Source organism: Juglans regia, chromosome 4 (genome assembly GCF_001411555.2).
Source record: "Juglans regia cultivar Chandler chromosome 4, Walnut 2.0, whole genome shotgun sequence".
In the NCBI taxonomy this organism is placed as follows: domain Eukaryota; kingdom Viridiplantae; phylum Streptophyta; class Magnoliopsida; order Fagales; family Juglandaceae; genus Juglans; species Juglans regia.
The window spans coordinates 2,119,515-2,182,204 of NC_049904.1; the positions used below are offsets into that span (position 1 = coordinate 2,119,515).

General features: G+C 37.5%; 4 protein-coding genes across 4 annotated transcripts; 1 reads left to right on the top strand and 3 right to left on the bottom strand.

Moving 5' to 3' along the window:
• The first annotated feature begins 11,167 nt into the window (after nucleotides 1-11,167).
• LOC108995189 (sulfoquinovosyl transferase SQD2-like) lies at nucleotides 11,168-17,470 on the top strand. Its single transcript, XM_018970699.2, has 11 exons — nucleotides 11,168-11,583; nucleotides 13,283-13,349; nucleotides 13,790-13,860; nucleotides 14,999-15,116; nucleotides 15,271-15,344; nucleotides 15,520-15,575; nucleotides 15,658-15,741; nucleotides 15,974-16,061; nucleotides 16,158-16,235; nucleotides 16,396-16,452; nucleotides 16,765-17,470. Exons 1-11 carry the CDS (start codon nucleotides 11,270-11,272, stop codon nucleotides 17,252-17,254), a joined length of 1,497 nt encoding a protein of 498 aa, XP_018826244.1. The 5' UTR covers nucleotides 11,168-11,269; the 3' UTR covers nucleotides 17,255-17,470.
• A 12,836-nt stretch (nucleotides 17,471-30,306) lies between these two features.
• LOC118348254 (BAHD acyltransferase DCR-like) lies at nucleotides 30,307-32,115 on the bottom strand. Its single transcript, XM_035689442.1, has one exon. The coding sequence runs from the start codon at nucleotides 31,952-31,954 to the stop codon at nucleotides 30,470-30,472; it is 1,485 nt and encodes a 494-aa protein (XP_035545335.1). The 5' UTR covers nucleotides 31,955-32,115; the 3' UTR covers nucleotides 30,307-30,469.
• A 3,913-nt stretch (nucleotides 32,116-36,028) lies between these two features.
• LOC108995123 (flavonoid 3'-monooxygenase CYP75B137-like) lies at nucleotides 36,029-37,850 on the bottom strand. The gene is made up of 2 exons (XM_018970625.2): nucleotides 36,909-37,850; nucleotides 36,029-36,661 (listed from the first exon to the last, which is right to left on the bottom strand). The coding sequence occupies exons 1-2, from the start codon at nucleotides 37,848-37,850 to the stop codon at nucleotides 36,029-36,031; spliced, it is 1,575 nt and encodes a 524-aa protein (XP_018826170.2).
• Nucleotides 37,851-50,509: 12,659 nt separating this feature from the next.
• Nucleotides 50,510-53,485, bottom strand: LOC109000806 (laccase-4-like). Its single transcript, XM_018977812.2, has 6 exons — nucleotides 53,301-53,485; nucleotides 52,653-52,804; nucleotides 52,297-52,541; nucleotides 52,031-52,159; nucleotides 51,002-51,928; nucleotides 50,510-50,887 (listed from the first exon to the last, which is right to left on the bottom strand). Exons 1-6 carry the CDS (start codon nucleotides 53,388-53,390, stop codon nucleotides 50,757-50,759), a joined length of 1,674 nt encoding a protein of 557 aa, XP_018833357.1. The 5' UTR covers nucleotides 53,391-53,485; the 3' UTR covers nucleotides 50,510-50,756.
• Between the last annotated feature and the right edge of the window lie 9,205 nt (nucleotides 53,486-62,690).

Sequence of the window (62,690 nt, forward strand, 5' to 3'; positions counted from 1 at the left end):
AATTTCTTCACCACAGGTGAGGAAAGACTCCAAACAAAATAAAAACAAAACTCTTAACTAGATGTTATTCTCAATCAAATTAAGTGCACGTATCACCCGATAATCTGAATTATAATACACCACAGACTATCCATTACGCAACAAAAGAAGTTGTAATACAATAAATTTAACGGCTAACACGTGAGGTTGGACCATGGCCTAATGGAGAAAATAGGTCTTAAGAGGATATTCACCGGAATATACTACAATTCTTGTATAGCCTCGACTTATATAACAATTGACTTTAAAACAGTCACCTATTATTTATTTCTTAATCTATTATTATTATTATTATTAATCATTTAGAAGGGCATGCCGAGTTCTGAGTTTTATAAAAAAGTAATAATATAAATGGGAATATAGGATTTATTTGATCACAAGTTTGCAATTATTCAAGAAGTATGTGGAACTGCATCGGCACGAGTCTCACATGCCAACTGTAAAGTGGAATGGATGGTCAAATTTTAACGATCTGAGATCCTAGAATTGGATGGAGTAGCGCGTGTTGCATTTTGAGCTTCATGGTGGGTGGCATATGGGGCCAACGTGCCACTTTGGGCAGCTCGTGAGGCGCACTCATCCACCTTTTGCGACACCAGTTCTTGCAGCTTATAGATTGGTTGCTTGAGAATCTGATAGTACGATGCATGTAGTTCAAAGGTGATCAAAAGGCAGTTGGAGGGGTATATTCATTCCCCACTAGGCTAGGCCCGGTCCACCTCGGTAAGGCCCAAAGGCCAGAAGATAACTTGCCCACCAAAAGGTAAAGGAGGAGAGGGTCCAAGGTCAGCACTAGAAGATGATCAGCATAAGAAGATACGACAATACTCATATTGGCACGCCTCTGCTCGAATAATTTGTAGGAGAGTTATGCCGCATTAAATGACCCAATGCGATAGAAGGCAGGAGATCCCAGTGGGAGGCTCTGTCCCTGATAGGACGCCCAGATAAATGCTGCATTTTACCACCTGCCATAGGAGACGCGACCCTCAAAAGCCATGACCCAATACAATGGGCAAACATCTCAGGCATAGAGGAAGCAGTGGTCCTACCTGAGAAGAGTGGATATAAAAGCCAAACTCCAAGTAAGATAGGGGAATTATTATAAAAACACTACACCAAAAAACTAACTTATATATCGGTGGTGTCACCCACCTACCGGTCGTTCACGTTTCTTGTGCTAAAGGTTCATTGAGCTCGTTGGCCATGATGCGAAAGACGTCTAGAACAGTAGTATATCGGCCATTTTCTGTTCTAAATTATAAAAGGAACTAATAAGAAATTCACATCCATACCACCTTCTAAGCATGGGAGGAAGAGGGGAAGAGGAGCCGAAACTCCTCCCCCAACTCAGTGGCCCGTTTCGTGAATTGAAAGGAGTAAGTTTAGAGAGAGTAGGAGAAATACAGTAAGAAAGGGAGGGTATGATATATATATCTTTTGAGGTAAGAATTTGACATTGTTCTAAAAGAGCAAATGCGTCACTCACATCAGACTTGACTGGAACCGTGCCATGTTTGACTCTGCGTGGGCCTGCCAAGCGCAAGACATGATTTGAAAACGTGCCTTTATTGCATTATTGGAAAGTATATAGACATAGAAGGGTAGAGTAGGACATCAAAATGACAGAAATTGCGAGTGACAAAGGCCTCTTATAGAACATTATTTATTTATTTTGTGGGGATGGGATTTGTCTAATCAAGTTATAAAAGAAAAGTACAAAACGCTTTCATGGGAATTGCACGTGATTTATCTCCCCACTGCAAGTGTCTATACACATTACACACCCCCCAAGGTATAGGTAGGTGTAAGGACCTGACAAAAACGAAAATAAGTAAATTGCTACATCTGTCATCAAATGCATAAGTGCAGTTACTTAAAAAAAAAAAAAATTATTATCAAAAAAATTTATTTTTGTTATGTTAAATTTATATTTATTTTTTTTTTAAAATAATTACTCGATAATTATATATTCACGATTATAACTATAATTTTTTAACAAAAATTATGTTTTTAAATACAATCCATAGATCCATACTTTTGTAATAATCATTAATTAAAAGAAGAGTTTTAATACTCATAAGAACTGTCAATTCACTTAAATTCAATTAATGGTAGAAAATATACATTCCCTCTAATACTACTTTAGGAACCATCAATTTCTAATCAGATTGAACTAATTGATGTTAAGAAATACACTTGAATTTTTTATGGCTCAGTTTGGATATCAAAATCATCTCAATCTATCTTATCTCATCTCATCAATATAATTTTTATAAATTTTTACATAAAATATAATAAACAATTTAATTTTTTTAAATCTCAAAATAATAATAATATTAAAAAAATATTCTAACAATATTTTATTCAACTTTCAACTCTTATTTAAAATCATCTCATCTGATCTCACTATCTAGAGTTGTCCTATTAATGTGACACCATCACTTGGTGCCACATGATTTATTAAAAAAATATATATTCAAAATAAAATAGAGTTTGAAAATACATAAAAAAAAAAGGGGGGGACTGAAATCCTAAATTCCATTTACCTCTTTTTATATTTATATTTTTAATTTTGTAATAAATCAAGTGTTTGGTAACACGTTAAACTCCAATAGTTTACTTCAGGCATCATATTAACATTTCTCTTTTTAAAAATATGATAGGGAATGACAATACCGACACTCCATGCAACACAATCCAGTTTTTTTCTCCTCTTTTTGCTTGAAAAGAGAGTTGTTAATGATTCATATTTCATTCTAAGAATGAAGTGCAAATCTAAATAATTAAAGACAGAATCTATGGAAATGGCCACAGGGGAGCAAGCACATCATGCAAACACCAATTGTCAAACAAGATGTTAGCTGTATGGATATCATCACCTTTGATATTTTCTTGACAGGAAAACCAGAAAAAGATAAAGGAAATTGTTAAAAATACTATATCAGAATACGTAGCAGAAACGATTTTATCTAATTGGCAAATTGTAGATCAACTGTAGTTGTTCTATAGATTCTCTATCATCGTTGTTGTTCATCCGAAATCCTCCCGGAAATGTGGAGTGTGCTACGTGGTAATATACCAAAGCAACACCCATATATTCCACAATCTGGATGCAAGGACTAGAGAGAACCATTTGAGAGAGAGAACTTGTTTGTGTTGCAAGTGTCTTATCCACAATTGTTCTAAGTGTAACCCCTAGCTTGCCGTTAAGGACCAGGCATCAAGGCTCATGAAATGTCTTAAGAGCTGCTTCATAACCCCCAAAAAAAAGTGAAGGGGTACCACTATGGGTGCCCCTTTCTTACATCTCCCACTTACACATAGTGGGCAAAACCTAGGTCTGCATCTCTCAATATATTCTGAATCTTGTTCATACTGGCAAATAGGTTATGCGACCATTGAGCACAACTGTAAAAGAAAAAATTGAAGCACTATACCAAATCTCTCTAAGAGAATACCAGCATAACAACATCCCTAAAAGTGTCTCATTATACCCCAACTCATTTGGTTACATCAGACTAATAATCCCTAATTTTTCTCGAGTCTGAATAACTCAAAGCAATGCTCACAATCTCTATAAAACATTATGTACTCACATCTATGTTGCAAGTCCTAAGAAGCAACATAACTTTCCAACAGTTAGTACACACCGTTATCGATGTGTTACTAAATAGTCTTCTATACTCCCTCATATCATTTAGTTTCAGTTCAGTAGTTTGCCCAACAATGTCTCTTTAGATCGTATCATTCATGGTTATAGATAATATGTCAAAGTAGCAGACACTAAAATATCAATCTCGTGACATAGTCAAAAGTCTCCAAAGGGTAGAAATAAATTAAGGTCATCAATTATGACTTACAGGACTCACACAGTGAGAAAGCAGGAATCTATTCACTCACCTCTACTATTTGTTGCAAAAGCACATGTAGAATGAAATACATGCTATGGTGGAGTTATCTTTCCAAAGAAAAAACGTATATCTAATCTCAATTCATTGTATAGATCTTAGTCTAGTCGCTATCCCAACGTCTAACTCAAGTCTCTCCATTTGCTCGCTATCCAAAGCGCCAAAGAGGATCTCGCATCTGGATAAACCACAAGCTACATGGATTGTGGGTAACCATGCACGAACCTTTTAAACATGATGTATCTCATCTTAGCTCCCACTAAGGCGTCATATCTTTTGTGTCTTACAACTTATCCATCTTTGACCAAGTACTGAGTATACATTGTCTCATCTTTGCTCGCTATCCATTTGTAGCGCCAAAGACGATCGCTCGTGTGAGTGAACTGATCTAAACCTGTCGATATACTTTTTTCACTATAACTTCTAAATTTATGGTGAATATATGTGCTTACACAAAAAATGCTTCTAACCATGCCACATGATCATAAAACATATAAGTGTCATGTGCACAACGAGCAATACCATGACGAAGAGAAATCACATGGTGAACTAAAAATAATCAAATCACAACACTCAAGTGGTGTTTAATGATCATTTCTCTCCATGTACAATTTAATGTGTAGCAACTTTTCAAAACATGCTCCTACCAAAAGACTCTGCTTTTATATATAAAAGTTCTTTGCACAACCTTGAAGTCAACGACTCATCACGAATCTCATTTAGGGTCAAACTCACAATATAAACATTAGATTTTAGTCAGCAAGTCCTACTGCGACTTTTAAAAATCTACAAGGTGACCACAAATAACATTCAACAAACTTAATTTGCAACTTCAGGGTTTCATATAATCTCTTGTACTTAACAACAACATGTGAGATAACCGAATTTTATTTTTCATTAAAGGTAAAGCGATTAGAGCCTTTGCCCCCAAAGACAATCACAATAGTCTAGTTATTACTTTTAACGACAATTACATCACAAACTCACTTTATCAAGTAAGCCATATTTACCCTCTAACAAAATCTCAACCTCTAACTCACATGAGTAAACCATAATGGAAACATCAAATAGTATATGCAAGATTAGATTCTTTAGTATTTTTCATTTCATTAATTGTCTATGGATTTTGAACAAGAGTTCATAAAAACTATTTTCTTATACATAGTTTCACAAAACGTGAAGTCTTAACTACTTTTCATAAACCCATGTTCATCACCTTGTAGTATGGAAAACTTCCCATTAAGTTACAATTAATAATCTAAGACAATCAGATCGTCATATCTTTTAAGAGGAAACTTTTCTAAGATTATTAATAGCGTTAAAAAAACTTCATTTTATTTAATAGGTCATTAATAAAAAACGACTATGTATATTGGATATCTTTGAATAGATGGTTGATTTAGGCCGCACTAAAATTGTACCATCAACATTAATTTATTTTTTGTACCAAAACGATACAAGCAACATTCATGTGCTCTAGTACTTTGTGCCTAAACATCACAAAAAGCCAACTATCTAATTTTCTTACTAGAATCAACTATATGACTCTTTTAAGAAAAAGTTTAAATAAATGTGCGATCAATAGTTATTTAAAGGTAACTCAACTAGTGCCAATAGATGGATTTATACCTCTATCAACTTCACTTTTCTTGTATCAATCAGATCAACAACTCTAGGTTGGATTATATAAGTGAAATGAATGTAAGATTCTATATTGAGTACTATATGAATTCAGTACCTTTAGTGGAGCCATATTACAAATATTATCTTCTAGCTTCTAAACGACGAGATAATATTGATATATCACTTCCATGCTATTTATGAGGATTTTTATATTCTATAACTTTTGAGAGTCACTATCACTAGTGGTACACCATCACTCAAATGTATATTCATATTAGTTGTTGAATTACTCCCACTATTTTCGACAATCTTTCATAAAAAATTTTGAAAATATTAATATTAAGGTAATTTGGAATGAAACGTAATGAAACGTTCTTTCCAAAAAAGAATTGTTACAAAAATCCATAACACCCATTCCTCGCCGAAAATACGAGTAATTTTATTGACTCAACAAAAAATTATCAAACTTAGATCCTCTAGATTTTCATCTTAATTGAATTTATGTTTGCACAAAATAATCACTCAGTCTTTTTTAATGGCGAATGAACTTGATCTAAGGATGCCAAGTTAGAATTAAGGCTGCAACCCTATATTACATTAACTCAAATGTGATGTAACAACTGCTTTGCGCCATAATTCATTTATAATTCCATTCTCAGCAAGTCATTAAAATGCGAGATAATTGTTTCCATCATATAATTTATACGATTGCGATTTTGAAAAATATTTTAACTGAAAAATATATTTTCCTTAAAAAAAAATTTAGAATCATATTTATATAATGAACAATATTTTTATTATTCCATGTACTAAGTATGCATGTATAGGAACTTTTACATAGAAAATGCTTATATTTTATTTTCTCGTTGACTCGACTAAATAAAGGAGAGATTTCATTAACGAGAAAACCTTTAATTTCTCAAACTTCACTCTCATCATCCTATGCATCCACGACACATTTTAGTATATCATCTCTCCACCCAAGAAATAATATCACTGAGTTAATGAGTGACCATCCAACTCCTAAACCTCTAAAAATTCTCACTAACACCACTATTTGCAATGAGTATTAAATCAAATTAGGTATAAACTTCGCCAATATCGCGTTAAAAATGCCAAAAAATCTCCTTATACAATAAATGCAGTATATGACGTTTTGAAGCTAACTAGTGATATCCCTATTTCTCACTTAATATTTTCATATTTTCCAATCCACCATAGGAGAGAAAAGAAAACTTTGCGAGAAATTATCTTAGTATAAAACTTATCTTACACCAATGCAATCACAAGCAATATTTTTATGTTTAATTAAGTAGTACCTAATTATTCAGACTTCTTGCCATAGTTACTATGCAAACCTCTAAGGTGTTTGGTATTACTTTATGCTCCTAGGTTCATATATTTGTTAGAACCTATTTATTCTTGCTAGAGTGAAAGAAAACTTGAGCAGGATTACTAGTACTAATACCATAGAGAGGTGCACTGATAAAACCTATAAAATGAATGTGCCAATCAAGAATATCATCAACACACTTGTACACTCAAATTTTAATATCCTTACTTGCCTGTCATACTAGCAAGTAAGAGAGTATGTGCTTATTTATGAGTTAATCTAAGTTGTTTTAAGATTATAATGCTCAACCTCAAATATAGGAGCAATTAATCTTTGCGTTACAAAAACAACGCACAATTTTTGTTATTACCCACAAGATGTCAAAGGCAAAATAATGGTTTAGCTTTACCTAATAGTTGATCCCTTCAACTTCTATAAAAATTGTAGTGCATGCGTCCCACGTGGACTTTCAATTTTTCTCTAGACCTTTTAGAGGTTTTTACAATAATAATAGTCTAAGACTATCTAATACTCATAATAATCTTCATTTGTTTCCAACTATTACTCATGGAAGAGATTAATGCGATAATTAACATGCATATACAATCTCTAGGCTTTCTTCTCGGTTATTTCAAAGTTACTAACTTATGCGTATTTAATTGCACACATATCTAAAAAATTTGCTATGTTAATACACGTCACAAGATCGAAAAATCGCTATGCTTCCTAATCATCTTTTGTGCCACAATGCCTAATTATTAATTTCTAACTTAATTCTTGCGCAAATTTATATCGTATAAGAGATTAATTCCAAATCAATCTTCAGCCATATTCCTATTTTGATAAGCAATCTACAAAGTTAGTCACATGTAAAAAAAAAAAAAACAATTTATTTCTAATCAAAGAAATCGATTTGAGCCAATTATAAGCATGAACTAATCAAACTCGGGCTACTTTATTCTTTATTTTATCACATTCTAAAAGAAAATTTAAAGACTAATTTCTAAAATTAGCCTAACAAATACAAGTGATAAAATAAGCACACAATTACATGTAATCATAGTACATGTACCAAAAAAAAAAAAAGATTATCACATTTCATCCAAATAATTATTATTTACAAAAAATAATAATCTAGGTAATTTATAACGTAAAATAAAATATCTAAAAAATGTGACAAAAATTATCTCATAATATCATAGCATACTTGTATTCAATAATCAAAATCACATGCAAAAAATAACTTCAAATAAATATTATGTGCCACAATTACATGTTGAATTAATAAATAAAATCAACAAACACATTGATAATAAGCTCTAGCCTAATGGTTGAGCTTATAGCTCTTGTGTGTGAGGTTTTAGGTTCAAAACACTACAAAGATATTTTTTCTCTAAGGATCCTAAAAAATGAGATTGGATGGGATGAGATGTGCGCCCAATGCATTGGGCTGCAAGTCGTAGGCTCCTGGTTGGGCCATAAAATAGTCTATTCCATAATTCTCTTGGGCTGCCTCTAGGCTCCCATCAAAATAGGCCTCTTTTTTTTTTTAATAGAAAATTGTGCTGGCCTTTTCTTTTATAACAAAACAAAACAAGAACAAATATGGGTTGGATAAAAAAAATATTAATCATATTGGCCCAAAACTATTTCAATCGAAAAAACAAGCCCAATAGCTTTGTAGCCCACACCCATATCCTGAAACACAAAAAACAAAAGAAAACTTGCACTATTATGCTTCCTCAACACATTAGTTATTGTTCAATGTAATGGAAGACAAAACTTTGCAATTGCAAACTTCTTGTAACTGCATGTTGCCGCCTCCATCTTGGCATGATGATACTCGTATGACCATGGTTCTCAACGGCTGTAGCACCCTGGGCAGCGAAGCACCGTGGGCTATGCTGCACACATTTGGAGCACACAGCTCCGCTAGCGACAGAGATTGCCACACCATCCATGTGTCGGCTCCACGCCTAGCAGAGCTTGCCGCACTAGCTAGGTGTGCATTTTTGCAAGCAGTAGTGGCCACACCCCATTGAGTTGCACGTTGTACCTCAAGGTAGTGACATCGCGGGCCGCGACCCTTATTGTGCACTACCTACTTGAAGCAACGATGTCAATGGCATCTCTCTGCCCATGGAAGAGTTCGTTCGCTGTACCAACATGGTGCATGCTGCTCTATGATAGAGCGCAATGCACTAGCTGGTACACGATACACTAGGCGAAGCATATCTTGCTATGCAAGGTAATGAGGTGCGCAACATTGCACTATGCTGATAAGCATCGTAGCCTCATGGCAGAGTTTCACCTGTCATGCGTACAATAAGGTAGCATTAGTGGCAACTATGGATAGATGTGCACAGTTCTACCCTCAACGTAGCAGCTTGCGCCTTGGTGTGTGGCATTGCTCACAATGGAGCTTGTCGTGACCTATTCTGTGGCTCTGCGCGCACGTGGTGCCATTGCTTTCAACAACCAATGCTGCCCTTTGTAGCAGCGTGCAGGTTGCCCTGTTAATGTAGAACTGTGTCCTTACACCTATGGTGGTCGCTGCACCGAGGCTGTAAACACAATACCCATGCGGCATCACCCAAGTGGTGCGTATTGTTGCCTCTTGTGGAGCTTGTAGCACCCTCAAGCGCACGCTACTGCCTCATATGGTGCCGCGTAGAGATATGGAGAGCCTCCACGTGCAGGGGTCCACATTGCTTTGTGTGGGTGGTTATAGCCATTGCTTGTGCAGCGGCGCTACCACTGCAACCACCAGCCTCGACAGCTTGTGGTTACAAATCATTGGAATAAAAATTCACATCACAGAAAAATATCACGTAAAAGAAATCACTACAGGCACGACAAAACATAAATTGGGAACAACCGATAACAACTCTGATACCAATGTTAGAAGTACTAGATCAGAATACGTAGTAGAAGCGATATTACCTAATTGGCAAATCGTAGATCTAGTCTAGTTGTTCCACAAATTCTCTGTCATTGTTGTTGTTCATCCGAAATCCTCCTAGCAATGGTGGAGTGTGCTATGTGGTAATATACCAGAGCAACATCCACATATTCCACAGCCTAGATGCCAGAACTAGGAAGAATCATTTGAGAGAGAGAATTTGTTTGTGATGCAAGTGTCTTATCGACAATGGGGGAGAGGCTATGTAAATAGTCTTTCTAAGTATAACCTCCGACTGGCCATTAAGGACCAACCATTAAGGCTCATGAGCCACTTTATAACCTCAAGAGAAGGGACTATGGGTGCTTTCTTTCAACAGAAACCATCATAGTGCCAATTAGAGTGGGACCCTTTATAAGATTATTCATTGAATATCAAAGTTAAGAGATCTTATCCGTGACTTTGTGCAGATTTTATCAGCCCCCAACCCCACTGCAACACCCACCCCCAACTCTAAAGAATCTATAAACTTAGAGCACGTGAGAGTGCGTGGCATTCAATCTCACAGATTCACTGTATAAATATAAATCCAAAGAATTAATTTGTGCATCAGCCGGAAGCCTCAGCACACTCAACGCATTGAGTGAAAAAAAATATATATATATGTGAAGTGTGCTGCGGCTTCCGGCTGATGCCCAGCAAACCTCAAATCCAAAATGGTGCTCTCCATGTCCTGGTGACAACAATGGAAATGATAAAAAAAAAATGTTGCTGACAGTTCATCATTTCTTTGTTAGCTGAATGGTGGTTGTTGGCTTAGAATGACAATTATATTCCTATGGTCACTGACCCCTTGGGTAGTTTATTCGATGAATTAATGATACGATGAAACTCAAGTTTTGTTCGTTGTCATACTATGAAACTCAAATTGTCTCCAACCAAACAAACTGAGTCATAATATGACAGCCAGAAGATCCCCTAATCAGACCAACCCGCAAACAATGTATTGACTAAGTGCTAGTTTGGATAGTGGAGTATTTATTATTATTTTTTATATATTTTTTTTATTATTTAATATTATATTAATATTTTTTTATTACTATTTATAAAAGATTTGATGTCACTCTACTATTCAAACACAACTTTTATCTATTGATTAAAAAGGAAAAAGAGAAAAAAAACCGTATGAGAAAAGTAGGAAAAGTACAAGAAAGAGAGAGTTACCCAATAGCATATGCTGAAAGACCCTTTGTTTGATGAGTAGATACCTCCTGCAGTGCCGTTTTTGGAGAGAATATCCGATATGAGAACTCCATGAGTCCATGTCAGCCTATGAGATCCCTTCAAAGGAATTCTCGCCCAGTCCACCATCCCGAATGTTTTATCCATCGTGTCCCGAAGCCAGCTCAAATACACACACCCACCCTCCTCTAATTATATACAGCATCTCTCCTCACCATCATGACCACCTCTTCTCTCTCTATAAATCTCTCTCTTCCCTCTTTCTCTACCTCTCCTTCTTCTTCTGCTTCGTCTCTGTGCGCTCCGATTTCTCTGAAAGCTTCGTGCTTTAGCTCCCAGACAACAAAACCCATTTCCTTGTTTTGCAAACGGCGGGCTGAGAAGCCAAGAAGAGAGCTTGTTGTGGTTAAGTCCAGCGATATGACTATCAGAGAGGTCATGGAAGATGAGGAGGAGGGACCTCCGTTGCTTGACCCGGATACCGACTCTAGGCCTCGCCGCATTGCGCTCTTCGTTGAGCCTTCCCCCTTTGCGTGAGTCTTTCTCTAATTTGTTACGAGTAAACAGAGTTCCTGGTGTTTATTGGGATTGGGTTTTCAATAATGAGATATACCTTTCCTCTAATGCTTTGCTGCTTTTGTTTTGACTTTTCTTTTGGTGATGAATTTGCGATTATTTGCATTATCCGTTGAACTTCTTCTTGTTCGGGTTCGGATATATATATTGAGTATCGGATCTGGTAGCTCCTCTGTGAATATGGTGCGCGGAAAGACGGTCATTTTTTTCTTATTTTCGGAGCTTACATGACAGTTGGCTATTAGTTATAGCTGCTTGTTGATTTTGATGGAGTTGATATCGGATTATCTTATCTTTTGCCGCACTCTGCCCTTACTTTGTGGCATGGTCAACGGTCTATGAGGCACAATTAGTGCTTGGTGCCTTTTATTAGAAAGAAATTGGTCTAGTCTGCTATGCAATCTAACTGTCTGCTGAGGTTTAGATCTAACTGACTCCTTTCTGGATGATCAGAATGTCTCAGCTATAACTTTGTGGATGTTGTTCTTATGTGCAGCATCACTTTAATGGTATTTTCTTTTTGTAGGTGCGTGATTGTGCCAATTCATCATTAGCTGCTTCTGATGTACATGTTATTTGATCAGAATGTGTTCTTGGATGAATTTAGTTTGTTCAAAATTTGCTGTAATTCTATACTCATTGAGCTTTTACGGTTATTGGTGCCGTGAGTTCTGAATATATGATGTTATCTCAAACTTCAAGTTGTATGAATGGATTTTTTAATTTAGCTGTGGGCAATGTGCATTTTTCCATGTGATGCATCTTCATTTCATGTCTTTGGTTGTGGTTCATTCCATGCATTTTTAACTTGCTGATAGCTTCTTCAGTTTATTGACAAGTGTATTGGTTTTAAAATTGTTCATTTTCGTGTTGCATACCCATATTGGGTATGAGGCTATGAGCTATTACGTTTGTATCTCTATGCACCTACTGGCCCTTACTTTTATGTTTTCCTCGCTTGTGACAGACCTTGAAACCTACAAGCACAAAATCTAGAAATTGTTATTGGTGGTTTCCTCTCATATATCCATAACCAATGTCAATCTGTTGGTTACTCCTATTAAAATATCCAACTGCATTCCAGATTGGAGAAGCCACTCTTAAATTATTGAGGATTTCTTTTTGCTGCCTCTGGACTCTGATGTACTTCCCTCTGTTTTCTTTTCCAAGCTTGAATCTAATAGAAAAGGTCCTTAGTAACTCTGGGGATGCTTCGGCGAGGTCATGAAAGTGATAGAAGCTCTTCAAGAAATCACAATGACTATCCTTGTCTATATGTGTGTGTACATGTATTGCAGTTTTACCTATTAAAAAAAAATGTATTGCAGTTTGATGTCTTTTCTTTGGGACCCCTTAAGAGGAGAATCCCTATGCCACAAAACTGGTTGTAAGCCCAAGGAAGCTGTTCAAACATTCTTAACATTTGAATACCAAAAATTTTAGGTACCATTATAAATACGTTTCATCTGCATTATGATGTTGGCAGAGATGTCAATAATGTTTGACACAATTACATACTCTGAGATGAGTACGGTTCAACAAAGTCACAAATAAGGCTTTAGCAGATAGTCTAGAAACATGTGAGTTGTGATAAAATGTAGCAGTATGAAAGGTTGATGATCATTGAAAGTGAAATGTTCTCTGTTACTCTTGCAGATATGTGTCAGGGTATAAGAACCGGTTCCAGAATTTTATCAAGTACCTACGTGAAATGGGGGATGAGGTATAATCTTTTTTTTTATCTCTGCAACTCTTTTATCTGTTCTCTGTAGATGTCCTCGACTTAACCTTTTAATGTTAAACCATCCAAGCCTTAACCTGGCTTCATTGCAAGTTCAAAGCTTAATGTGCATTAGCCTCTTTTTATTGATGTCATGTTTATTAAAAGCTCATTCCTCATGACGATATTGTGATAATATTCCTTAGAAATTCAGATATATTTGGCGTTCACAAGCAGTGCAACAATAAAATCATCCAATCAAGACTGATTTTGTGAACACAAGCTTATTCATGTTTTAGCGTTTGTCTAATTAATAATTAGTAGACTGGTGGATCTAATACACAAAAGAAGATTTTAACATCTTTTTTTTTATTTTTTTTATTTTTATATTCTGAAATGTACTTGCATGACTGGTGACATTGGCTCATTGATGCATGGTGTAGGTGATGGTCGTGACCACGCATGAAGGTGTGCCCCAGGAGTTTTATGGAGCAAAATTGATTGGATCACGGAGGTTGATCTTGATACGTAATTTGAAATGATTTCTCCTTATAAACCTCAGCATGCCTAATTAACCTATCTTACTTGAGACAAAGTAGTAGTGAAAGGACCCCTTTTGTTACAAATATTATTTGACCATGCTGTGGCCTTCCCCTGAATTGCACATTCCAAAGTTTCTGAAGATTAATTTTAATTCTTAACTTTACTAAAGTTGAACTGAAGAAAACGTCCGGCCCATTCAGTGACTTTTGAGGCTGCCTTCACTGAACCAAATTGAATCTGACTCATTTTGTTTTCTAATCAGTTTGCTAGTTTGCTTTCCGCTACTTACCCCTCACCCCCTGTTTGGAACAGCCCTAGGTCACGTCTAAAGATACCAAAGTTTTTTCTTTTTACAAATGCTTTCAGCTAGGCCATTACTAAGTTCCTGACAATCGTGTATTTTCTCTGAACCAAATTTCTTGTATCAAGTAATGTTCGTTTGTCTTTTTCATGCCTTCATCATGGATCAAATCGTTCATTATACTTGTGCATCCAAGATATTTTCATATGGTTGATCATCTAAGATATCCTCTCATTTAATTCTCAATAGGGCTTACCTTTTCTGTCCATAAGGCTGCGTTTGGTTGCAAAACTCAGCTGAGCTCAGTCTAATTTTAAGCTGAGTCTAACATCCAAACACTCAACTCTCAAATTACTAAACTCATATCAACTCAAAACCTTCTTACATGTGGGACCCACAATCTTTTTCAGCTTAACACATCTTTATACGTAGGATCACAACCTTTTTCAACTTCCCATAAAATGTACTAAACTCATCTTAACATTCAAACGCACTTTAAACTTAGTTTAGATGAGCCATACATAACTCTCTACATTACTCAACTCACTACTATTCATAAAGAACTGAGCTCAACTCAACATCCAAACGCAGTCTAAATGTGTTGAGTTCCTTGTTCAAGGTTTCATTATTTCCATTAACATCAAACAATCATTCAGTTTCACATTTATTATTTGTGCAGGCCAACTATGTATATTGTTTGACTTTTGACTTACTAACCTCAAATGATTTCTGTTTTGATTAATGATCTAGCTGTGAAAACTTTGTTTCTCTGCCCAGTTTTCTCATTTGTCTATTATTACTTCTCCAGCTTTCCCTGCCCCTGGTACCAGAAAGTGCCACTTTCCCTGGCACTTAGCCCTAGAATAATTTCAGAGGTTGCCCGATTTAAGCCTGACATAATACATGCTTCATCACCTGGGATAATGGCAAGTTTTTTATTGCTTCTTGTTTCATTTTATGATAGAACTGGTGGTTTTCTTTCTTTTTCCCTTTTTTCTTCTTTTTTTTGGGGTTCAGAAGTTAAAAAGAGAAGAATATTGCTTTCACTACTTGGTGACAGTTATTGACCGTCACTTGCAGGTTTTTGGAGCTCTGGCTATTGCAAAACTACTGTGTGTCCCCATAGTGATGTCATATCACACTCATGTACCGGTGTGAGTTTAATTCTTTGCTTTACCAAATCTTGTAATGCATATATTACAATTACCTTCTCATTATTAAATGTGTGGAACATAAAAAAATTCATACGCATCTTCACATATAATTATAATCCAAGTGTAAAATTTTCACAAATTTAAGGCAGAGGCCAATTTTTGTTTTCATTGGCAGATACATTCCAAGATACACCTTCAGTTGGCTGGTGAAACCCATGTGGTTAGTTATAAGTATGTGCCCCCCCTTTTTTCTCACCTCCATTTTTAATTATTGACTGGATATTAAGTTAACCTCTTGGTCATTCAATTTCAGAATTTCTACACACAGCAGCTGACCTTACACTCGTTCCCTCGGCTGCCATTGCTAGGGATCTTGAAGAAGCTAGGGTGACGGCCGGTGAGTATGAACGTACTAGTACCTTGTTGAATGACAATATGTAGTTGACCTTAATTATTGTCTCTATGGTATATACAGTTATGCTCCCAATCGTTTTCCTAATCTTTCTATTTTTTAAGATTTTATTTTCTCCCTGAAAGTGCCCTTTGGGCTAGTATAGACTAAGAAACTTGTATCATGCAATGCCACTGTAGATTAAGCTGACTTGCTTTTTTACGTTGCTTGTTTTCAGCTAACAAAATCCGTCTTTGGAATAAGGGCGTTGATTCTGAAAGCTTCCACCCCCATTTTAAGTCACATGAGATGCGAGTAAGACTAAGGTAGGTCAATTCTCTAGTTTTTTTTTTTTCATTCCGTCTTCTCATTTGCACATACTAGGAGTTTCACTTTACTTCTTTACTTTTTGTCCTATGCAGCAATGGTGAACCTGAGAAACCATTGATAGTTCATGTTGGACGACTTGGAGTGGAGAAGAGTTTGGATTTCCTGAAGAGGTAGTTCTCTAGGCACCAAACCTTAAGTTCATATATAACTCAGGGAGGGATGGGCTTATCATTTCTTGTATTTGTGCCTGTCTGTTCTTTTTGTAATGTTTGACATGGTTTTCTCCGCTCCCTCTGCAATTTCTGACATTTGGAAAACATGTTCTAACAGGGTTATGGATAGGTTTCCAGAAGCACGAATTGCTTTTATCGGAGATGGGCCATATAGGTAATATATCCTCTGACCCATCATGTAGTGCTTTATTTCTTAATGGTGTTGAAGGTCACCCCCAAGACAATGTCAGTCGTCTTATGTCAGATTCTATCATGTCTATAGCCCATCTCTTGGATGGGGATGGAGACATCACAACAATTCAGGAAGAGGTTCCAAAACATTGAATTATGTACTCTGTCCTAACCAGCTCCAGTATATCATTATTGTGAACTGAGCTCATGTAGCCTACAGAATATGAGATGTTAATTTAGTTGCATCAAGTTGGCCTGCACTTCATTTTACAAAATATACATTCTTTCTTGACAGAGAGGAGCTGGAAAAATTGTTTGCCGGCATGCCTGCAGTATTTACAGGGATGCTAGGCGGTGAAGAGCTTTCACAGGCATACGCCAGTGGGGATGTATTTGTTATGCCTTCAGAATCTGAGACACTTGGGCTTGTTGTTTTGGAGGCCATGTCTTCAGGAATTCCTGTGGTGGGAGTTCGTGCTGGGGGAATCCCAGAAATAATCTCTCCAGAGCAGGAGGGAAAAACTGGTTTTCTTTATAACCCTGGTGATCTTGATGATTGCGTGAGCAAATTGAAGACTTTGTTGCACAACCGAGAGTTGAGAGAAGCCATGGGGAAAGCCGCACGTGAAGACATGGAGAAGTATGATTGGAAGGCAGCAACCAAAAAGATACGCAACGAACAGTACAATGCTGCCATCTGGTTCTGGCGCAAGAACAGAGCACAACTACTCAGACCTCTTCAATGGCTGGCAAAACGTCTTTTCCCATCCCCAGAAGTTATATAAGTGATGGGAAATTGTCTTGGGGTTTTTCATTACTGCTTTTTGCCACCTTTGCTCTGGACTTCAAGGGAACCCTTGTAGGATGTACGTGTGATTGATTGCCATGCATTCATCTGTTGTACATAATGACCATAATTTGGTCAGATGTGCTGTATTTTGTGGCATAATCTGTCGGTTTAATGTAATACATTGGCAAGTTTTGAAGCTTAGTGTTCCATACGTGTGGCCTTCGTCTCTGTGATTTTCATTCTTCCACAAGAATGGCTTCTTATACATGTTTATAAGAAACTATATATACATTCAGATGTATATATTCATTCTTATCGCATATATGAGTTTCTCAAAAGACTATATAAGCCTGGATTTATCAGAAACTCTAGTTGAAAATAAAGTTTTCTTCCCGGCAGAAGTTGCCGTCCTGGCGCAGGGTATATAGTCCAGGCTTTGGTTGCGGTTGTTCTCAACTCCTTGAGGGTTGAGGCATTCAACCAAATAATTATGTAACATTTTTTACGTTTGACGTCAGATTTCTTCAGTGGAATGCCTTCATCTGCCGTAGAGTTACAAATTGAGCTTTAAGGCTGTGTTTGGTGATTTCAAATGATTGGAGTTAATATGTAAATAGTAATATTTTGTACGTCTTATTGATATGTGTTAAAATGTAAATAAGTTGAGATATATGTTTGAATGTATGAAGTAAGTTGAGATGTGTTTTAACCTTTTATGAAAAGTCGAAAAAATATTAAATTCTATCAATGATTAGTTTGAGATGAATTGCGATGATTTCATCTTCTAAATATAGAAAGCCTATAGACGAAATTCAATGAATTCAGCTCAGGGGACTTCTACGTTTATCCCAAGGTTTTCTCCATGGATGCCCGGCGGCCGGTTAGCGTGAAGGACACCGGATTTTGCATCTCCTACGTAGAGAAATTTGTGAACATCCATATTCTTTATAGTTTTCTCTTAATTCCAAAATCTTAAATATAGGAGAAATTATATATATTAATTAAGGAGAGGTTTAGTTATTAAGCTGAATTTTTTTTTAAATTGAAAGTTAAAAGTTGAATAAAATATTATTAGAATATTATTTTTTAATATTATTATTGTTTTAAAATTTGAAAATTTTAAATTATTTATTATATTTTATGTGAAAATTTAAAAATTTATAATAATTAGATGAGATGAGTTGGAATATTTTTATATCTAAACCAGGCCTAAATCTCATAATATTTATTGAATATTTAATGTCAAAAAATTTATGAGAATTACATTGAAAATCGTTTTATTTGTATTTCTCACGCATATAATAAGTCTTAAAATTCGACAAAAATTTCGGAATTTTTTTATCTGTAATAAAATTCACCACAATAATTAATCGGGTACATATTTATTTTTTTCTTAATCAGGCGTATTATCTTTTAAATCATTTTAAGTACTCAATTGATAATAAATAGTATAGAATAAAAAGTATTCATAAGTCATTAGAGTAATGTTAAATACAATTATGAGGTATACATGAGTAATGTTAAATACAATTATGAGGTGTACAAGTCTAGTACATTACTTTTAAAAAAAAGTAAATTTACAAATTGACCCAACTTTATTTAGTATCTTAGATTGTAAAGTTACTTTTATTATAAAATAAATACGTTACATAGTGTACATTTAAAAGTAAGATAAATGCTTGAGCTATAAAGAGATTTTACAAAAATAAATTTTTAAACTAACATAACTTGATTTAGTACCTTAGATTATAAAATTATTTTTATTATAAAATAAATCTAACGTGGAGGGGCTTCAATTCTACCAGAATGGCCCAATGACATCTAGTGTAAAAGTTCAATCACACAATGCATGATGAGACTTCGTGGGGATAATTGGAAGGCTTTTAATATCACCATAAGGGCTTGTGGAGTGCTACCATGGTGGGTAATGGTAGCCTAATGAATCACTCCACTCAAGGCTCAAACCCCTCTGGCCCAATAATGCTAGTTTGTTAAGTACATGAATGCTCGCTCGGTTATCCTGGGACAATTGGGATATTTACTCATTCAAAGTGAGTAGATAGCCCGAATATTTCAGGGTTCAAATTTTAAATATTAGGCGAAACAGTTAGTCTGAGTGATCCTAAGAAGTCAAAAGCTTTATGTAAAAAATTCAGGTACACTAATGAACTCTCTCAAATAATTTGGCTCTACGAAGATTCCTTTCATTACTGACTTAGACATTGAAGGCACCTCATCAAACCCCTCAAGCCACCTTACTCTTTGGTTGCAGGAGATCAGGAGTGTGTAGCAGTAAAACACGTCCTTAACAGTTGATGCCATTTGTGAGATTCGTTCTATCTTAAAATTAGTGTGCTTTTCACATGCCCACCATAACTTGATCTCAGGCAACTAGAGATCAGGAAGAGACGTCACGAAACATGGAGGGAAGACTCGCGGAGATGGAGGAAGTAGTGAGGAGGCTCACCACTAAAGTCGAGTTGTTGCAGAAGGAGAATGAGTCTCTCAGGGTAAAGAATGGGCCATCAAGAGAAGACACAACTCCCAGTTAGGCTGACAAGGTGGAAATGGAGACCCACAACGCTGGCGCGGGCAAAGCACCTAACGAGAACGAGGAGACAAAGAAGATGCATCATGATTTGCGCAACTTGATGGACAAATACAAGGAAATGACCAAGAAGATAAGTACCTCGTCTTCAATTGATCAGCTGCTGACTAACACCAACTTGCCATACAGCTCGGAGATCATGGCGGGTACCGCTACCACTAAAGTTCAAGGTCCTGTTAATAGACATGTACGACGGCTCCAATAACCCGGTGGAGCACTTGGAAACTTTTACATGTAGAGCTTTTCCTTTGACGTTGAAAGGAGTAGCCAGGGGTTGGTTTGTAGCGTTGTAGCCAAGCTCCATTGAGAGTTTTGAGGAATTGGAAAGGCCGTTCATTACTCAGTTTATGGCCAGCCAACGGCGGAGGCGGCCGACAGCATATTTGTTGACTATAAAGCAGAGGGAGGACGAGAGTTTGAAGGCATATTTGGCATGATTTAATAAGGAAAGAATGACCACCGAAGACCAAGATGAGAAAATCATGTTGGCTGCAATACTCGGGAGAATTTGGCCAAGGAGTCCTTTCATGACTGAGCCCCCTCCACTTTACGAGAATTTATGGATCGAACGGATGACTTTGTAAATGCCGAGAATATATTGATCTCCCTGACCGCCAGGCCAGGGTAGAAAGAGGAGAGCACATCGAAGGAAGGCCCTAGGAAGGGCCGAGAAAGCGGTCTAAAACCAAGAAAGAGTTAGTATGAGGGGAAGCGAGATACACACGTAGGGCAATACGGTAGAAACCATGTATACTATTCTAGTGTGCAAGACCACAACAAGGCGAAGGGAACTAGGCGCGATGAGGACCGCGGGCAACGGACCCAAAGGTACTGTACATACCATAGGGCGAATGGTCATCGAACCAAGGATTGTCACACACTAAAAAAAAAAAATAATTAGGAGATGAAAGGTAATGGGGAGTTGGAATGCATTGTTGCCGAAAACACTTCTCCATCGCGGCGTTTAGAAGACTGAAGGCAGGTACGTAAGCCTATACGGAGCGAGAGCCTGAGGAGGAGAGAACCACCTAAAAGGGCGAGGAGGTCACAGGAACCAAGAAATCACCGACCCCAGACAAATACAGATCGAAGAAACTCACCTTTGGGATAGATCTACCATAGCTAGGGTTGATGCAAGAGGGCCAACCTCTTCAGGAAGGAAGGCCTATGCAAGATGGGCGAGATATGAGGAGATATACAGCGTGGAGAGGCTTGTCAAGTAGGCGTGAGTACAAACCTCTCCCCCAATCTCTTTTGACGATGATGACTCTCGAGGAGTAGTGCACCCACATGATGATGCGTTGGTGGTAATAATGCTGGTAGCAAATTATACGGCATACAGGATATTAATAGATAATGAAAGTTCAGTAGACATCCTATTCTAGGATGCTTTCACGAAAATGAGGTTAAGTATGGGCCAGCTTCACCCAACACCAACCACGCTAAAGGGGTTCACGAGAGATGTAATTCAACCCATGAGGTCCATTACACTACTCATGACGGTGGGAACTGACCCCCACCTCACCACCACCCTGATCGAGCTCTTGATGGTAAGGACGCAGTCAGCATATAATGCCATTATAGGCCGACCAACGTTGAACGCCTTGAGAGTGATCACATCCACTTGTCATATGAAGATGAAGTTTCCTACGAAGCGGGAATTGGCGAGGTACGTGGCGAGTAGATACTTGCCCAAGAGTGTTACGTGCAAAAAGTGAGGAAAGGAGAGCTGGACGTGAAAGCAGTAGAGTCGGGGGAATACGACGATGAGACCCTCCTACCACCGCCCCCTAAAGTCTTCATAACGAAGACAGAAACGAGGGATGAGGAAATGTTGAGATAGAGAGAAGTCGACAAGCCATTGGAACTCGTCCCCTTTGATCCGATCGAGCCGGATAACCATGTGAGGATTAGAACTACAATGGTAAAGGAAGAAAGGGCCTGGCTAATCCAGCTCATTGAGCAAAAAGACATCTTTGCATGGAATCATCAAGATATGCCAAGGATAAGCAAAGAGGTTAATAAGCACTGACTGAACATTAACCTAGATGCAAGGTCTGTTAAGCAGAAGAAGAGGAATTTTAGCACTGAAAAGTATAAGGCGATGGAAGAGGAGATGGATTGATTGTTGGCAGTAGTATTTATCAGGGAAACTTAATACCTTGATTGGCTGTCGAATGTAGTGTTGCTGAATAATTCCAATGGCAAGTGGTGAATGTGCGTAGACTTCATGGACCTCAACAAGGCCTGCCCGAAAGATAGCTTCCCTCTCCCTCCGATGGATTGAATAGTCGATGCCACGGCGGGTCACAAGGTTTGAGTTTTATGGACACCTACTCCGGGTATAACCAAATCAAGATGGGCTTGTCAGACCAGGATAAGACAACCTTCATAACCAATCGGGGCCTGAACTGTTACACAGTCATGCCCTTCAGACTAAATAATGCAGGAGTGACTTACCAAAGGCTGGCAAACAAAATGTTCAAGAATCAGATAGGCCAAAATATGGAAGTATACGTGGATGACCTTTTGGTAAAGAGCTTGGAGTTTGGAAAGACATGGAAGACCATAGCGAAGCTTTCGGTGTGCTACGTCAGTACAAGATAAAGCTCAATCCAACCAAATGAGCTTCGGGGTGCAGTCAGATAAGTTTCTGGGCTTCATGGTGTCCAAAAGGGGCATCGAGGCGAACCCCAAGAAGCTCAGGGCTATCATCGAGATGAATTAGCCCACGACTCTTAATGAGGTCAAAATATTGGCAGGAAGAATAGCCGCCCCCAACAGATTCGTGTCCCGATCAAGAGACAAGTGGATGCCCTTTTTCAGGTATTGAAGAAGGCCCAAGAATGGGATGCATAGTGTGAGGAAGCCTTTACACAGATGAAAGAATACCTGACCCATCCGTTGTTGCTTGGTCAAACCAAGCAAGGGGAACCCTTATCACTATATCTGGCCGCCACCCAGACGCTGTTTCAACCGCTTTAGTCATAGATGAAGGCAAGGAGTAAAGGCCTGTGTGTTATGTCAGCAAAGCTTTAAGAGGGGCCGAGAGGAGATACTCGAAGATAGAGTTGATCGCTTTCGCACTTGTGATGTCGACACTGTGGTTGCTCCCTTATTTTCAAGCCCACCCCATAAGGGTCATCACCTCCACACCCTTGCAGAAAGTACTCCAAAGGCCTAACACTTCGGGACAACTGGTGAAATGGTCCATCGAACTGAGTGAGTATGAAATCAGTTATATCCCCAAAATTTCTATCAAGGGATAAATCATGGCCGACTTTGTTGTGGAACTGATGAACTTTCCTGAGGAGACACCAAAGGCACCTCAAAAGGAACCATGGCAAGTACAGGTCGACAGTTCATCCTGTCAAACAAGAGGTGGCATGGGCGTCCACATGATACCGGACGACGGCATGGAGTCATTTCATGCTGTCCGACTGAACTTCAAGGTGACGAACAATGAAGTGGAGTACTAGGCGGTGCTCACAGGGTTGGCTGTAGCTGAAATGTCAGGTGGAACGACAGTAGTAATGAGAGTAGAATCCCAGGTGGTAGTGGGCCAAATCATGGGAGAATATTCAACAAAGGTACCAAAGCTAATAAGGTACCTTCGTCATGTCCAAGAGAGATCCCGCCAGTTCTAGTATTTTCAGATCAAACGGATTCCCAAAGGGGACAACTGGAAGGCTGATCGGTTGGCACGAGCGACATCGACAAGGTAGGAAGAAATCTTGTCATGGGAGGTGATTTTCAGGACAGTAGACACTGTAGTCATACGAGAGGAAGTTTTTGAGATCAAAGGGAACTCACTAGGATGGGCGGATAACATCAGCAGGTACTTGAAAGCTAGGGAGCTACCCACTTCCCCGAAAGAGGCGAAAAAAATCAGGAGCAAGGTAGCTCGGTTCACCTTGATAGATGGAACACTTTACAAGCGGGGTCTTTCGAACCCATTACTAAGATACATATCAAAGAAAGAGGCCGAGTATGTGATGAGGGAGATATACGAAAGCGTTTGTGAGAATCATCCAGGAGGAAGGTCATTGGCTGCGAAAGTCATAAGAGCAGGCTACTATTTGCCCAATGCTCTACAGGACTCAAAGGAGTTTGTAAAAAAGTTTCCCCAGTGCTAGCTACATGCGTCAGTCCCAAGCATGCTACCTAAAGAATTGAAGTTGATAACTTCCCCATTGTCGTTTGCCCAATGGAGGATAGACTTGGTTGGCCCCATGCCCCCGAGCAAAGGAGGAACCAAATTCATCATTGTTGTCGTCAACTACTTTACCAAGTGGGCAGAAGTTGAGGCAATGGCGACGATGATTGCTCAAAGTGTGAAGAAGTTTATATGGAAGGAAATTGTATGTAGATTTGGGATACTGCAAATCATCATCTCAGTCAACTGCAAAGCAGTTTGATTCAGAGCACTATTGTAGGTGGTGTTCAAAACTCAGGTTCAAGTATTCATCTCCCGGACACTGACAGGCAAACGGACAAGTTGAAGCAACCAACAAGACCATTGTGGGGATATTGAAGAAGAAGGTAGTAGGCAAGAAGAAAGGGGCATGGGCGGATGAGCTCCCCGAGATCTTATGGGCGTACAGGACAACAACAAAGACGTCAATGGGCGAGACTTCTTTCACCTTGGCATACGGAACCGAAGCCATGATACCAGTGGAAGTGGGGATTCCAAGCCACATGAGGCAAAGCTTTGATGCCAATGAAAATGGAAGGAAGCTGGAAGAGCATCTCGACTTAATGGAAGAAAGAAGAGTGAGTGCTGAGACAAGGGTGCCTGCCTGCAAGAGGAAGATGGAGCAATACTTCAACAAGATAGTACAGCCTAGGTCCTTTAAGGTTGGCGTCCTGGTGTTAAAAGAAACGAGAGTGACCACCGCAGAAGAAGGAAAGTTGGGCCCAAGATGGGAGGGGTCGTACGTAGTAACAGGCAATAGTTGCCAGGGAGCCTATCGCCTAAAAGACGTAGCAGGATGTGAACTGCCTCACCTATGGAACGCAGAACATTTGAGGAAATTTTATGTTTAAGTTATTTTTTATGAAAATTTTAGGAAATTTTTAGGGTTAATTACACTTTGCCCCTTCGAGTTTTCACTCAATTTATAATGTACCTCCAAAACTAATAATTGCATCAAAGTGGACCTTCGAATTTTCAAAACTTCTCATTCTCCCATTCCGTCTACCATTAGTGTCAAATCTAATAGAAATTCACTGTAAAGATGTAATTTTCATATAATTTATTATCATTGACCATATAAAATATAAAATAATATATGCTATCAATTAATAATAATTTATTAATTATTAACCATATATAAAATTATTTAATACATAAGTTGCAAGCAAGTATGAATAATCTATATACACAATGAAATTATTTGATATTTATTAACCATACATAAATTAATAAAAAAATTAGTTAATAATTTATGATTTATTATTAATTGATAGTATATATTATTTTATATTTTACATAATCAATGATAATAAATTAGATGAAAATTATAACTTTGTAGTGAATGTTATGCACATAAGCAACACGTGCAGTGAATTCCCATTAGATTTAACGCTGATGGTAGACGAAAGAGGGGATTGGGAAGTTTTGAAAGTTCGAGGGTCCACTTTGATGCAACTATTAGTTTCGGAGGCACATTGTGAATTGAGTGAAAGTTCGAGTGAACAAAGTGTAATTAACCCAAATTTTTATTAAGAGAATTTCAATGAAATATTCTTATCGAAGGAATTTTGGTAAATTCAGTTATTCATGTTATATTGTTTCTTTATATGTTATATTGCCACTTTATGATCATATTCAGAACACTCCACTCGCCAGATTTACGCGGTCAATCAACTCTCCCACGACACTCCACTTGCCAATGTTACACGGTTAAAAGACTCTCTTGCTACACCTTCTTGCCAAGGTTACAAGGTCGAGGAACCCTCCCGTTATGCCACTTGCTAGAATTACGAGGTTAAGCAAGTCTCTCGCTACACTCCACTTGCCAAGATTACGCAGTCGAGGGACTCTCCTTTTACACGTTCTCACCTAGGCTACACGGTAGAGGAACTCTCCCGTTACGCCACTCACCAGAGTTACGCGATCGAGGGACTCTCCTATTACACCGTCTTGCCAAGGCTACACAGTCAAGGAACCCTCATGTTACACCACTCGCTAGGGATACGTGGTCGAGCAACTCTCTCGCTACACTCCACTCACCAGAGTTATGCAATTGAACAACTCTCCCACTACACTCCACTTGCCAAGATTACGCAGTCAAGGGACTCTCCCTCTGCACCATCTCTCCAAGGCTACACAGTTTAGGAACCCTCCCGTTGCGCCACCCGCTAGAGTTACGCGGTCGAGCAACTCTCCCACTACATTCCACTAGCCCAAACTACGCGGTCGAGGGACTTTCCCACTACATCTTCTCGCCATAGGCCACACGGCTCAATTTCGGTTAAGTTAATTCTATCCTTAGGTTTTTTTTTTTTCTTAAACTTGATTCTACATAACTGAGACAAGAGCTAACTACATTCATACTCTGTAAATCATCAAAAAACCCTTCTTTTCATTCTCCATAGTTGGAAGAAAACAAAGGTAGTAATCCCTTATTGGCAAATTTTTATTTCACTTAATATAAAAACCACAGTTCAAAATATACAACTACTAAGGGTCAATTGCCCAAAGTTCAACAAAACAAAAGTACAAAAAGAAAACATCAAGAGAGACGAGGAGGAGGGAAGGTGTCCGGCATGACGTCTCACCCGATAGAGTCAAAGTAATGGTAGGTGGCAGGACTGACTCTTATCTCTGTCCACTTCAAGTTGTGAATATCTATCTCGGGATGTGCAAGCAGAATCTCCCACAACTGTTTAATCCTGAGTTTGAAGCCAAGGCCAAAACCACGATCTCGAACTGCGTGGGCAGAATTAACTTGGGGAAGGAGGCAACTGATCTGTTCTTGCGAGTGGCCCATCTCTCTATTCAGTTTGGATATCTTCAATTCTGAAGCAGCCAAGTTCTTCTTGCAGGTCTCCAAGCTCTGATTTAATGCCAAATAATGGAGATCGTGCTCCCTAAAAGCACTCTTAGCCTCGGCCAAATCTTGCTCTGCATTAGTTTTCTCACCCTGAGCTATGCTTAGTTGGATAATGGATTCCCTACATTCTTCCTCTAAGGTAGTCAGGCGGCTAATGTAGTCAGCCTTCACCTTCCGCAGTCCTTACATCTCTTTTTCCACTTCATTCAGTCAAGCGGCCAAATTATCTCGTTCAACCTCCCTATCAACCATTTTAGCCTTGTGTAGTGTAGTTTCTTCCAACGCGCTCGCCAATTCAAATCGGAGAGAGGCAATATGGTCCCAAAAGGTGGCTTCAACTCGGGAGAGCTCCTCAACTAACTCTTCTTTCTCCACTCAAGCAAAGACAACAGCCTTGTGGGCTATGCCAAGGAACGTGCACATGGAGTCATTTTCCTCCTCGAGTCCCATACTGTCTTCCACTAGCACAACAACCAACTTGTCAACTCCCTGCAAAAACCCAGTCAGGACAAAAAGTAACAACCCAACAGAAAGTTAAACCAAAGAAAAATAAAGCTCATTGGCGAAAGGATACTACGAAGGTTGAGGATAGTGGCACAGAAAGCCTTATCGCTACGCGACCTGGTGGCCTAAAAGGAGTCGCCAGGGTGAGAAGAGGAAGCACCATGGCGGCACTCAGAATCTGGGAGGAGACCCCAGAAGCACCCTCTGAGGTAAACGGCTCTCGAGTAGTCTGAGGCGACGTGTCACCAGTCACCTGGGTTGATGTCACGGTTGTTTAATCAAATTGAGGCATGGCGACTTCCTCCCGGAATGGAGATCCTCTGGGAGAGCCAGTTTGAAGATCGCCTATAGGAAAAATTGGATAAGGTTCCTCACCCCTTCTTAGGGAAGTACTGAAGGGCGAGGAAGGGATTAACACCCTGCTCCCGCTAGCGGAAGATAAGTTTGGGAAGATAAAGGACAACTCAGGAGTATCCCTACCCGAGGCTGTCAAGGCAGTAGGAGAGGGCTCGCCAACATCTTCAAGATGAAACGAGTCATCAAATTCGTCCAGTGAGGGAGGAAGGCCGCTCGTGGGAGGTGCATTAAAGAAGTCTGGGTCCATAATAGAGACAAAATCACCCTCCTCTTGATGAGGGTCACCTTCAAGGTTGACTACCTGCCCATAAGTCTGGGCCGCCTTTCCAGAGGGAGCCTTTGACCTTGTGCCCGCTTTATCGTCCAATATGAATTCTAATTCGCCGTCTGCCTAATCCATGATATCATCTAACGAACTAGTCCTAGGCACTTTAGGGTTACCCGAGCCCTCTCCACCACCCGTCGGAGAGGGCGAAGAGACCCTTCTAAAAGAGCTAGACGCGTCCGAGGGCTTGGCCCCAAGGTGGGCTTTCTTCCTTTTACCCCTGCCTCCATGAGTGATCCTCTTTTTAAGTTTCACGCTGATAATGGGGTGCCTAGAATTTCATGACCAAGCACATGGGCCCGGCTATGTACCGTCAAGAACCTATCGATATTGGTGGGTGTCAAAAGGGCGTTAGACCAGGTGGATTTAATGTTAGCTATTGCCGAAAATTGAACCAGGTGAATACGAGATTTCTCTCGGGAAGACAACAAAATCTCAATGTCACGCTTGTCGGTAACGAGTGAGCAAGAAGCTCTGAAGGGGAATTCCTGATCTGAGGCCTTATCTGCCTAAAATCCACACCCCTACCCGAAATAAAGAAAACTTTCTTCGACCAATTCTTGGCATGAGAATATTTACGCTGTAGCTGGACCAATTTGCTATGGGGCCTAAAGCTACAAAGGTTCCCATCTAAACACCTAAACCCATGAACAGAAAGGAACTCCAAAGCTGTAAGGTCAGAATGGTCATCACTAGTGGGCTCCAAGACCTGTCACCTCAGCATGTAGCAGGCCATTAAAATACGCCAAGCATTAGGCACCAATTAGGCGAGCGTAAGACCTAAGACATCTAAGATGTCAAGAATAGGCCGCATAAAGGGCAGACGGAGCCCCATTGTAAACATGGCTAAATAGTGGGCAACAAAAACTGCCATACCTCTGACATCAACGACCCCACGTCGCTGGCCGGGTAGCGACAGCCCCACCGAATCGAGAATGTTTAAGTGGTCCCTCACAGCGTCTAGTTCTCAACGTGAAGAGGTGGAAACCCAGCGATGACCTTCAAAGATTGAACGGGGAGCATCTCCTTCAACGCTAGGGTTAGCCATAGCGTTTTCATGATTGACGGGGGGATCGCAAGTTCGCGAAGGACCACCACCACGAGAGGGGCTCGAACCTTGGTTTCTTCCAGCAGCCATGGGTACGCTGAAAATAGGGGAAAACAATGTAGGAAGAATGATGAGAGAGTTTGCAGTGCGGAAAGCACGAAAGGTTTTGGACATGAAGCAAGAGAAGGAAATGAAAACGAAACTTGTGCAAGAAGATAATAAGTGAGGGGGAGAAATAAAATGTCAGGGAGTAATAAATACTTGCGGCGGTTGATGAAGGGGCATGCGTATTGACGTGAGGGTGAAATGACTCTAATAGACGTAGGAGGAATAACGAGCAGAACCCAAACGTTGCTCCAAGTATGAGTCTCATTGCACAACGTGTGACGAGGACTCGCGGGGTAACTTGGATGGCTCTGGCCCAATCCGAGAGACCCAACATCTCTTTGCATAAAATCTCCATCACACAATGCACGATGAGGCTGCGCGAGGTAATTGGAGGGGCTTCAATTTTACCGGAAGGGCCTAACGACATTTAGTGTAAAAGTCTCATCACACAATGCATGATGAGACTTCGCATGGTAACTAGAAGGGCTTTAATATCATCATAAGGGCTTGTGGAGTTCTACCATGAGCCTGGGTAATGGTGGCCCGACGAATCACTACACTTAAGGCTCAAACCCTTCTGGCTCGATAGGGCTCATGCCAGTTTGTTAAGGACATGAATGTCCGCCCGCTTATATTGGGACAATTGAGATATTCACTCATTCAAAGTGAGTAGGTAGCCTGAATGTTCCGAGATTCAAATTTCAAATAGTGGGTGAAACAATTAGTCCTAGTGATCCTAAGAAAAGTCAAAAGGTCTATTTAAAGAATCAAGTACGTTAATGAACTCTCTCGAATAATTTGGCTCTATGAAAATTCATATTATTATTGACTTAGGTATCGGAAGTGCCCCATCAAACCCCTCAAGCCACCTTACTCTTTGGTTGCAGGAGATCTAGAGTGCGTAGCAGTAAAACACATTCTTAACATAACGTATTATATAAAGTTATATTAATTTGTATATTTACTTTTGAGAAATGATTTGTATAAGTTTTAAATAGACAAATATCGTGCAATACTTTATAAAAAAATGGATCTCATATTGAAAAAGTGTAAAAAAAAATCTTTATTTTTTAGTGGATCTATTCTTTTACAAAAGACCTCTATCAAATTTATCTCTTTAGAACTTGCAAATAGGATTCCTCGTTTACTTTCGAGTCTACGACTTCACCTTCCCAACGTCAAAAACCCCACGTACGAATTAATCACACGCTAGTGCTACTGCTCGATACGTATTGCATGAACTCCATATCGGTCTCAAGCCCTTCCATCGTTCCGGCCGCCAAAACCACCTCCAGATCCACGCTTCCGTTGCCTTCTCTCCCCGGAAACGCCGATATTTTTCCGTCGAATTTGTTCGCCGCCCCACTCCGCACCGCCAATGGTCGGCCCCACCCGAAGTCATTGTCATACATCGGGAATCTCGGCGAGCTCCCCATGGTCATCGATGCACCGTCGAAGTTCCCGAGCGGGAACACACTTGGCTCCCTTTCCCAATTCGCTATGCCCCGGCGCACCGTGGCGTCGTCATGCGCAACCACGTTCCGGTGCAGGAGATCGGCGCACCATCTTAGATCCCTTGAAAGAAGCTCCCCAGCCGTAGCTACAGTGGGGATGCTCTGTATGGAGTTGCCGAAATAGAATGGGTCCAGCCGTGGCTCGATCCGGTGGCGGCAGTTCACGGCCATCCGGAATGTCGTCTTTTTGCTGGCCGTCAACTTCCTCGAACGTGTCACCGAACGCCAAAGTTGAGCACAAAGCGACTGGAACGACGATATCGCCGTCGTTCGGTTCGAGACGTTGTTCCTCAGCCAATCCTCGAGGACAGATGTTATTTTACCGTTAGATGCATCGTTATCCTCATTAACGGTTTGCCAACCGTCATTACATTGCCTTCCAAGTAACTCCACCGCGGACTGATCGACAACACTGTTACCCACCACAGTCAGCAATTGGTTATAGTCATTAGCTCTAAGTTTTAGCTTCAGAATCGCCTCCCTGCTGAAGTGAAAGATTCTCTCACGTAACGCCACGTCACCAGAGAAGGTCACCTTCGGGCCGCCGGGCGGGAATTTGAGCACCGCCGGCGAATTGAAAATGGTGTTTCGGCAAAAGCATGGAGCTTTGGATATCCTCTTCGCTCCTCTGCAAATCTCGGCGAATGTGTTGAAGAAGTGCCAGAAGGAGGTCCCGTCCGCGACGGCGTGGTTGACGGTGCAGCTGATGAAAAGGGCATCGTTTAGCTCGGTGACCTGAACGGCAGCTAAGGGCTTGAAGTGGCCGGAGTAGCTGATTGTTCTGTCAAAGGGAAAGAACTCTTTGAAACAGTCAGGGACGTAATCTGGAGAGAGAAGGTAGTGAATGGAGAGATGTTTGGCTTTGGCGTGGATGAAGTCGACGCCCTCATCGTTGCAGACGATGTGGATGTGGCCATCAGGGTCGGTGGAGAGACGGCCAGCGAGGGCGGGGAAGTGGGTGAGACTGAGAGACAAAGAGCGTTTGAGAAAGCAGAGGAGATGGTCGATGGAGTAGGGTGGGCGGGACAGGAGGATACCCTTTTGGATGTACTGACATGAGAGCATGGGCAGGTCGGAGACTGATAGCTTTAGGGGTTTCAGGTCTGATTTTCGTTCTGGAAAAATGGTGGATTTGGCAACAACATTGACTACCGAAGACGAAGAAGAAGGCATCTTAATTTGAGAGTTTGTATTAGGAATTTTGGCTTTGGTGGGTGTTGTGTGAGTTTATTGGGGGTGAGAATACGTATACGAATCAGTTAGAGTTAAAATAGAGGATCGATCAGGGAAAGATCATGAGAATTTGAGTTCCGGATTCATGCACTGAAACTGAAGCTGCTACGTGCATTCGTAGCATGCTAAGGGGAGCAAGATCAGCATTATATATATATATAGCATTTCTGATTCCAGTAATTACGTTTATGTCTCTGCAACTTGCTATTTTACATTGGCAGTTTTGGAAATTCAACCTGAACTTGATATTTTTGGAAATTCAATCGTATCTTTTTTCTCATTACCCACAAGATGATGAGAGGTTGATGAGAATTGAAATGATAAATAATATTATTTAATAAAATTTTAATTAAAAATTAATAGTAGAAATGAAACTCACACAGCACATTTTATAACTTATTTTATAACATATATTTTAAAATAAGAATATTTTTCTAAAATAATATTATTTTTATAAAATATTTTATTAAATTACTATTTATTTTGAAATATAGTTGTTTAATATATTATAAAAAAAGATGCGTGTTTATCATTTTTCTTGATGGGAATCCCACTAGCTAGCAAGTTGCGAGGGCCAGTTTTCAATTGCTACATGTGCTATAAATAAAATCCAGCTGCTTCTGGGAAAGGCCGGTACTGTTCTACCAATAATCCTACTAACTTTACTAGTTCTAGGCTTATAGTCCCCCATTGCCAAGATAGTTCCTACGAGCCCAACTCTTTTGACTCCATATAACATTATAAACATTAATATAAACGTGGGACACATTTGATTAGATCTTTTTTTTTTTTTTTTTCTTATAAATCATATTTACAATTACTACTAATTCCCAGTTAATAGAAAACTACAATCGAAAATTAATTTAGTTATCAATATTAATAGATGAAATAAATTGTGATGATTTATAAATAATAATAAAATTATTAATTAAAATTAAATAAAATGAGTCTCACCTCTATATCCAAATATGTCCTTAATAATTAAAGTATGCATATAGTACTTAATTAGAATACATGAATGTTGGTTCTGACAAATGTCTTTTTGCATGTCAACATTAACGTCCACAGGAGGTCTTTCCATAAAAATTAATTAATAAATAAATGAAATTGGAGAAAATTACAATACCTACAATTTCATATTAATTATAATATATATATATATATATCTACTCTATCATAATAAGTAGTTATTTAACTATAAATAGTAACTTTTGTTATTTTTCGTTAAGTTTGTTAAGTTATGTTTTACTAAAAGGCCATTAAAATTTTTTATTATTTAACGTGTAACTTCATTGTAGAATTTAATGAAAGATCATGTTTTACCAAAAAGTCCTTAATAACCCACTACGCACATGAATTGACGTCTCTTTTTCATGTCATTTTTGTTCTAACAGTTTATTCATTTTCCTTTCTTTTTGTTTCAATTTTTTTAAATAAAAAATTAATAATATTTTATTATTATATAGAGAGTAAATAGATAATCCAATATGGATACAGACCAGTACTCATATTTTGCTAAAATTTAGATTTTTTAAATCTTGATTTTATGTCTTTCTTTAACCTTGTATTTTCTTTTCCTAGACAAATAGGCTACTGACTTTTTTATTTTTTTTATTTATTTAAATATTATGTCAGGTGCACCCTAGGGCTAATGCACTCGGGACTATTCCCTAGTATTATGTCAGATGCACTCTAGGCTAACGCCCAGGTTTCTACCCCACCAGCTACTCTCGATGATAAACTGGACGAAGGTGAGGCCGACTTTCTCTGAGGTTTTCTTAACCCTGCCCTGAGAGGGGGTTTTTGTGCCATGGTCCCTTTTGAAGACGTTGAGCCATCTTAGTCCATTCCCATCGAGTTATTGGCTGACGCCTTTGTCGCCAGAGCTTGCACCATGACAAGTGTGAGTCTCGACCGTAGTAAAGACAGCCTGAGCCATCCTTTTGTGGTCAAACTCAACAATGACAAGATCTCGATACCTTCCCCGCCCTTCAGCTAGACCTCTGAGCTTGAGGTTGCCTCATTTTTCTCTCAAGAGGACCCACACTTGAGGCTCACTCAAGAGGAGGGAGAGAACGTTGTGCCCGAGCCAAAGATGGCGCAAGGATCCCTTGACTTGGGGGGATCCTCCAGCGGGCAGAACATACAACCTAAGGGCTAGGGTGTTGGTGGGTTGCCAGAACCTACCTTTATGGAGACAACAGCTCCTGAGGCCACAAACATCAACCGGGGAATGACTAACCCAGAAGGTGAAGTGGCTAGGGACATCCCTTTGAGGACGTTCGAGGAGGCATCAGATTCCAGGCCTGTTTGGGTGGAGGGCAGGTTATTGTGGGAGGTTCTAGTGGTACCGTCCCTTCTCGGGTGTCCACCCCAAGGGTCCTTGACCCTTCCTAGCAATTAGGTGGAGTGGGCCCACCGATGACCCCTGAGGATGGCCACCTTGGGAGAACGGGCCCTGATTTTGATAGTCTGCGGGCCATGGCTGTTGAACGTGAGGCGAAAAAGTTGAGGGGACTATTTTTGCAAGAATTTGCGTGAGATATAGTCTAACATCTCCCGGTTGGTTTTTATTTGCTTTTGTTCTTAAAATTGTGTGTTTTCCAGGGAGCTAACCAGTTGGCCGCCCTGATCATGGAGGAAAGAGGAGAGCTTGAGGAAGATATTTGGGCGTTCAGAGCACTCGTCCTCCTTGCTCGCCTGGAGGTTTGCAAAGTGACATAAGAGGCAGAGGAGGCAACCCGCAAAAAAGACATTGTGGTGGAGACTATAGCTGAGCTACTGGCCAACCGCAAGTGTCGAAAGTGCAAGTTGGCGAAGCTTCGCCAGGAGGTGGCCTTCATTAAGACAACTTGGCCAAGTCACAGGACGAGGTGCAGCCTAGAGGCCAAGCTCTTGTTTATGTACCATGCATCTCATGATATCTGCAAGCAAATCATTCATTATAATTCATTATCATGTTTCATTACATATGTTATAGTTATGTGTGTATTATGTATCTCATGCATCTCACGTTGCATAATAAATGTAAGTTTTCACAAGATCAAGTGTAAGATAAAGATTAGATTAATCAGATGGTCATTCAGATGTATAGTATCAATGCAGTCAGGATGGATGTGCAAGTCACAGACTCAAGCGTGGTCCATCATAGTATTTTATTATATCATATTAGCGGTTTCCCTTGTGGCCACAGGATATGGGACTAGTGCACAATTTTGCACACAGGATTAAGTGTGTTGGCTAATCAGAACAGTCAGATAAGTCTGAACAATCAAATAATTAAGATCAACTAGACAAGTCAGTTAATTCAAACAAGTCATGCATGTCATAGCATACGTATGAACAATCATGATTTAAAGTTCTCAACATGAAATATTTTATAAAAAACTTTATGTTAAGTATGTTTATGTTATGATGATCAAGCTTATTATTGAGTCATCGACTCATTTTTGTTGTTTTATGTCTTTAAACCACTCCAAGTCAAAATATTTATGAAAATAAAGATGCAGAATGAGACTTGGCTCAAGGAAGCGTGGTAAAGGCCTAGATCATGTATAGAGATTTTAAGCTATATTATTAATACAAAATTCAAGAAATTTCTTAATAAATGCTTCAGCATAAACTTTTATATTTTGAGTATATTTTTTTTATAAAGAATGATTTTATTTATTGCATAGAATCTTTTGTATTTAGTGCTTCCTTTAAAATAAAATAAAATAAATATTTTTAAGAAAAGTTTAGTAGTAATACATCGATTATCTAGAATTTTTAAAAATAACGTTATTTCTAACCGCATGTAGCAGAGTGTTGCATGATATACTGTGTTTTCTTTTAAAAAAAGAAAAAAAGCAATAAAAAAGTAAATTTGTATACAGGCGAGTGTACGTATTAGCCACTTGGAAGACAAGAAACCGGCATTAAAAAGCATCAAAACCTCCTTAGTTATTGTGCATGATAAAAATGCTCCATACAATGCACAGCAATAAAGTATATATATTTCTCGCATTAATTGTACTATTTTGTGTAGAACTCAGATTTGGATAACCTTGGTGTTGGAATTGCAATGACTGGATTCTTCTTCTTGACAGAAAGACCGAAAGTGTCTGAAAAATCCATTTCTGAACCCTGCGGCAATTTCCACTCGAATGAATGAAAAAATGAAGCCAGCATATATTTGAGTGTTCTATCCCCTAGTGTAAGCCCCGCACATATTCTTCTCCCTGACCCAAATGGAAAATACTTAAAATTGTTGCCTAAAAAATCAAATCTACCACAAGGATCATTTAGAAACCTCTCAGGTTTAAATTCCAATGGATTGTCCCAATACTTTGGGTCCCTTTGTACAGCCCAAACATGTAGCAAGATCTTAGAACCTTTGGGTACATGGTACCCTCCAATGATACTAGATTCGCTTGGAGTACGAGGTACTAGAAAAGGAACTGGTGGGTGCAAACGCAACGTCTCTTTAATCACAACCTCTAAATAATGTAATTTGAGCAAATGAGATTCTTCAACTAAGTTGTCCAACCCCACAATTGCTGTTAATTCTTCATTAACTTTTCTCATTATCTCTGGATGCTTCATTAGCCTTGCCATCACCCATTCCGACATGATCGTTATGGTATCGGTTGCAGCCACCACTATGTCCTATTTGAACATGATTAGTAAGTTCATTAGCTGAATTGAAAATTGGAAAAAGCAAACCAAAAGAAAGTTTGGATGTTTATGAATTGTACAACCGCTGCATAATCGTTTTGAAAAAAAATAAATAAAATATAGAATTCACATAAAAAAAATTAATTTTTTAATAGTGGACATCACTCATTTTTAAAGCGATTACGCAGCGTTTATACACTTCACGATTATACATAGAATTACTTTATATGTACCATACCAAAAGCACGGCCTTCAGTTGGGTCATACTCATTGATGGTGCACCATCGTTTCGCTCCCTTAGTTCCAAGAGGACTTGCAAAAAGTCCTTTTGTCTTGTCCGTGTCGTTCCCTCTTCTTTGGCCTTGGTCAAACTCTTTATCTGTTTGTCAATGGCATATTCAAGTACTCCGTCAATGGTTTGGGAAATCCTCTTTGCTTTCCTTTCGATCCCTTGTAAATCAAATCTTGCTAAAGCCGGAAAAAGGTCCGAAACATTCAGTTTTCCTAGAAGGATCAATAATTCTGCAAAGATATGCTTAAACTCTGCTCCAAACTTAGCCCCTTCCTCTCCACTTAGCGTGCCACCCCACAACATGTTCATGATGGCATTCATTACCGTTACAAACTCTACTTCCCCTAAATCTATGGGGGTGCCTTTTTTTTCATACACATTTCTAATGGTATTCCTTACCTCTTCTTTTCGTAAAGCGAAGGTAGTATCAAGATTTGCTGGACTTAGCATCTCTCTCACAAACATCTTCCGCAACATCTTCCAGTTAGGACCATTCGGGGAAAAAGCAATATCGGTTCCACCATATGTGACAGCTAGTGTAGCTATGTTTGAATCACGGTTAGAAAATATTGCGTCTTGGTCACGAACAACTTCTTTAACAAGCGACGGTGAGCTAATCACAATGCACAATTTATTTGCAAGCCAAACCTTATAGATGGGGCCATAGATCCCACCCAATTGCTGAAATTTGGTATGAAGTTCTACACCTATAAATGGAAGGTACCCGACTATCGGCAAGCCACGGGGACCTGGTGGCAATGGAGGTGTAGTCTTTCTTTGTTTCTTGACGGCCCATAGCAACGATAACATTGCAAATATACCGATCGAAACAGTGAGAGTTGAGTTAGGTAATCTCTCGTCGCTAGCATAGGACCTCCACCATCCCATCGCAGAAGCTGCATTCAAGTGTTGGGCGACGTGAAAAAAAAAAGGTCAAAATTAGGAATATGTATGTTATGTGTGTTGGTGGAAGCATGGCCCGAAAGGCAAAGGAAGAAGATAGAACGAGACTTATCGGTAGAAGTTGAGCATATATAGATATTTCGTCAGAGGATAGAAGTGTTAGAAATTGTGTTTGAATGTTGATATCAGTTCATTTTTTATGAATAGTAATGAGTTGAGTAGTAGAAGAAGTTATGTGGGGCCATCTAAACTAAGTTTAAAGTATGTTTAGATGTTAAAATAAGTTTAATATTTTTTATAGAAAGTTGAAAAATGTCGTAGATCCCACAAGTAAAGATGTAATAAGTTGAAAAATATTATGAATTTTGCGTGTAATGAGGTTTTGAGTTAAGATGAGTTTAGTAATTTGAGAGTTGAGTGTTTGGATGTTAGAGTACTTAGTTCAACTGAACTAAATTAAGGTTGCGCTTGGTTGCAAGACTCAACTAAGTTTAGTCTAATTTTAAGCCGAGTCTAACATCCAAACACTCAACTCTCAAATAACTAAACTCATCTCAACTCAAAACATTCTTACACGTGGGATCCATAACTTTTTTCAATTTAACATATCTTTTTATATAGGACTCACAATCTTTTATAACTTCTCGTAAAAAGTATTAAATTCATCTTAATATCTAAACATACTTTAAACTCAATTTAGATTAGTCACATGTAACTCTTTCTATTATTTAACTCACTATTATTTATAAAAAACTAAATTTAACTGAGTTAAACTCAATATTCAAATACAGCCTTAAATAGTTTGTGGAGGTTTGGGCTACGCCACGAATCGTCCATTTAAGACCAAATTTGAATCTCTCTCCCAATTTGTTTTCTTGTTTTCTTCACAACTTTCTACAAATTCTCGGAACCTGGACTACCTTTACAATGTAAAATTATTCAAGCCTACAAAAACAAAAAAAAAAAAAAAAAAAAAAAAAAATTTAATATTATTCAAATTAACTTTGAAGTATTTTGTTTGGGTCTATTAATATTGGGTTGGATTCTTGAGTTTAATTTGTATGAGTGTAGCTAATATATATATATAGACACACACGTGAGTACTTAACCTTTTCATTATACTAAATAGATGATGTGCCGTAATTACCAGTATAATTTGTTTTATAAAATAAGCATGCCGTGCCTAAAGAAAAATTATTATGTTGCATTAACACAAACAAACTTATATCAACCCATTTTGTATTCAAAAGTAGATCAGCAACAAAATCAATTTGAAGATTGCTGCCCATAACCAAAATTAATTAGTACACATTTCCAACTACTTCTCAACACTTATCTAAATATCCAAGCAAAATGGAATTTGGATCCCATAAAATTCATCTAAATGAACAAATAAATAAACCTTATTCCACGAATCCATTCCAACATTAGTTATTAACATCAAATTACTGGGAGATTTAAAAAAAAAAAAAAGAATATTACTAACCTGCAGGTCTTAGAGGTTTATTTTATAATTTAAAAAATAATTAATTATATGTGATAAGTAAATATTTTACTGTTCATATCACTGTTCACATGATATTTTTATCATTACTGATTGCAAAAGGATATCAAATACATAAGAAAACAAGCAAATTAAAGGATAATGTGATGAAGAGACTTACTGCTAGTTGGAACTACTTTGGATGATCATTAAAGTCACTGCTCTTCTTTGAGAACAAGAGTTTTACAAATATATATAGAGAAGTTTTTAGAATTCTGCACAACTCATGTTTGATCGAGCTAGCACGCACGCCTTCCTTCTTATATATATAGAGCCTGATCGAAGTCTTTGATACGTACATCATCAATGATGTATATGTGCGTGCCAAACTACGTACAGTTGCATTAGATTCATGCATGCATGTAGTCGGGTTTCAGGTGAATTCCACGAATATATATCAGTCGGGCCACCTGGACAGGACAGGAATGAAGTGATCAAGATTCTGATCTTGGAACGACGAATTTTCGGGACTGAAACGTCTTTGAGTTTGAATGTTCTAAATGCACAGGTAAGATCGATGTTTTAGAAAAACAATAATATTGAAAAAAACCCACGAATTACAAACCATTATTTTTCCCTGAATTACATGAACTCAAAACGGCATGTAGTCGATTTAGTGAACTAGAAAGTTTTTTTATTAAATAATCCACGGCCCGTTTAAGTACGTTTAGCTAGATTGATATAATATTGGTGAAAATAGCAGATATATAGTACTTTTCCAATTAGATATCCAGAAAAAAATATTATAACCAAAAGATGACAAATCATATATATTTTTATATATTTTTTTGTTATAGATCAGTTACTATTTACCTTCACATACACTTCACACTTGACATTTTTTTTTAATCATAGGGCCGGGTGTAGGGTACTGTGGGATAGTGAATAGTGATTGATGAAAAGAATTATTTATAATATATATATATATATATATATATATTAGCTAGATTCATTCTTTTTCCCCTTAAATTTACGTCTAATTAACAAAAAGTCATGTTTCTCGCAAGAAGAACGATGATATATATTATGCTTCTTCACCCAAATTTTTTCTGTTGCTAATTTGGTTCTTGCATGTGGATCCCTGTCTCATGTTTTTATAAATTTCTCTGTTTGATTAATATTATAAGGTATTAAAAAAGTGAATTATCCACCATTTCATAAAGAAAAATTAAAAGAAGGTAAAATAGAATTAAATTTTTTTTTTAAATTAAAAAAATGTTAAGAGAACGTGATCATGCTTTGAATGTGATAGTCTTTGTCTGTGTTGGCAACAGTCTTTGTTCGTGCATTGGTTAATTTGAATGTTCATATGTTTTTTCCATGTGCTGAGTAGACGTCACGTGATAATTTCTCTAGCTAACATCATCCTCGCTCGTGAAATATAATAATTTCTCCGCCATCGTTCTGATCTTTCAAATAACTTTCAAATAAATTAATATTTTAATCATAAATTCTGTGTAGAAATTGTATATTGACGCATGTATAGCTTTTTTGATTCTTTTATATATATATATATATATATATGTACACACACTATCACAGCAACTCATGGATATATGAAAAAGGGTGATGCTACAGCTCCCATTGCTGGCTCCCGCAGGGGTAGTATTATTTTAGATGTGTTTTGTTTAAGTAGTTTGTTATATAGATCTTTTAATATTTTAAAAAAATAAAATAAATTCAAAAAATTATTAAGAAAATACTTTTTTAATCAGAAAGTAAAAAATCTATATATATTAAAAAATATTTTTTTAATTAATAAATAAAATAAAAAATTATAAAAAATATTTTTTTATAATTTTTTATTTTACTTCATGATTAAGAAAGTATTTTTTAATAATATTATGATTTTTTAAAAAAATATATTTAAAATAGTCATGCTACAGCCTCGTTGGGGGCTCCCGTTAGGCTTAGTATGTACTTTTCTATGTGTATTTTTTTAATTTATTTTTTATATAGATTTTTTTTACACTTTTAAATATTTTTAAAAAATAAAATAAATTTAAAATATCATTAAAAAACACTTTCTTAATCAGAAAGTAAAAAAAATCATTAAAAAATACTTCTTTAATCATGAAGTAGAATAAATATTATTTTTTATTTTACTCTGTGATTAAAAAAGTATTTTTTAATAATATTATAATTTTTATTTTATTTTTTTTTAAATATTTAAAATTATTAAAAATATCTATATAAAAAAAATTAAAAAAAATACATATAAAAGAATGTTTGAGCCCAACAGAAGTCCCAGCGGAGCATCTAACATTTTTCATATGAAAAAATAGTAGGGATCATAATGACATGAGTGGACAAATCAATCCAATGAATGGAAAAAAGTACAGAATTCGTAGAATGTGCAAGGCCGATTGAAATGCTGGGGTACCGCGTATTTTTCTAGAATAAATTGTTGGATTAATGGAATTACAGAGAAAAATGTGAACAAACCAAACAACAGAAACTCATAAGAGGTATTTATATGACTGAATCGTTTTTTTCTTTTAATAATATAATATATATATATATGTTAGAATTTTATTGATCAATTGTGTATATATCTTTATTGTGCTATACATGGCCGTGGCCTAGCTATATATAGGAGAGTTAAGACTATACAAGAGCATTTCTAAATCAATGTGGGACTCACAAAACACATACACTAACAGCTCCCCTCAAATTCAAGATGGATGAAAAAACATGCACCTGAAGGTTGTCAACCAAATAATGAAACCAAGCCGTAGGATGAGACTTGGTAAAGATGTCGGCAAGTCGGAACCAAGAATTTGTTGTAGGGGGCGGAACAAAACTAAAACTATAATAAAATATTTTTTATTATATTTCTGAGTTAAAATAATCTATAAGGTCAAAATAATTTTGTAAAAGGGGTCAAAATAATTTTTTAAAGAGAGGGCCAACACAATATGAGATTAATATAATCTTATTAAATCAAAAAAAATATATATATATATATATTTTTAAACTTTGGGGGGGCCATGGCCCCCTGCCCCTTAATAGGTCCGCCACTGGGCAAGTTGATCTTGAGAGGAGTTAAAGAGGAATTGAAGAGAACCATGTATCAACTGATGACGAACGAGATGACAATCAATTTCGATATGCTGGGTCCGCTCATGAAACCCATTATTATGAGCAATCTAGATTGCACTGCAATTGTCATAGTAAAGAGGAGTGGTAGAGGTGAGAGGTACACCTAACTCTTGCAGTAACCATTGAAGCTAAAGGAGTTCAGTAGTGGTGTCTACCAGGGCATGATACTCGATCTCAGTGTTGGATCGAGAGACATCAGTCTGTTTCTTGCTACTCCAAGAGATCAATGAGGAACTGAGAAGGCAATAGTAACTTGTGGTGAAATGGCGATCAGTGAGATCACTTGCCCATTCAGCATTAGAGTATGCTCGAAGAACTAGTGAAGACTAAGCAGATAAGTGCAAACCATGGAAGAGAGTGCTCGTAATATACCGAAGAACATGTAGGACAGCAGTATAGTGGGCTGTTTGAGGGGTAGACATTAACTGGGTTACCTTATGCACAACATAAGAAATTTCTAGATGAGTGACTGTCAAGTAAACCAGGCTGCTAACCAATTGCCGATAAAGTGTGAAGTCAGACAATAATTCCCCACTCGAGGGGGTTAGATGTGCATAAAGCTCAATTGGTGTATCAGTAACCTTGTTTTCTGTAAGGCCAACTCAAGACAAAAGATCAGAGACATACTTGACTTGGGTTAGGTAGAATTCATCTGCTGAGGAAGTGATCTCCAAGCCGAAAAAATAACTAAGGTGACCAAGATTTTTCATCTCAAATTGCTAATTGAGGAAGTCCTTAAAATCCTGAATGCCATTAAGATAATCACCAGTAATAATCATGTCATCCACATATAGGAGTAGCAAAATGAGACCTTTGTCGGAATGGCGAATGAAAAGGGCCAAGTCATAAGAACTAAGGGAGTAGCCCAAGCGAGAAACTGTAGAGGTGAATTTTGTAAACCATGCGCGAGGGGCTTGCTTAAGGTCATAGAGATCATGGCGGAGGCGGCAGACCTTGGCTGGTGGATGAGAGAGATCAGGCGAAGGCTACATATAGACCTCTTCACACAAATTGTCATTTAAGAATGCATTTTTGACATCCATCTGAAAAAGCTTCCACTGACAAGAGGCCGCAACAACCAAGAGAGTGCGCAACAAAATGAGCTTTATACCTCTCAATAGAACCATTTGAGCTAGTCTTGATCTTATAGATCCACTTACAACCAATCACATACTTTCAAAGAGGCAAATCAACTAGATCTCATGTATTGCTCTTAGATAATGCATCAAGTTCCTCAGTCATTACATCTTGCCATAAAGGATTAGGATGCCTCACAATAGAAGTGAGGCTTGTGCAAATTAGCAAGAGCAGTGTAATAATGGAAATCATGCAGATTAGTAGGAAGAGATCTTACCCCGAAAAGAATGGCAAAGGGAAAGGTCGGGTGTGTGATCCGCAGGCGGGGAAGGTTCAAAGATTGTAGCCGAAGAGGGAGGCAGCTCAAGAAACAAAGGTCCTGGCCTAGGAGTGTCCAAAGAGTGAGTAGGTGGAATGCTTAGAACATTGAATATGGACACAGTCAGAGAATGGTTGGATTGCTCACCTAGAAAAATCTCTAAGGCAAATGATTGAGAAATAGAGGGACTAAAAGTAGATATCTTAGTAAATAGGTGATGTTCCCAAAACACAACATGACGGGAAATGTGGAAGCGATGAGCAATGGGATCATAACATCGATAGCCAAGAAAGCAACAAAGGCGAGAACGTTGCTCCAACTTTGTATGTTCATGAGACTAAATAAGGACAAAGCAAGCAAAACCAAAGGAATGAAGGTATTGATAGCAATGTTTTGAATTTCATACTGTACTAACGGTATTTAGCGTACTAGAGTAGTGACCGGTACATGAAATATATGTGTTTCTTACAGGGTCAAATATCAGTTGTACTTGTGCGTTTCGATCAATACCAGCTGGTTTTCGATATACTGGCTGATTTTTTTTTTGCTTTTGCAATTAATGTAAAAATTATGAATTTTTCATAATTTTCGCTCAAATTCTCACATTTAAATACTATTTTCTCAAATTTTTTTAATCTTTTTTTCTCGAGGACTTAAAATCAAATCTCTACTTTCCTTTTCATGATGAAGATGAATAATGAATAATTATTTTTTCAAATAGTTAGATTGAGAATATAGAAGTATTATTGAGTTTTATAGATATGTGTTTTAACTTTTTAAGGGTTGCATTGATGTTATTTTGAAATATGATTTATACATATATAATTAATTTATTATATATAAACTATCTTGAAATGGTACTGGTATTGAAATATTTCATTACAGTGCCTTAACCGAAACAACCACTGAAACAGTATTCAAAACATTGATTGATAGTCAGTGGAGATCCAAATAGATGCTCATATGGAAACTTATTTGAGATGGCTAGATTTGGAAAGTGGTTAATGGTATGAACAGCAGTAAGGGTAGCTTCATCCCAGAATGGGGTAGGGACTTTAGCAGAGAGGAGAAGAGTCTGAACTATGTCAAGGATATGACTAGGGGTGAGAATCTGGCGGCCCGGACTGGAAAAACCGACCGCACCGGACCGAACCGGGAATGGTCCCGGTCCGAACTTCATAGGACTGAATTCATTCGGTCCGGTCCACGGTTTTTATACCAAACTGGACCGGACTTGACTGAATGAAAATTAAAAAAAATTATAATTTATATATATTAATTATATAATTTTCATTTAACCAATTAACCTAATCCTATCAGTAACTCACCATTAAGTAATTATTAACTTATACTAATATTTATAATTTTATACTAATACTAATATTTATAGTTTTATACTAATACTAATATTTATGCCAATACAAATAGTCTAGACTTTAGACTCTAATATGGTATAAAAAAAATACTAATAGTCTAATATAGATTATAGTTATACTTATACTAATATAGTTATAACTTATACTAAATCACTATAACTAATATTAGTATATTACTAATATATAGCTATACTATATTACTAATAATCTAATACTAATACTATTCTATAGTTATACTAATCATGATTCATAATAACTAATCACTATAAGTCTATAGTATTAATGTATTATTATATAATATATAATATTAGTATCACTATATCATTATAATATATAGATATACACACACTATAAGTCTATATGTAGTAGTAACAGTAACACTATAATAGTATAATATATAATATTAGTATATATTAATATATTATGAGAGTCATAGCATAATACAGTATATAATATTAGTAATAATTTACTATCAATGTATTATTATATAATATATATTCCACGATTAGTATATATTAATATATTATAAGAATTATAGCATAATATATGTATAATAGACTAATAGTATAGTTAACTTAATATGTTACTATAAGTTTATAACTATATATAATATTAATATCACTATTAGTATAGTATATAGTATTTCTATTACTATTAGTGTTGGTATAGTCTATAGTTATTTAGTATAATATAAGTATTATATTATACTAACTATATAACTATTAAGTTATAATAACTATACTCACATAAGAGTTATAGTATTAATAGCATATTATAAAAGTTATAGTATTATAGCATAATATATGTATAATAGAATAGTATTAATATCACTATAAGTTATAAGTTATAACTATATATACCTAATAGGCTTATATGCTAATACAATGATTTATTAATCATATAATGATATACCTAATACAATGATTTATTAATCATGTTACAAATTTACATATACAAAATGTAAAAACTTAAAAGTTTAATATATTGAAAAATTGAAAATTATCATAGATTCATAGAATCATAAATTATAAATTTATAATACATTGAATTTGAGTCATTGACATACTCTAAGTTAGTCACAAATTAGCAATTAACATTTAACATCATAAATATAATTATCATTATATGTTAAGTTGTTAAGTTTTGGAAAATATGGTCTTCATGCCATGTACCCATTATATGTTAAGCTGTTAAGTTTTGGATTGTAATTTGTAATAATTTTTGTATTATTATTTCTTTTTCTAGTTTTTTATATAGATTAGTTTTCTTTTATCATTATATTTTTCAAGATCAAGTTTTCTTTTAGTATTTTTAGCTAAAATATTAACAAAATTTGAAATGGACTGAAAATATTTAAAAATTGGCAAAAAAAAAAAAAAAACCAGATTTAGATTAACTAAATGGCCCATTTTGGGCATGGTCCAAACCGAATGGACCACCCCGAACCGGACCAGACCGAAATGGAATGGACCGGTCCAGTCCTATACATTACTCGGTTCGGTCCAGGGTGGAAAATCCCTGAACCGATTAAGTCCGGTCCAATCCAATCCACAAAACTGCCTAAGACCAGACTGAACATGACCAATATCACCTCTAGATATGACAAATTTTTTGTTTGGCTCATCCATTCTGCTGAGAGGTACATGGACAAGAGGTTTGATGTATAGTGCCATATGTTTGCAAGATACTTTGAAAAACATATTGTTTGTATTCAAAGGCATTGTCAGATCGAAAAACCTCGATACGTTTAAAAAATTGGGTTTCAATCATTTTTGCAAAGTTACAATAAAAATGCAATAGTTCAGAACGAGAGTGCATGAGATAGACCAAACTATAACGAGTAAAATCATCAATAAATATAACAAAATAACTAGATACACCGATAATAGTAATAGGGGCATCCCCAAACATCAAAGTGTATTAAATAAAAAATCTAACAGACAATGACTCACAACTATGAAAAGGCAAAGCAGGTTGTTAGTCTAACTGACAAGAAAGCCAATCAAATGTATCTTGCGACACATAACCTAAAAGACCTCAAGAAACTAAATGTTGTATTCAGAAAGAGGATGCATGATCAAGTTGAGAGTACCAGAGGGCGAAGGAAGGAGAAACATATGCGATAGCAGAAACACCAATAGTTGGACCAGGAGGAATTGAGGGAAGATGCAAAATGCTCATTGGAAATATAAGCTCCACTCTAGGGCATGTCCCATACGCTCCACTCTAGGGCCTATCCCATTCGTGGATCCTGCATAGTACAACCAGAGTAGTAAAAAATAACACAATAGCCAAGTTGAGCTAGTTGCCCCAACAGACATCAAGTTATAAGAGAGTTTAAGAACATGAAGCACTTCAAAAATGGAAATGTTAGATGTAGAGATAGAGTCTACACTAGGAGCAAGCATAATGGGTCCATTGGCAGTGTGTATAGCAAGTGGTGGATGTGCAGAATGCATTTTAGATAATAAGGACGATGAGGGTGTCATATGATTGTGACAGGCAAAATCCAAAAGCCAAGAGAGAGACTTACTAGACAAAACAGAAAGAGCAAAGGAGGATGATGTATTAGCAGACTAGATCATGACCTGTTGGGGTTAAATGTACCAGGCCCAATATGCACCAAGCCTAGTCCATCACAAAGATCCATAGGAAGTAAGAGGGAAAAGACAAGGAAGTGGCAGTACTAAAAAGTAAAAGTCGAGGGAGTAAAGCAAGGCAGACACGTAAAGAAGGAAGTGAGATAAATCTGAACTTCTCACCAACCATTGACAAAGCTTGATTAAAAGGGATCTAATCGGATGGAATAAGGGAGTTCGACTAGAAGAAGGGATCATCTTCAACCTCACGGCAAGAACTCAAGAGAGATATTATCTTCTCCAGACTAAAGAGGACTCCGACCTCCATTGCACAGAGAGAAGCGGGAGGCCATGAGAGACTGTAAAATAGTCTTATTAAAGTGAATTTACACTCCAAATGACCAGTAGACGTAGGCCCTGGGCTGAAATACTTAAATTTGTGTCTCTTTATCTGTTAACATTTCTTGTATTATTATTCTATTTACTGCTTTGGATGTACGTAAGGGCACTGTACCCATGCCCCAAATTGCCATCATGAGCTCCAATCGCATCATCGAGGCCAAAATCGTCATCGTAGGTCGAGAATGACTCTTTCGTCCGTTCCAACCTATTATGCGATTTTTGGCACTAACACTACCGCCATTATGTTTGGGTCAAGTTTTTTAGATGATTGAATAAGTAGAAATTTTAACTAAATGGAATAAATTGAGAAGTTAAGACTCATTTGCTTGATATCATATTAAATCACTGCTTAAATAGAAAAGTTTAAACTAAGGAGTTAAATTTTAGTATTAAAATACTTCTTAAGAAGTGAGATGGGATGAGAAATTATGAGATTTTTATAAGTAGTATTAAGATGATTTGAGTTGGTTTTGTAAAAGCTTGCTGGTACCATGGTAGGAATAAATGTGAGATGAGATAGTTTAACTTTTTATGGAGAAGAGAAATTATGTGGTTCCATCAATAAGTAGATAGTATATTTAATGATTCATTAATATTTTTTAATATATTTATTTTGAAAATTTCCAACAATAACTTATTTCCAAATTGATTTATTTCTGCAATATTTTGTAAAAACAAAAACTTGACTTCGTATAAACCAATACAATGCACAGGTTATGGAATTGGGTATTGTGGTTCGGATAGTCCTAGTCGGCCGCCCAACATTTACTATTGGGCGTATCATTAGTGCATTTCAAAAAAAATATATTTCATTTTCTTTTCAATAGTGCATTTCAAAAAAAAAATATTTCATTTTCTTTTCAATATTTGTTTAACATTCTTAATCATTAAAAAAAAATACATAATTTTATTAACAATCACTTCTTTAATTATTAAATAATAAATAAATAAAATATCCTCTAAATAATTTTGAACACTATTCATTGTTGTTCCTTTTGTTGTTATCTCGGATATTGCTTGGTGCTTCAGAAAGTTCAAAGACAATCAAGCCTCTGATATATAGCAACACAGAACACGATAGTCAATTTGCATCAGTGCCTCGTACGAAGGGGGTAAAGTTTACTGTATAGTCAGTAAAGGGTCTTCTCACTGAACAGAGTCGAGAAAAGTTGTGAGTTGGTTTTGTATCTCATAGCTCATTTGGATACTTCTCATATATATGACCGTACGAAATGATTTTACCTCATCTGTTTTTTAACTCAAGCCCCAAACAATGCCTAGTCTTTTTCCTATCTGTCTAGGAGTCCCATGCATGGTGCACGTACATAAATTGAGACCCACAATAAAAAAAATATAAAATAAAAATCAATTTTTTATAATAGATTGGATTGTATTTAGATGTTAAATTGAATTGAGTTAAGTTAAGTTGAACTGAATTGAATTTAGATGATCAAATATTATTAAAATATTATTTTTTTTATTATTATTATTTTACAATTTAAAAAAAATTAAATTATTTATTATATTTTGTGTGTGTATTAAAAAAATTATAATGATGAGTTGAGATAAATTGAAATTTTAAACGAAACCGACTGTGCTTCGTTAGTGAAATAGTCTCATATTATAAATTATTTATTATTATTTATTAATTACTCACTATTATCTACAGATTTCTTATCTTATATGTATAAGTAAATGAGGTCTAAGTGACAATAACTTTTTTCAAATTTAAAAATAAAAAGCTGTTTATAAAATACCGAAGTTTTCAAAAGAATGAAAAGCTTCCACGATGCTTTTCTTTTGTTCTCAAAAAATAGATGCATAAATTATTTTTCCAAATAGTTTTTTTAGAGACTACTGTACGTACGTGTTTATTGTATTATTAATTTGATAGAAAATGAAACAGTGTTACTTTTCTCATGAATATTGAATCCTCATCCATGTATCTTGGAATATTAGGTGAGGAAGTACATCTTCCAAATGGGCCATCCACCTTAGTACAATTCCTATTGAGTGAATTGGGTTCTCAAGTATCATGCGTCAATCGATTTCCGTTACTTGGCACAGCTTGGAGGTATAATATATTGATATCTTTGACTCTGGATCGGATGTCGTACGACTATATATATATATATATATATTAATTCGACCTTTAAAATATAACAAAAAGCTTCCACGTCATGCAAACTATTGAAAATTTGAATCTTAAATATCCAAACAAATTAAAAAAAAAAAAAAACAGATTATTTTTTAACAAATGAAATTCTTGAACAAGTTTATTCAAATATGCTTATGTAATTTGGACCTCTAAAAAAAAATTGAATCTTAGATGTCGTTTGTTCATAAATCATCGATCACTTGATATAGTTCTTCCTCTTCTTCGTCATGTTAACTCTGTCGAGTCGTCTCCCACATCTTTTTTTTGGTGTCGGAGATCATCATTTCTGTATAGTAGTACTCGTTCTCTAATAAACATGCATGATCTTGGGTGAATTAACATTTTGGAAGATCACTTGGAGGAGGTAGAAGTGATTGATTAGATCCTTTGCCATTGTCCACCAAGAATGCCATCTTAAGCCCCCATGTTGTGTGCACCTCCAAATGGCAATGCATAAACCAAACTCCTACATAATTAATATATATATATATATATATATATATATATATATATATGCAAGAGATCATTAATAGATTATATCAAAGTATCAAGATAGAAGCCGATCGAATAGATGTGTTACCTGGATTATCTGCACGAAATCTGATTGCTACCCACCCACCAGATGGCACACCAATTGTGTTTCTCTCAACAGGATCAATAAGGTTAAAGTTTTTTGGATCCTTGTTTGGGTTATAATTACCTAGTCCCCTACCAACGGCAAAGAAATTAAACCCGTGAAGATGGACTGGATGGTTCTCAGGGGCAATGATTCCAGTGTCTTGCAATACAAGTTCAACCGTAGAGTTGTAAGATAATCTATAAACCTTTGTACCACTATTCGTCTGTAAACTTGATGGTGGGGTTCCTGTATAGTTGAATACATGTGGTGGGTTTCCGGGAAAATCAGTGGTGAACACTCCACCCATGTTGAAGTAATGTGCTTGAAGTAAGGCAGTGGTAGGCATAACAAATGTGACATTGTTTATACTGGCCACCACTCGGCTTCCATTCCCAGCTTTGCAAGTCGGACATGGGTTGATTCCTAGCCCAACAGTGAAGTAAAGTTTGTGATCAACTTTCATTGGGACTTGCGCAGGATATGTTTTCGAATTAAGGCTTCGTAGGGAATTTATGAATTTGTTTGCAACTGCAGTGGCATTTTGTGGAGGTGGACTGGTAAGAGTTGTTGGAGCACTGGAAAGCGTGCCAGAATAGTGTAGAGTGGCTGTTGCAGTGAGGTTATCGACAGCAATGGGAGAGTCCATGAATGGAGAGGCAGCTACCAAGTACTTTCCAGAGTTTTGATCAGCTGTTATAAGGGCATTAGTTGTTTGGCCAGGGGCAATCACGATGGTGTCAAGCTTCACCGGTTTCACATAGGTAGCATCCACTTCCACTATGGTAAGCTGGTGTCCTGCAATCTTGAAGAACAGCTCCTCATTGAGCGCAGCATTGATTATGCGTAGCAAGTAAGTCTTGCCACTTTGGACTGGCAATGTGAACCCAGCTGGACATGATTAAGACAAGTTACAAAATCACTCTCAAAATGTATCTTATAATTTATTTGAAAGAAAGTTGCAAAGTTATCATTTTTCTCTTTGTTAAATACCTTGTGTGGAACAATTGGAAATCGGCCCTGGATGGCCGTTAATGGTATGAGCATCTGAGACGTTTGGCGCTAATCCACCCTGAAGAGCTTTGTTGATCACAGCTTCAGTGTCTGACTTCCACCATTCAGCTGCGATTTATATATGTAAAAGACAAAACAAAACAAAAGCCAAAGGCAATAAAGAGTTATTGTACGAACTATATATACTTCCAAATCAAACACATATTTAGTAGATCGACAAAATGGGTGTATTTTTTTGACCTCACCTAATACAACGACAACTTCTTTGTGGGGTTTAGGGAAGGGATATGGCACGCCACGCTTAGGCAAGATGACCAAGCCACCATGGACCGTCGCCCTTAGCCAAAGAATATGTGCATGCCAAAGAAGTGTGCCCCGTTGGCCGGTGAGAGTGAAGTTGTACACATAGCTTTGTCCTGGCTGGATTGGGCATTGGGTAATGTAAGCTGGCCCATCAGACCAACCTGTTCGGATTTGCCTAACACCATGCCTGCCAAATTACAATTAGAAATTTTGAATGTGGTTAAGCATATATATATATATATATATATATTTGATTACAAATGATGAAGATCTAGGGATATTTAGCTAGGTAGCTAACCAGTGGATGGTAACATTGTATTTGACATGGTTGACAACTTTCACAAGCACATTGTCGTCTTCCCTTGCATACAGTGTAGGTCCTGGGAACTGGCCATTGACGGTGACAATGGGCTTGGTTGAACATAGTCTGGTGGTCTTCCTCATTACCACCTTCACACATTACCCACAAGTAAAGAAAATAAACTCTTTAATTAGACTCAATACTAAAAAGGGAAGTGCATGATTTAAGACTTCAGCTTCTTAAAGTATTTCATTTTTACTTTCAAGTCGCTGGATTGCCTAAATGATGAAAGACTTCAGCTTTCATTTCGTCGGCCAATCGTTGTATCATGAGTATTTTTATTCAAAACAAAATGCTTTGGAAACATGATTTCAAGAGATAGTGATCAAGACAGGTGAAGAAAGAAGAAAGATTAATGAAAATGAATTCATGAGGAACACTCTCAATAGATAGATATATATATATATATATATAGTAGTTTTATCCGACCACATTCATGATAGCCAGGAAACCTAGCTACGGAGGATCAATCATGGCTGTAATGCAACACGTACAACTAACTCCACTGCACCAAAACCAATGCATGCCAATTCCATTTTATTGAGAGGGAATATTGAAGGATCAACAATTAATACATGAACTTACATCAAACTTGTAGTGGCGAACCCTGCACTCGATCAAAGCTGGAAAAAGGCACATGACCAAAAGAGCTAAAAATCGAACCCAAGAATCCATTTCTCAGTACGGTAGTACTTTGTCCGGCCTCTCAATGTCTGATAACTCAGCTTGTTTTTGGTTCTAGTTCTTTCTTTCCAGCTTGTTGCAGTCATGGAAAGACAGGCCAACGACGCTCCCTTATAAAGTGGGAGAAGAGGCTGCATTGCTCTGCTCCAACGTCGTTTTTCCTTGGTTAGGTGAACCAAGGGATTCTTGATTAACAAGACAGACAACAAGACCGGGGGGCTTCCTCTGATCATGTCGTGAATGTTACATTAAGTTCTACTTTGGAATATATACGCTAGCTAGTTTGTTAAGCTCGCTCCCATAAATAAATATATATATATATAGTGCCATTTTCTAATGAATCCAGCTTTTAGATAAGTAATTAATTGAGATCATGATCTCCTAATTTGTATCTTAATTTGTTCTATATATATATATATATATATATATATATGTTACTTTAATAGTACTTTATTAATTATACTCCTCACAGGCCCAACCTAGCTAGGCTAGCTAGAGGCAATTTATCGGATTAATCCAGGCTGCATTACAAGGAGGCCGTTAGTAATCATTGCTTGATGAACTTACTTGGCGGTGCGGTGCCTAACCTTTAATCAATTAATCAGCAGAAAATATTGGACAATAGCACACGTATACAGGCCTAAGGTTGGTATTCACATATAATTAGCTTAAAACCTAGTCAAACTATTTATTTATTTATTTATTGTCAAATCATCTATTAGCTAGCTTATATATATAGATCTCATGGATATATATAAATTGAGTTGTACAATAATCTACAATTTCATGATGACCTATATATACTTCTACTGTTCTACATGCGTATAATTATCAGAATCTCCACATGAGCTAGCATATATATATAATTATAAAGCCAATTAAGTTGAAACATTTGGGTTTAAATCTATATTTATTTCGAAATATTTATAAAAGTACTTTCCAAAATCTAATTTATTATATTTTTTTTTTTGGGCGTCTATATATGCATGTAAGTTTGATATTTAAGAACTGTTAAAATCATAAAAAGATCTCATAAAAGTAAACTCACCGATTGACATAGTTTCATATAATACGTTAAATTTACTTTATAATAAAAATAATTTTAAAATAATACGTCAATTTGTAGATTTATTTTTGTTAGATCTCATTGTAACTAAAGTCTTGCTCGTTTTGATTTAGAAGTTGAAGTAGTTACTAAGCAAAAAGAATTTTATAAAAAGGCTCCTTCTTGTAGTTTTCATGACCCAGCAGGTCGCAAATTGAGTGTGATATATATTCAGTTGTGTAATTTTCATGGGGGGTAGACTTTATGGAACTAATAAAAGTTTATGCATATGCTTGGTACGTACGGGTACTGCATGCTTCATTATCATTAATTAATAACGGTTGAGAAATGGCTTTCAAGTGATGTAAAAGATATATATATATATATATATATATATATATATATATATACAATTAGAGGAACAGGTCAGTCAACAAATAAGGCATTATGATTTGTTTGAAAGCCAAGATTAAACTAACGGTGGGTAAGTACCAACGACTCATCATCCGGCTGGCCTTGCAGCAGTACTACCCGGCCTCTTCCTCCTCCTGGCCGCCTCCTCTTTCCTTTGCTTTTTAATTCCTTATTACATATATATCCTCCTAATTTCCTCCACACCCTCCCAAAGCTATTGATCATGAGTATGGTACCAAAAAGATGTTATTTATCTTTAAAACAATGTGATTTATCTTTAAAATACACTCTCTTTGCAAGTTTGTTTCTTTCTTTCTTTCTTTCTTCCCCCGTCCCTACGTTTCTTTAACCTAAAGGTTTTTGTGATGGACTCGATCGCAATGGTCATTTTCATAAATGAAAAATTTAATAATAATCTCTTCAAAGAAAAAAGGATGAATATATTTAAAACCAGCTTGATGGTAACACATACTTTGAATGTGCTAGTTCATGATGCTACATCAGAAATTGACATAAAGAAAATGCATTTTTTTCTTTATTGTGCATTGAATATATAGAAATGTCCCATTCGATGGTAGATTTAGTGGAGGTTGAGAAGTGAGAAAAATGAGGTCTTATGGATTTTTGGGAATTTGTAAGTCCCACTAAATACATTTTTAACGTCGTGTTTCATATGTCTTTGAGTCAGGTTCCAGCAACTCAAGTCTTCTAAACTGGGCCTGCGAAAATGAAGTAGAAAGCAGCTAGAAGAGGGCAACCTTGGCTCCGGGGAGTCTCTCATGCCAAAGTTAGTAAATATCTTGGAAGTTTGTAAATAATGAGAAAGTCTAGGGATCAAAGAGAGTTTCTCGTACCTGGAAGTTGCTATTTATACCGAAAGTCTGGAGGGGATAAATCGTGTTTGTCCCCATGGAGTCAATGTCCTTTATTGTTCTTTTTGTCATAATCTTTTATTGCAACGTGCCTCTACAACGACGTCATTGATGTGCCGTGTAGCTCGAGTAATGATGTTATTAATGCGGCATGGTTTTTCGATTTGTCTTACCTTGCTGGTGTCCTTGATGGTCAGTCGATGTCTCCTTGTCAGAAGATCGAAAGTCCTCCTTACTTCCCGCTCGTTATGCGGACAAGTACTCAAGGGCTGGACGCTGTTCGAGGAGTCTCCATGACAGTGAGTCTCATCCCCCTGTAGTACGCTCCCTTACGGAGGTTGCGTCCAAGGGGCCTACCCATTGGCTGGGCCAAAGAGTCTATTCGTTCTGGGCTAGACCTTCGTTTCTTACTCCCTTAGTTGTCTTTCTCAAACCCACTAAGACAGAAGGGGGGAAAACCCCTTACATATACATTTTGATAATCAAAATTTTCTAGAAATATTTGTAGAAGAAATCATATCATTTACTTTAGTTCTTTTAAAATAAAAGATAAACTATCAATTAGGTGTCCTGTTGCGACCAGTACCGTCGGCCAGCATGCATGCCAAGGCCGCTATCACAAGGTCAACCTGTGGTGAACACAACGTGGCTAACGATGAGCCCTATATATGATGACCACCTTTTTTGTAGTTAGATCTAAGCCAAATATGGTGGCATATATGTAACTTGTTTTTCTTTACATTTTGACTCATTATTAGAAATTGCAACCTTAGTTTTTAACCTTTTTCGCATATCAATTGATTCCGGCCGCTAGTTGATTTTAGAAAGTGCAGTAAGTTGCACAAGTTCCAAAGGCATGGTTTCGGCAGTCGTGGACAAGATGAGTTATTGTCCAACAATTTAGCACTTCTTTTTCTCTCTCTACATTCGTCTTCACCTACCAATCTCTCTTTTCCATTTTCCCTTTGATCACTTTTCTCCATTTCTTTGTTGTTCTTTTTTTTTTTTTTTAGGAAGAGTCAAGGCCATAGGTCCAATAGTGGCCCCTACCCCAATTTTATTAATCAACCCTCATTTTTTGTGGAGGAATACCATGAAAAATACATTTGAATGGAAAAATTAAGCAAAAAAAAAACCCGAACCCAAGTGTTACTAAATACATTATCCTTATACTCCTAACACAAACCTTATTCTGAAACAAGCCAAAAGAACAACCAATAACACACCTGAAGCCAACAAACAACCTTCCAAATTATGATCTCAAAGAGGGGAGACCTAATTTATCCAACTTTAAAATACATTTGAACTTCCACGGAATATCATTAAAATTAATCCACATGCCAAACTAATTATTCGAGGCCGGACGAGCAAGAAAATTAGCACCCGAATTTCCTTCTTTATAAACATGACTTATCTTGACCTACAAATTGGACAAGATCTTTTGGATTTCATCCCAATAGTCTTCAAGATACCAAATGCCACATCTACCTTTTCCCAACCAATTTACTACAAAAAAAGAATCAAGCTCAATCTCAATTCTATGCAAATCCAACTCCTTACAATGATGCAGCCCATAATAAAGAGCTAATAATTCTGCTTTATTACTAGAGCCATGAGTCAACTCTTTAGCAAAAGCCAACCTCAAACAACCCTGATCATCCTGAATAAGGCCACCCGCCCCCATGCAACCCGAATTTCCCAACGAACTCCCATCAACATTCAATTTAAACCATCCCCTATTCGGTCCATTCCACTTTACCAAACAGACATGCTTACGTAAAGGAGCTTTAACCGGAATAGAAAAGGCAGCCAATATTTGATCATCACCATCTATTAATTTTTTACTCACCCTCAAGCGTAATCCCACCCATGCAATTGCTGTCTTAATTGCACCCCACAACGACTATACATAAACTTTTTTCCCTTCCATATGAGCCTTGCACCGCCACACCCAAAGGGACCAAGTTAAAATAATTGGAACCAAACCAAGCAACATACCTTTTTGAGAAGAGTGTGAGACCCTTCTAAACCAAAGTTCCATAGTAGCCTTCCAAGGCAAGGATGAGTCATGAGGCATCCCCAAACTCAGAGACGCCCAATGCCAAACTTCCACTGCAAGCGAACCCGTGGCCAGGACATGATATTGATATTCCATACAACCCCGTGCACAGCATTCACATTTAGAAATCACGAGAACGCCTAAATCTTTAATACGCGTATCCACACTTAGGCAAAAATTTAAAGCCTTCCACAACGTAACCAAATATTTCTTTGGAAGCACTGAGTGCCAAATCCAAAGAGCCCATTCAGATTTTGGGGCCCTAATATGAATACAATCCCAAGCTGAGTTCGAAGAGAAACTACCATTCAAATTTGGCTTCCAAATCAGGATACCTGCCCTGTCCTTATACTCACCTAAATATGCCAAAAGTTCCTCAAACTTAGAATCCCCTTCCAGTCTTCATAGAAGCTCCACATCCCACCCATTATGAATTCAACACTCTCTTATTGTGAGAAAAGGAAGCTCCGAGATCTCACAAGAGTCAATAATAGCACCAGATTTCAACTAGTTATCCCTCCAGAAGGAAACTTGACCATCCTTTAACTTCCACAAGAAATTACCCAACACCTTAGGAAACACTGCTACTATTCTCTTCCAAATTAAAGAGCCCTTACTAGCATCAATCAAAGAGACATGTCTATCCTTGACATATTTTGCCTTAAAAAAATTGACCCAAACTAAATTTTGAGTTAATAAATTCTATGCAAACTTCATAAAGAGCGACACTTGCACATCTTCAAACTTCCTTAGTCCCATGTCCCCTTCAAGAATCGAGTTGCACACTCTATCCCAAGAATCTCACTTCTTTTTGGCTTACCATTAAAGGAGCCCCAGAAAAAAATTACTCATGAGCCGATTAAGGCTAGCCACCACAACCTTAGGCGCATACAAAATAGAAAATAAATGAATTGGGATACTCGACACAATATGCCTCAACAACAAAATGTGAGCACCAGACGATAGAAACTTCTTTTGCCATCCTTCAAGTTGGTCAAGGATCTAGTGCATTAACTCATATATATATAATTACCTATATATATATTTTTTTAAAAAGAGGACGGTATCCCAATTTTATTAATAGCCCTTATTTGTGGGGGAGGAAAACCGTGATTACAATATCATACGCCTAGGATGTACAAATAAGCAAAATAAAATCTCCATTTTGTGTTGCTATCTCTCTTGCCACAATACAACATGATCATGACATGAAAGAAATCTTCGAAAGCCATTGTGGATCCATTTACCATATATATGTTGCCAAGTATGATTGATTTATGATAAAGATTGTTGATATCCTAGTTTTTTTGACAGGGCTAGCTGCTCATGTTGATCAAACCTGAAGTGACCATATATATTAAAGGATGTATCTACAAACCCCTGGAGACTCTGCACAGTAACACAAGCCGAAGAGCTTAATTAGATCATCATTCGGCTTCTCGCTCCCAATATAGGCATCTCATCATGGAATAGTGTTTTCAACTGTTTACAGTCAAAGGAGCACCATGTTCGATTCATTTTACAAGGCTGGTAGGCCAATGCATAAGGAGGTGCCCTTACTTCAAAATTCCATCCACATCAATTTCCCTCTTTGACAGTCTTAAATTTTATTATCTAGATTAAGTATAATCAAATGAAATAAGTGTTCACATTTAAAGCGTAAAGTCAAGATTTGAATTCAAGACATCGATTTAAAATTGATATCATGCTAAAAAATTCACTTATTTTAAAAGTTTGAATTAATAAAAAGAGATAAATGAAATTATTTAAATCATCTATTAATAGGCAAATCATTGTCCCATAAATCAAATCCAACTAACTAGAATGTTAAAGGCAATAATCAGCACAACTGGAACTAGTTGTTTTGTACAATGGTTGGGGATCTTTCCAAGGATTAATCATTAACCATCATCATGTATATATATATATAGATATATATTGGAACCTATTTTATACAGGAGAGCTTGCAAGTCTTCTAGATTGAAAAGCAAACAATTTTAGCATCCTTCCATTATCATAAAGTTAATTTGAATGATAATTCTTGGCATGAATGATTTAAAGGTGACTAGTAACTTGATCTTGTAATCATTCATTGTCTCTTTTGGTTACTTGTCATTTTCATTTTTGTGGTTAATTATTCATCTCTCCTAGGGAATCGATTCCAACCACCTGCGACCAACGCCCATGCCGCTCAAAAGGTTCTTAGGAGACACGGTCCAGCCAATGGGAACCATCACTGGCCTTGTCTGTCTTGACCGACAAGGCCTCTAACAGGTTGTGACGATGGCCAACTTCTTGGAGGTGAAAGCCCCATAATCTTACAATGCCATATCGGGTCGACCAACCGTAAATAATCTAAAGGCAATAATGTCAACTTACCACCTAAAGATGAAATTTTGAATGGCGACTGGCGTGGGGGATGTCTAGGGCAGGCAAATGCTTACACGGGAGTGATATGTATAGGAACTTAAGACTGGGGAGGTTCGCACGTTTGAAGGCCCGACCTATAGAATGGAACCACCACCCCCTCTAGAGTTCACCAGCAAAGAAGAATAAGTGAGGGATGAGCAAACCCTCAGGCAGGCAAAGCCGAATGAATCACTAGAGCTAGTCGCCTTGGACCCAAACTGCCTCAAGGACACAGTTAGATTGGGGACAAAGATGGAACCAGAAATAGGGCAGGCAATGAAGTAACTTCTGACTAAACACCGAGATTTGTTTGCCTGGTGCCACGGGGACATGCTGGAGATAGACAATAAGAAAATTAAGCACCACTTCTGCTATAGCCAACAAAGTCGGGGTTCGTCCAAGAAGCACACTACCCAAAATGGTTGTCCAATGTAGTATGAAGAAGTTGAATGGAAAGTGGAGGATGTGTGTCGACTTCATTGACCTGAATAAGGCGTGCCCGAAAGACAGCTTCCCATTGCCTTGCATTGACCTGATCATGGACTCCACTGCAGTTCATCCCATGCTAAGTTTCATGGACGCTTACTCGATGTATAATCAACCAGAGGTTGGTCAATCACACGTTCAAAAGCCAAATAGGGCACAATATGGAAGTCTATGTAGATGAAATGCTCATCAAGAGTAAAGCACCCAAACAACATTTGGCTGACTTACGTGAGGCCTTCACTGTGCTACGGTTGTACTAGATAAAGCTCAACCCAGCCAAATGTGCTTTCGGCGTCGAGTCAAGGAAGTTTTGTGGGTCTCATGGTGTCGAAGAGGGGAATAGAAGCGAACCCCAAGAAGGTGAAAGCCACATTGGACATGTCCCCTCCCCGGAACATAAACAAAGTGCAGAGACTAGCCAAGCGGGTAGCATCCCTCAACCAGTTCGTTTCTCGGTCAACGGATAAGTGCCTACCGTCTTCAAAGTGTTACGGAAAGCTCGGACCTGGGACTACGAGTGCAACCAGGCATTCGAGAAGCTCAAGGAGTGTCTTACCAGCCCACACGCCGTCTCTACGGCCTTGGTAAGGGACATGAAGGGCTCTCAGAAGCCGATGTACACCAGCTAGGCTTTCCGAGGAGCATAGGTGAGGTACCCCTGAATGGACATGTTAGCCTTTGCACTGGTGATGAAAACCCAACGACTGAGGCCATATTTCCAAACCCACCCGATCAAATTTCAAACAGAGGCCCCTTTGAAGAAGATTTTACAGCGGCTAGATGTATCAGGCTATTTGATGAACTGGGCGATCGAATTGAGCGAATTTGACACCGATTATCTCTCTCGAAACGCAGCAAAGAGATAGGTACTGGCCAACTTTGTCGCAGAATTGACCGACCTCCCTGAAGAGATCCAAGATGCACTTGCAGCAAAGCCCTAGCAGGTCTTCGTTGACGGCTCGTCCTTTCAGACTGGCGGGTGAGTATGAGTGCATATTATCATGGATACTGGAAAAGAGCACCATTATGCGATCAAGTTGGTGTTCAAGACCACCAACAACGAAGCAGAATATGAAGCATTACTGGTCGAGCTAACAGTCGCCAAGACACTGGGGGCTACCGAGGTGGAAGTAAGAGCTAACTCCCAAGTAATTGTCAACCAAGTCTTAAGAGGATTCGTCATGAAAGGCGAGAAATTGAAGAAATGTCTGCAGTTCGTATGGGAAAAATGTAACCATTTCTAGTATTTCCATATTCAACAAGTGTCGAGAGGAGAAAACCAAAAGACCGACAAGTTAGCACGAGCTACCTAGGGGCAGGAAGACTCTCTTCTGCCAAAATAGACGATCATCAAAACGGTAGATATGCCTAACATGGGAATCAAAGTCTCGGAAGTAAGGCTAGGGGCACCAGAATTAGAGATGGAGGTAATAAAATACCTTGACGCGAATGAACTCCCTAACAAGAAGTGGGAAGTGCGAATCAATTTCAAGTACTCCTCCCCATCCGCAGGCCAACAGACAAGTTGAAGCGACCAAGAAGACACTACTCGAGATTCTGAAGAAGAAGTTCATTGAAAAGAAGGCCAATGACTACCCTACCTCTCTCACTCGTGGAAAGGTAGAGACAAATTACTCATATGCATAAGATAATGACAGAAAGAGACAAGGCAAATAAGGCGGGTAAGAATGTTTCTATATATATATTGAAGAAAATTGTCCTTATATAAAAAAAAATGATGAATGAATAAAACTAAATACATGGCAAGTGAGACGGGCAACTCTCAAGGCTATGGGAAAGCGTCGGGCATCTGTTTCTTGCCTATAGTGTTGGCGAAGTGAAGAGCCACACCGTCCTACTAGAGAGATATCAGGTTGAAGGTCCTCAAGTCAGACTAGGGATTCTCCAATAAGTGATCCCTCAGCCCTCCTTGTAACCGCAACCCCTAGCTCGATCACGGATCCTTTTCAGCTCCGGCATTTGTGTAGAAAGACAAGCAACAGCCC

Excerpts from the sequence above, each read along its gene's own strand:
- LOC108995189 (XM_018970699.2), top strand. The coding sequence starts at position 11,270 with ATGACCACCTCTTCTCTCTCTATAAATCTCTCTCTTCCCTCTTTCTCT. Across the intron at positions 15,345-15,519 it reads TATCACACTCATGTACCGGT|ATACATTCCAAGATACACCT; the intron begins GTGAGTTTAATT and ends TTTCATTGGCAG. Across the intron at positions 15,576-15,657 it reads ACCCATGTGGTTAGTTATAA|AATTTCTACACACAGCAGCT; the intron begins GTATGTGCCCCC and ends ATTCAATTTCAG.
- LOC109000806 (XM_018977812.2), bottom strand. The coding sequence starts at position 53,390 with ATGGATTCTTGGGTTCGATTTTTAGCTCTTTTGGTCATGTGCCTTTTT. Across the intron at positions 52,805-53,300 it reads TTCGCCACTACAAGTTTGAT|GTGGTAATGAGGAAGACCAC; the intron begins GTAAGTTCATGT and ends TAATGTGTGAAG. Across the intron at positions 52,160-52,296 it reads AGAAGTTGTCGTTGTATTAG|CTGAATGGTGGAAGTCAGAC; the intron begins GTGAGGTCAAAA and ends TATAAATCGCAG.
- LOC108995123 (XM_018970625.2), bottom strand. The coding sequence starts at position 37,850 with ATGGGATGGTGGAGGTCCTATGCTAGCGACGAGAGATTACCTAACTCA. Across the intron at positions 36,662-36,908 it reads AACTGAAGGCCGTGCTTTTG|GACATAGTGGTGGCTGCAAC; the intron begins GTATGGTACATA and ends ATGTTCAAATAG.
- LOC118348254 (XM_035689442.1), bottom strand. The coding sequence starts at position 31,954 with ATGCCTTCTTCTTCGTCTTCGGTAGTCAATGTTGTTGCCAAATCCACC.